At 39.2% G+C, this 72,089-nt stretch overlaps 1 pseudogene across 1 annotated transcript; it reads left to right on the top strand.

Moving 5' to 3' along the window:
- The first annotated feature begins 39,768 nt into the window (after positions 1 to 39,768).
- LOC145114820 (polyubiquitin 11-like) lies at positions 39,769 to 41,550 on the top strand (annotated as a pseudogene). Its single transcript, XR_013711243.1, has 2 exons — positions 39,769 to 40,697; positions 41,525 to 41,550. The product of XR_013711243.1 is annotated as a polyubiquitin 11-like (transcript).
- Positions 41,551 to 72,089: the final 30,539 nt, after the last annotated feature.

Genomic DNA, 72,089 nt, shown 5'->3' with positions numbered 1-72,089 from the left:
AAGTCACAAAGACTTGCCAACAGACATTACAGAGTATTCCAATTGAGAGCAATTCCATGGAAACGAAGTCTCAAATTCAAAGTACATTGCTTTGAACATCCTTCTTGCATTAAGTTTTCTAATCTTACACAGATTTAAAGAATAACGTCCACCTATGGAAACATTTCCATATTCCCATTTTGACTATCACTTCTGAACAAGAGTTGCCTCTTTCCAGAATATGTCAATATTGTCCTTCCAAAAATTTACATCATACTTTCGATTGTCCACGAGCAACCAATCTTTGGTAAACCTCAGATTATCCTCGACAATTGCTTAATCATTTTAGTCATATCCAGTTGTAGACCTTTTCCCTTCTTAATGCCCAGGCATGTGGAAAATTTAGAACAGATAAATATTATAGAACATGAAATCGATCCTATACCTGAAGCATATGGGACACGATTCATGATGTCTCACATAAAGACATGAACCTAGATCAGTCTTTTTGCTACAATATTTTTATTTTCCATGTTTTCATAATTCAACTATGAAGAGGGATGTCGTAATCATAATCGAATTTGAGAACGCAATATATATATATATATATATATATATATATATATATATATATATATATATATATATATATATATATATATATATATATATATATATATATATATATATGTCACACCCCAAAACCGGAACGGCGGAATCGTTCGGGGGTGGAGGACGTCATGTTCAGTATCACAACAATGAATAGTAGTAAACAAGCAACAACATCATCCAATGCATTAATAATATAATTTAATACAAGTGTGTTATGTCAAGTTAATAGACACCAAAAATATGAATCAAAATAAAAGATGAGTCTTGAACGAGCTCCATATTCTCAAAACTTGGCATCGGTACCTGTCTACTGGTGACCTGAGAATACAAGTTATTTTGAAAGAGAGTATCAGCTTTAAAGCTGGTGAGATCATAAGTATTTTAGTGTCTGTGTTTGTATGAAAGTGTTTGTAAGTATGTGATGTGTAAGTTTGTTAAAGTTTGTGTATGTTTGTAAAATGTTTGAATCTCCTAGAAAACCCTATGTTTTACTACTAAAAGTAGCCTTCTACCAAGGCATCAAGTGTTTGTGTGCATGTCTCTTGTAAGAGTATGTATTTTCCCAAATCTGACTATCATTAACCAAAACTATAGTTTTTGCATTACGGTTCATTGTGTGAAGATCACAAAGTGAATGCAATGGGAAAAAAATTAGTACTGTAGTATTGTATTAAGTAACTACTACTGTACTAACTACCTTAAACCATTTGTTATTTAAAGTATCATGTGATCGGCCTGTACCATACTACCGACTAGAAACACGACGATGTAAGACGTCGGAAGGAATGACGTTTGGCACCCGTAGACTTGCAAGTCCCACTGTAGCGAGCAGCAAGGTGTAGGATAGTTAATCCAGTATAGATCTATACACAAACTGAACGCTCTCCACTTAAGGAGATTCTGGATACAAAACGAGCCATGACAGGTGATGTCATGCCCCGTTACGTGGCTCACATAACTGTAGTAGTATTCTTGTATATGTATTGTGTGTACTAGCTGTATTGTGTGTTCTCTCTCTGTCTAATATGTATGTATGTTCTCTCTGTCTTTCATAATAGTATGTTCCCTAGTATAATGTATAGTATGTACTAGCTGTATTGTAATGTATAATATGTACTAGTTGTATTGTATGTCCTTTCTCTGTCTAGTATATATGTATGAACTGACTCCTTGTATGTTTCATTGTTCTAGTAATAGTATTAGTAACTTCCTAAACTATGCCTATCATAGTTTACTAGTAATGGTGTTTGTATGTATAAACATGTTTGTATACCTTTGCTACCCAAAGGTATTGAATAGAAAAAAAGGAACTTTTATATCTATATGCATATACATAATATATAACTAGGATTTAAACGACCTTCGGACAAACAACCGATACCCTAAGTCCACAATATAGATACACAATTAACAGAATATAAGTTTAAAAGAGTTTAATAAAAGTATTTGACATGTAAAAGAGTTTGTAAAAGTATTTGACATGTAAAAGAGTTTGTAAAACAGTTTGAAGTTGTTTGTTTGATAACACAGTTTGAAAAGTAAGAAATCCACTTGTTTGGTAGTTATTAATCACATGTGATTGATATAATAACTAAAATAGTTCAACTTGTATCCCCCCCCCCATAAAAGCATTTAAAATCATTTAAAAGGTTGATTAAGGGGTATGAACTCACCTGTAGTGAGTGGTTTGGATGAACGGATGGTATAGGATGCTAAGTGTCAAGTGAAGACTTGAACACACACAAGGATCCTAGTTAACATATAATAACACATATATGTATCTAATTAGTCATTAAACAACTAATTAACCAAGTTAAGACACCCTAGGACATGAAAACAATTTGATTCAAGTGCTATAAGTACCAAGGATTGCATCTAAGGGTTGTAGGGCCTTGCTTTTGAGTTTATGGTCCAAGGGTAAACTCTTTTGGAGTTTACTGTTTTGGGACCAACTCCCGTGGAGTTTACGGTCGTAAACCCATGAGTTTACGGCCGTAAACTCATGGTAATTCTTACTATTTCGAGTTTTGAGTCTTATAAGTCATAAATAAGCATCCTAACTTCAAGTCTAAGCCTTAGGAAGTGATTGGGGCACCATTGCACCAACTTATAGAGTTTACGGACCATGGACCATTTCTCCATGAGTTTACGGCCGTAAACTCTAATGGTTCTTGGTCTGTTTGATGTTTAAGGTCCTAAACACTTCAAGGATGTGATCTAGACTAGTATCCAAGGCTTGGTAAGGGACTAGGGCTCACAATGGCCCTTTCATTAGGGTTTACGGTTCAAGGACATGCCTTGACCATAAACACCTTTGATCTTGGGTTTCTTTGTGTTTTCTAGTTGAATAAGCAGTGTAACAAGCCTTATAACACACTAGGGTAAGAGTACTTACAATATAGAAGCTTGTAAGGGTGTTAAAAGTCCAAGAACACTAGTGTGTGTTCTTGGTGTTCTTGGTGAAATGAAGAACACTTGAAGATCTACACAAATGGAATGATTTCATGGATGAAATCATGTAAGATCACTAGATGAGGAAGGATATCAACTAATTAGGGCAAGAAACACTTACAAAGTTGAAGATCAAGAAGGAAAATCGGATGATACTTGAGAGGATTTTGAGTTTCTAGACTTGAAGTTTGTAAAAAAGTGAGTAAAATGACTAAGTGTCATATTTATACTCCTTAGAGTTTACGGCTGTAAACACCATGTTTGGGCCGTAAACTCCAAACTCTTGGAGTTTTGAGACTTTATTGATGTACAATAAACCCTAGAGTATCCTCTCTCCAGTTATCTCTTGAAGCACTAAGCTTTAAAACACTCAAACTGACTCCAAAAAGCTTAACAGTTAGCAGAAACAGTTCTGACTTCTATTGAAGTGAATGGTTGTACAAGATAGAAATTTTGGGTTGTCACATCATCCCCCTGTTAGAAGGAATTTCGTCCCGAAATTAGATTTTAAGCAAATATGTAGTTACAAATAACTAAGTAAAAAGACGAGGATATTTCAGTTTCATCTGATCCTCTCGCTCCCAAGTGAATTCTGGTCCTCGCTTGGCGTTCCAGCGAACCTTCACTATCGGGATACGGCTTTGTTTCGTTTGCTTGACCTCCCGGTCCATGATCTTTACAGGTTCTTCCACGAAGTTGAGGCTCTCGTTGATCTCGATCTCGTCGAGTGGGATTACAAGAGTCTCGTCGGACAGACACTTTTTCAAGTTCGAGACGTGGAAAGTAGAATGTACGTTACTGAGTTCGCGGGGTAAGTTAAGTTTGTAAGCTACAGGGCCGATTCTCGCGAGAATCTCGAAAGGCCCAATGTATCTTGGATTTAACTTTCCATTCTTTCCAAAGCGTATTAAGCCCTTCCAGGGTGAGACCTTCAATAGAACACGGTCCCCCACCTGGAATTCCAACGGTTTCCTTCGTTTATCTGCGTAGCTTTTCTGTCGGTCTTTAGAGGCTTTCAATCGTTCACGAATCTGAACGATCTTCTCTGTCGTTTCCCGAATGATCTCCGGACCCGTGAGAGTGCTTTCAGGAACTCGTCCTTTAGCTAACCGGGTATCACCCACCTCATCCCAACATAGAGGGGATCTGCACTTTCGGCCATAGAGGGCCTCGAATGGAGTAGCCTTTATGCTCGTGTGATAACTGTTGTTGTAGGAAAATTCGACAAGGGGTAAATGAGCATCCCATGCTTTCCCAAAGTCGATCACACAGGCTCGCAAAATATCTTCCAAGGTTTGGATAGTCCTCTCACTTTGTCCATCGGTCTGTGGATGGTAGGTTGTACTCATGTCCAGCCTAGTTCCTAGGGAACTTTGTAGCGACGGCCAGAACCTCGAAGTGAACCTACTATCTCTGTCCGAGATAATGGATATGGGAACACCGTGCAGTCGTACAATCTCCCGAATGTAGGTTCTTGTAAGCTTCTCCATCTTGTCTGTTTCTCTGATAGGCAGGAAGTGTGCGGACTTGGTCAATCTGTCGACGATGACCCATATGGTATCAAGTCCACCCGTTGTCTTGGGCAACTTGGTTATGAAGTCCATAGTGATCCGCTCCCACTTCCATTCCGGTATCTTCGGTTGCTGGAGTAATCCTGACGGTTTCTGGTATTCGACCTTGACCTTGGCGCAAGTAAGGCATTTACTCACGAAGGTAGCAATCTCTGCTTTCATGTTAGGCCACCAGTATAGCTTTTTAAGATCCAGATACATCTTATTTGAACCTGGGTGGACGGAATAACGAGTGTTGTGCGCCTCGGTCATGACCAAGTCTCTAAAACCACCGTGTTTCGGTGTCCAGATCCGATCCATGAGATATAAGGCTCCGCCACCCTTGACTTCCAAGTTTTTATCCATCCCTCTCAGGGATTCACCCGCCACATTTTCAGGTTTCAAAGCGTCGAGCTGAGCCTCCTTAATTTACGTGGACAAGTGTGAATGGATAGTTATGGTCAATGATTTGACCCTACGACCAGAGTATTCTTTCCAACTTAGGGCGTCAACTACTACGTTGGCTTTACCCGGATGATAACAAATTTCGCATTCGTAGTCACTGAGTAGCTCGACCCACCGTCGTTGTCTCATGTTGAGCTCCTTCTGGTCGAATATATGTTGTAGGATTTTGTGGTCTGTAAAGATAGTGCTTTTTGTACCGTACAGGTAGTGTCTCCAGATCTTCAGAGCAAACACAACTGCTCCTAGCTCAAGATCGTGTGTGGTGTAGTTGACCTCATGTGTCTTCAGCTATCTCAAGGCATAGGTGATGACCTTACATCGCTGCATCAGAACACATCTGAGCCCTTGATTTGACGCATCGCAATAGACAACGAAGTCTTCTATCCCTTCGGGGAGGGATAGTATTGGTGCGGTGCACAAGGCTCGCTTGAGCGTTTGGAACGCTCTCTCCTGCTTCTCTTCCCAGTCAAAGGCCACGCCCTTCTGGGTCAAATTCGTGAGAGGTTTTGCAATTCGTGAGAAGTTCTGAATGAACCTGCGATAGTAGCCAGCGAGGCCTAGATATTGACGAATTTCCGTAGGCGTCTTCGGTGCTGACCAGCTCTCAATGGCTTTGATTTTGGAAGGGTCCACGTGTATTCCTTCTTCGCTAACCACGTGCCCTAAGAATTCGACTCTTCGGATCCAAAATTCGCATTTCGAGAACTTCGCATAGAGCTTCTCCGAACGCAGTGTTTCTAAGACTAGTCGCAGATGTCGACCATGCTCCTCCTTACTACGAGAATAGATAAGTATGTCATCGATGAAGACGATGACGAACTGATCCAAGTAAGGACGACACACCCTATTCATTAAATCCATGAATACTGCGGGCGCGTTTGTTAATCCGAACGGCATCACTACAAATTCGTAGTGCCCATAACGAGTTCAGAAGGCTGTCTTCGGGACATCCTCCCCTATCACTCGTAGTTGGTGATATCCGGATCTTAGATCGATTTTTGAAAAGAAGTTCGCCCCTTGCAGTTGATCAAATAAATCGTCCATGCGAGGCAGAGGGTAACGATTTTTGACCGTCAATTTGTTGAGCTCCCTGTAGTCGATGCACATACGAAACGATCAATCTTTCTTCTTGACGAACAAGACTGGAGCTCCCCAGGGTGAGAAGCTTGGTCTTATAAAGCCCTTGCTGAGCAATTCGTTAAGTTGACAGGACAGTTCTTGCATCTCTGCAGGTGCTAGACGATAGGGCGATTTGGCTACGGGAGTAGCCCCTAGAACTAAGTCGATTCTGAACTCGACTTGACATTGCGGAGGTAATCCTGGGAGTTCTTCTGGAAAGATGTCGGGAAAGTCGCGTACTACTGGAATGTTCTGAATGTCTTTCGTTTCTTGGCTCACATCGACCACATGAGCAAGGATTGCGTGATATTCCTTTCGCAAGAATTTATGGGCTTGAATGCTCGAGATGTTACGAAGGTTCGTGTCGGGTTTGTCGCCATAAACGACTAGAGTTTCGCCAGACGATAGATTAAGGCGAACAACCTTTTCATAACACATGATGTCGGCACGATGTAGACTCAACCAGTCCATGCCGATAATGATGTCGAAACTTTTAATTGAGACCGGCATGAGGTCGATCGAAAATGAATGGCTATCTAGCGTTAGGGTACACCCTATGAATATATTGCTAGTGCTCTCCGTCTTTCCATTAGCTATTTCTACAGTGAACGGTTCTTTAAGTGCTCGTGATTTTTGCTTAAGTAAATGAGCAAAGTTTTGGTTCACGAAACTCCTCTCCGCTCCACTATCAAACAATATACATGCATAAGAGTTATCGAGGAGAAACGTACCAGTGACCACTGTGGGGTCGGCAACCGCTTCCTCGTGGCCTATGGCCAGAACCTTTCCCACTCCACCGGAATTCCCTGCCTTCGGGCAGTTCCTCTTGTAGTGGCCCACCTCGCCACAACCGTAGCAAGTTTGGCCCACACCAGCTCCGGGGACTTGGGTGATTGGTTTTGCTGCAGCCTTGCAGAAGCGGGCAGTGTGCCCCTTCCTACTGCAGTTAGAGCACTGCATTTCACGACAGGCTCCAGTGTGGTGGAAGTTGCACTGGTTGCACTTAGGCAAACTTCCAGCATACTGCCTTACCAGAGCAGCAGCGGCAGGTGCTATCGCAGCATGTACTACCACGACCTGCTGCTTTTTGGCAGCCTTCTTCTTCTTTTTGTCCTCCCAGAACTTCCGCGTGGAATCAGCGGTTTTGGCGGGTTCTGAGATGGCTAGGGTTGTTGTTGCGGCCGGGGTACGAACCTCATGGTCAATAAGCCGTTGTGCCAATCGCTTGGCACTATCGAATGTAGTGGGGTTTGAAGCTAACACATTCCCCTGGAATGGAGGCACCAGCCCCCATATGTATCTCTCTATCTTCTTTCCCTCTGTATGAACCATGTTGGGACAGAGGGCCACCAGTTCACAGAACCTGGCGGTAAAGGAGACTATGTCGGAGCCTTTCATGGTTAGGCTCCACAGTTCCTGCTCCAGCTTTTGGATTTCACCCCTCGGGCAGTACTCTTCAATCATCAGCTCTTTCAGAGCTTCCCAGCCCATAACATTTGCCACTATAAGGGATAGTGACTTGACATGGCTATTCCACCATGTCAGGGCCTTTGTCTCGAAGGTGCATGCAGCAAATTTGACTTTGCTTCCCTCTGAGCATGAGCAGATCTCGAAGATCGACTCTATCTTTTCGAACCATTGCGAGAGGGCAATGACTCCGCCAGTCCCTTTAAAGGACAGTGGCTTGCAGCTGGTGAAGTACTTGTGGGAGCACTCTCTCAAGCGCACAGGGATTTCACCATGAGTAGATTGAACAGGGTTCCTCCTCTAGTGGAACCAGAAGAATGATATTGAGCCATGGTTGTTGCCACAGCCGCAGCTACAGCAGCATTCAGAGCTGTCGTATCGATTTGAGGAGCAGGTGGTGTTGCAGTTGATGGAGGATCGCGTCTCGTTGATCGACATGGAGGCATCTTTCAACTATAAGTTTTACAAAGATGAAGATATCGATAAGAATTTAATATGGAGAATTTGATGAGAATGCCTCATGGACTAACTCTCCATAGTCCAACAGCACAATTGAACAGCACGATTGAATGTAGATCTAGTACTAACAGATGATAACATTTGGATAATAATTTCCATGAGATTAGATATCTGTTAATACTACTGGTATTACAGATGTAACAAGTTCGGGAAAAATGACCTAGAAGTAGGTCTTACATCAAACCAAAATGGGAAATTTTTGACAGAACTACGACCTAATCAAGACCTAACAGGTCCAGGTTTGAACAAAGATAGGAAATTAGACTAGAGTTTTTACATAAACTAAGTTATATCCAAAAGAGAAGTCGAGGAGACTCTAGCGGCGACGAGAACTATTAGAGTGAGTTCTTGATTCAGGCAGACGGCGCTCTATGTCTCGCATGCGCCTTTCATACATTGACTGTCTAGCCCAAAGTTCCCTAACTTCAGCTTGGGATGCAGTTATCTGTTGCTGCAGAGTCCTATTGGTTATCCTAGCCCTTTCCATAGCTACCTCGAGTTGGCGAATGCGGACCGTGTTAACGCCAGACTTGGCGTCAATATCCAACACTTGGTCGATAGTTGCTCGACCTTGCTCGGTGTTCCGAGAAATCCTACGGACCATGATGGGCAGGACACGATCAGCTGAACCTCCCTCGGTGAGGTTGTAAAAGCTTCTGTCCCCATTGTAGGGAATGGGTTGACCCTGTTCCTTACTCCATCTGTTCAAGTTTGTGGCCCACAGAGGTGTGGGTCCTTGAAATGTTGGACGTGGGTTTGAGCTTGGGCCTTGAGCAGCTGGGGGTAGGTTGTTGACTTCTGGCTCCGAGTCAGAACCATCAGAAAAACCCTCAGCATAGTGATCATCCAAAGGGATTGGGTGATCATCTTCTAGCTCTTCTCCAAGCCATCCAGCATTGTCGTGGTTGGGATAATACGGGTCTCCGGGGATATGGAATCCAGCCATAAAATCTACGCGAGAAAAGGGGTATAAGACATAAGCACATAAGTAATTTATAGTAACACAAAATACTCCTATAGTATTTTAGGTTTATGTTCTGTTCTAAGGTTTTCGTTGTGGTATTGTTGGAAAGTTTTTAGACTTGTTGCAACCTCACAACCACACTTAGGCACATGCTAGTCACACCTCGGATAATATAGTTGATCAGGCTATATCTTCCCAGATTTGACTATATGTCTCTAAGTCTACTTTTGCTGCCCAACAATCGTAATACTTTTGTTCTGTCCTAGTGACACTGATTTTTGTATGAATGCAGGCATGTATACTTAGTTAAATATTTTATTATTTAAAAGTATAAACTCTTGGTCAGAGTATTTTAATCCCATTGTATTTATAGTCTGTATATCTTTTATGGGTTGATATACTCAATTCACTATAAACAATGCTCTGATACCAATCTGTCACACCCCAAAACCGGAATGGCGGAATCGTTCGGGGGTGGAGGACGTCATGTTCAGTATCACAACAATGAATAGTAGTAAACAAGCAACAACATCATCCATTGCATTAATAATATAATTTAATACAAGTGTGTTCTGTCAAGTTAATAGACACCAAAAATATGAATCAAAATAAAAGATGAGTCTTGAACGAGCTCCATCTTCTCAAAACTTGGCATCGGTACCTGTCTACTGGTGACCTGAGAATACAAGTTATTTTGAAAGAGAGTATCAGCTTTAAAGCTGGTGAGATCATAAGTATATTAGTGTATGTGTTTGTATGAAAGTGTTTGTAAGTATGTGATGTGTAAGTTTGTTAAAGTTTGTGTATGTTTGTAAAATGTTTGAATCTCCTAGAAAACCCCATGTTTTACTACTAAAAGTAGCCTTCTACCAAGGCATCAAGTGTTTGTGTGTATGTCTCTTATAAGAGTATGTATTTTCCCAAATCTGACTATCATTAACCAAAAATATAGTTTTTGCATTACGGTTCATTGTGTGAAGATCACAAAGTGAATGCAATGGGAAATAAAATAGTATTGTAGTATTGTATTAAGTAACTACTGCTGTACTAACTACCTTAAACCATTTGTTATTTAAAGTATCATGTGATCGGCCTGTACCATACTACCGACTAGAAACACGACGATGTAAGACGTCGGAAGGAATGACGTTTGGCACCCGTAGACTTGCAAGTCCCACTGTAGCGAGCATCAAGGTGTAGGATAGTCAATCCAGTGTAGATCTATACACAAACTCAATGCTCTCCACTTAAGGAGATTCTGGATACAAAACGAGCCATGACAGGTGATGCCATGCCCCGTTACGTGGCTCACATAACTGTAGTAGTATTCTTGTATATGTATTGTGTGTACTAGCTGTATTGTGTGTTCTCTCTTTGTCTAGTATGTATGTATGTTCTCTCTGTCTTTCATAATAGTATGTTCCCTAGTATAATGTATAGTATGTACTAGCTGTATTGTAATGTATAGTATGTACTAGCTGTATTGTAAGTTCTTTCTCTGTCTAGTATGTATGTATGAACTGACTCCTTGTATGTTTCATTGTTCTAGTAATAGTATTAGTAACTTCCTAAACTATGCCTATCATAGTTTACTAGTAATGGTGTTTGTATGTATAAACATGTTTGTATACCTTTGCTACCCAAAAGTATTGAATATAAAAAAAAAGAACTTTTATATCTATATACATATACATAATATATAACTAGGATTCAAACGACCTTCGGACAAACAACCGATAACCTAAGTCCACAACCAAACGAGGAACAAGAGGTAGGGTGAGCTATCAGTCCTAAGTCCTTTCAATCCTACTTATATAACTATATCTATATAGATACACAATTAACAGAATATAAGTTTAAAAGAGTTTAATAAAAGTATTTGACATGTAAAAGAGTTTGTAAAAGTATTTGACATGTAAAAGAGTTTGTAAAATAGTTTGAAGTAGTTTGTTTGATAACACAGTTTGAAAAGTAAGAAATCCAGTTGTTTGGTAGTTATTAATCACATGTGATTGATATAATAACTAAAATAGTTCAACTTGTATCCCCCCCCCATAAAAGCATTTAAAATCATTTAAAAGGTTGATTAAGGGGTATGAACTCACCTGTAGTGAGTGGTTTGGATGAACGAATGGTATAGGATGCTAAGTGTCAAGTGAAGACTTGAACACACACAAGGATCCTAGTTAACATATAATAACACATATATGTATCCAATTAGTCATTAAACAACTAATTAACCAAGTTAAGACACCCTAGGACATGAAAACACTTTGATTCAAGTGCTATAAGTACCAAGGATTTCATCTAAGGGTTGTAGGGCCTTGCTTTTGAGTTTATGGTCCAAGGGTAAACTGTTTTGTAGTTTACGGTTTTGGGACCAACTCCCGTGGAGTTTACGGTCGTAAACCCATGAGTTTACGGCCGTAAACTCATGGTAATTCTTACCATTTCGAGTTTTGAGTCTTATAAGTCATAAAGAAGCATCCTAACTTCAAGTCTAAGCCTTAGGAAGTGATTGGAGCACCATTGCACCAACTTATAGAGTTTACGGACCATGGACCATTTCTCCATGAGTTTACGGCCATAAACTCTAATGGTTCTTGGTCTTTTTGATGTTTAAGGTCCTAAACACTTCAAGGATGTGATCTAGACTAGTATCCAAGGCTTGGTAAGGGACTAGGGCTCACAATGGCCCTTTCATTAGGGTTTACGGTTCAAGGACATGCCTTGACCATAAACACCTTTGATCTTGGGTTTCTTTGTGGTTTCTAGTTGAATAAGCAGTGTAACAAGCCTTATAACACACTAGGGTAAGAGTACTTACAATATAGAAGCTTGTAAGGGTGTTAAAAGTCCAAGAACACTAGTGTGTGTTCTTGGTGTTCTTGGTGAAATGAAGAACACTTGAAGATCTACACAAATGGAATGATTTCATGGATGAAATCATGTAAGATCACTAGATAATGAAGGATATCAACTAATTAGGGCAAGAAACACTTACAAAGTTGAAGATCAAGAAGGAAAATCGGATGATACTTGAGAGGATTTTGAGTTTCTAGACTTGAAGTTTGTAAAAAAGTGAGTAAAATGACTAAGTGTCATATTTATACTCCTTAGAGTTTACGGCCGTAAACACCATGTTTGGGCCGTAAACTCCAAACTCTTGGAGTTTTGAGACTTTATTGATGCACAATAAACCCTAGAGTATCCTCTCTCCAGTTATCTCTTGAAGCACTAAGCTTTAAAACACTCAAACTGACTCCAAAAAGCTTAACAGTTAGCAGAAACAGTTCTGACTTCTATTGAAGTGAATGGTTGTACAAGATAGAAATTTCGGGTTGTCACAATATATATATATATATATATATATATATATATATATATATATATATATATATAGAGAGAGAGAGAGAGAGAGAGAGAGAGAGAGAGAATTTCCTTATGTTGAACCATTCCAACATAAAATTCATATATATATATATATATATATATATATATATATATATATACATATATATATATATATATATCCTTGACTAGAGATGATTAAAATCTCAATCTAAGCTTTTAAAATTGAAATGAAGTATAATTTTCTCTCACTTAATTATAGCAAAACAACATTTCCCAATTGAAACTTTTGTTTTCTATAATTAACATTTCCAATATTGCAACACTTATCATAATTATCATGCTCCCACTAACATGATGATTATTAGCATAACACTTATGCTCCCACTAGCTTTGACATGTACTCAGAAATCAGCTGGACTTCTAGAAATCAATAATTTATTGACTTTCTTACCAAAGTTCAGATTTCTGATACGAGATGCTTTGATAAAACTTTATCAGAATCATACACCTTTCCTTAGATAGCTCACATGTGTGTCTAAACAATTTCTAGAACTATGAAAAGGGATGCCGTAATCATAGTCTCAATTGTTTAGACCTTTGCCATTTCTCACAAGTCCATGTTAGTGTGCCGGTTAACCACACACGCTACACTAACGACTTTGAGAATGCAAATATCGCAATTTCTATCTATTTAAAATCTACTTAGTGAAAGCGTTTCCTCACCATCATTTTCATGAATCGGAGAGAAACCTTATGACACTTAGATTTTAAGGTGTATTTGTTCCTATCCATGTGAATTTGTCATAACCACGAGGGGAGGTTAGTGACAAATCCAAACTCATATGGACCAAACTTGTGCATTCTTAACTTCTTGCTACCTGGCAGCACAAGGGCCTGTCATTGCTTCCATGTAGTTGTCCCAACAATGAGGACTTGTAAAATCAGATGTATCGTCAACTTTAACTGGAAACCTCTAGCAATCCTGACTCCTTATTCCGAAGTGTGTGAATTCCAAAATGAAGAGTGGTCTGGAACCTGTCCGGACCAAGTAAGAAGGAGAGAAGAATGAAGGCATTCCGAAGCTGATCCTCATGTCCGGAATGCATGCTGATCCGGAACATCAATGTTTTGTCTTTTGTGCATTTATTACTTTTGTCTTGTATTTGATGTAACGTTTCATAGGACTTAGTCTAAAGTTGTATTTGGACAATAAGAATGTCAGACTTGTGTCTTTTGTCCGGTCCTATGTAAACACTTGGGTTAATCCGCTGTAACATTCACTCCTATTTGTTGGAGCATTCAATACAAGTCAACTACGGATCTTTCACTCACTTTTGTTATTCTCTTTAAAATTTTACTTCAAACATTCTTCTTGTTCTCCATTTATTATCTTTACTTTGATCAGTTATTCTCATTGCTTATTAAATGACATGATCATTTACTGAATACAATATCTAAGACTTGACTGGTCTTTCCAGACTTGACTTGAACCTTCATTAGCAAGCAGACATTCATCTTAAGCATTCACTCAAGGTTTGAGTTTTCAAACCTTGTCCCTGCGCATCGATCTTGTTCTCACAATTGGTATCAGAGCTTGAGTGATTGTCCTTTGAATCTATAAATATCAGATTATATTTGGTTTGAAATTACCTTGGTGTTTCAACCATTTCTGTGTCAAGGATAAAAGTTCTTCTATATACCACTTTAGCTTGAAGATATCTTAACTTCAATGGCTGCTTCTAATTCTCAGCAAATGATTTCAATGTAAATCGCAAATAGAGTGGGTGGCCCTACACGTGCCCCATTACTAGTTGTGGAAGAATATGATCACTGGAAAGTTAGAATGGAAAGATTTCTAATTGCCAAAGAAAAAGGTGAAGAAATATGGATATCCGTCACTGAAGGTCCACATGTTCCTGTAAGAACAATTGTAAGAGATGCAGCTGCTCAGCCCATGAGAGAAGATGAAAATCGTCCTGCTCCTCTGACTGCAGATGATATTGAAAAGCTTCATGCTGATCAAGTTGCTTTCTCTGAAATGGTGTTTGGTGTTCCTCCCTCACTCTTCAAGCACATCAAGTTGTGCAAATCTGCCAAAGAGATATGGGACACTCTTCAGGACCTAATTGAAGGTTCAAAAAACATGAAGGACAAGCGCCTCACATCAGTTGTCAATGACTTCGATACCTTCACTACTACTCCAGGTGAATTGGTGGCCTCTTCTTCCAGCCGATACCGAATCGTTGTCAACAACATGACTGCTCATGGGATTGTTCGAACTCCTTTGGAGTACAATCTCAAGTTTATTAATAGTCTCGGCAAAGGATGGGGTAATGTGAAATTTTGTCTCCAAAGCAATGGTTCCTAGAAAAAGTTGAAGCTCTATCAACTTTTTGATGAACTTCAAGGACATGAGTCAAATGTTGCTCAGAACATCAGGGAACTCTCCGGAGGTCCTCTTGCCCTTGTCAGTTCCTTTGAACCAATCATTCTGAACTCATCTACTTCGGATTCCTTCACACCAATTGTTCCATTGGTTCAAACATCCGCACCTACCTTACCCACACAAACCTGTACGGTTGATGAATTTGAAGCCATGAACTCTGAACTCCGTTTCCAATAGGAGTTTGCCCTAGTCTCAATGAAGTACAAACGTCCGTTAAACTCTTCTTACAAACCATATCAAAACCGATTCAATGCTCCTCACCATAACAATCCTCAACCTTACTCAGTACCGGAACCTAAACCAACTTCCAAAAATCCTCCAACATACAAACCAAACATCACTAAACCAAACACTACTCCTGAACCCTCTCAGAGTTCCAAATCGGACAAACCAAAGATAGTGTGTCATAAGTGTGGACATGCAAGTCATTTTTCCAAAGATTGCCTGGCTGATTCTCCACAAAAACCAAAAGTCAAGGATTCGGCCTACTATGTCCGAAGAGCATAAGAAATGGCTGAAAGTGAGAAAGCATTTGTTACAACGGTTTCAAGAGATGTTGAAGGATATTGGTCATCTGGGGATGATGATTACATGGTAACTGGAAGAAACATGTGTCTGATGGCAAGACAAACTGTTGAATGTGATGAAGGATATTGGTCTTCTGGGTCCGAAGATGATGATGATGTTGTTGAACCTCACCACTGCTACATGGCCACCAACGATCCACCTGGCCGAAGCATCGTTCAACAGGTAAAATCTATGATATCTGATAATAATTTTGATTTATCTCTTTGTGAACCTTATCTGACCCAAATCCAAACAGATATGAACACCATTTATAAAGCCTATGAGTCTGCCATAGAAGCCAGTGAGAAGAAGGATTGTGAACTAAATCGTCTTAGGTTACGTTTTGAAGATAAAAAATTGAAAATCGAGTCTTTAGAGCATGAGCTTCTAATGTCAAACGATGAATGTATCATTTTGAAAGATAGATGTGAAATCACCTATTCTGAACGAAATGTTTTAATTGCTGATAACAAACGTCTCAATGCAAAAATAGATGCTTTGCATAATTCTTTTGATATGCTTGAAGCGGACATTCGGATGACTCACAATTTTCGTCATCCATGGTCTAAAGCACCTGGTCTCGGAAGCGAGTTTCCGAAACTAGTTGTCAGTCCCTTGAAGGAATTGCAAAATTTTACATTCATGGGAGAGGTTCCGAGTATCAAACATTCAGACACCCCTGTTTCTCCCTTGTCTCCACTTCCTGAGACTACAGACCATTTTGAATCCCTAATTCCTGAGTTCAAACCAATAGTTGTCACATGTCCTGATTCCACGCCCTTTCCGCCTCTAACAAACCTGGACCTGAATCGGACCACGGATTTTCATCACAGTCTTACAAATTGTGTAGACTATGTTCCAAAAAGTAATCACGTGAACAATTGTGTGATTGAAGAAATTAATCTTGTGACAACTGAAATCACTGCTTCTGAGGTTGTATGGGGATCCTTAGATGATAAAATTGAAGTCTCAAGCTGTGTGTCCTCTGATTCTTGTGAATCGGATTCCTTAGTCATCTCAAAAAATAAATTGGTTCCCATTACTCCTGAGTTTAAGAATCCATCCGTAGGACAAACCTCAAAATCCTTGTCTCATTCTAAAAAAAACCAATGCTGAATAGGAAGGATATTGTAGATTCCAAAGTAGAAGCTCGAAATGCACATAAAAAGGAAGTTAAGACTAGACAAAATTCCAGGTTCCTTGCAAACTCCAAACTGAGTTCATCCCGAAATTCTCATGCATCCACTCATAGTCAAAACTCTTTTGTTCCCACTAAGATTCTCAAAAGACCTTTCGAACGTCTTGGTCATGTAGAACCTAAGAAAGTCATCAGCTCAACTCAGTCTCAAGCTCATGAAACTGCCAAATTCGTCTGAAATACTCCAATAGAATCTCGGAATGCTTCATCTGTCTTTATTGCAAAATCTGATGGCACAATTTTTAAACCAAATCTTTCAAAAACCATTGTGTCATCAAGAAAATCCACAAATGAAAAGAAAACATCTTTAAAATCTTCCAAGAAAAATTATGTGTGGAAAGTCAAAACTCCCATTGCTGAAAAAGCAATTCTGGAGGAAACAAATGATACCAACCCTCCGGACGTCAAAGGTCCGAAGAAGCCAGTTCGGAACCTTCAAGTCATTGAATATGACTACTGGATAGATGAAAAGACATTAGCATTTTTTCTGTTTCCAAAGAATTCCAAGAATATCACCCAGAAACACAAAGTTGTTCCTAAGTCACAATCAAAGTCCAAAGCCCGTGCCTACGTCCCAAAGTCTAATTCGGAGCCTAAAAGCTCCATCACTCACTAATTTTGCAGGCGCTTTGTGCTTCGGAGCAAGAAACAATATGTTATATTGATAGTGCTTGCTCCATGCACATGACGGGGTAGAAATATTTTTTGCGAGATTTAAAGCTTTCTCCAAATGTTGGTTACGTGACGTATGGAAACAACTCCAACTCTCAAATTTGTGGTTATGGAACTCTCACCAACAGAAACTTCTCTATTTCACATGTGGCTTATGTGGCTGATCTAAAACATAATTTGATAAGTGTTTCTTAGCTCACTGATTCAAATTGACGTGTGGAATTTTGCAAAAAGTACAGCTATGTAATGACCGAAGACCGGAAAGAGTGTTTAATCAAGTCGCTTCACAACAAGAACATGTACCCGCACGACATCAACATGATTATTGGCAAACCGCAACTCTACCTTCTCTCCAAAGTTGTTCCTAACGTCAGTTGGTTATGGCACTGAAGGCCCGCTCACCTAAACTTTCGGTACATGAATGATCTTATATCCGGAGAAATGGTGTGAGGTTTACCTCTTCTCAAATTCGAAAATGATCATTTGTGTGCTGCTTGTGAGTGTGGTAAGTAATCGAAGAAGGGTCATCCTGTTATCATCGAAAAGTCCATTTCGAAACCATTGGAGATTCTACACATTGATCTCTGTGGACCATCCACTGTAGAAAGGCTTCATCATAAGAAATACATTCTTGTGATTGTAGATGATTTTACAAGGTTCACTTGGGTGTTCTTCCTAAGGCTGAAATCTGAAACAGCCTTAGAACTCATAAATTTCATCAAAGGAATAGAAGTTCTTACAAAACTCCTAGTTAGGAGAATCTGAAGTGATAATGGATCGGAGTTCACTAATTCCACCATTGAGAACTTTCTCACAAACAAAGGAATCGACCACAACTTCTCAGCTCCTTATACTCCTCAACAAAATGGTGTAGTCGAAAGACGCAATAGAACTCTCGTTGAAGCTGCTCAATCTATGTTGAATTTCGCTAATCTACCACTCTACCTTTGGGCTGAAGCCGTGTGTACTGCTTGCTTCACTCAAAATCGGAGTGTCATCAATCGACGCCTCAACATGTCACCATATGAAGTAATGAATGGTCGGAAGCCAACAATCTCGTTTCTACATGTTTTCGGATGCAGGTGCTTCATCAAGAACAACCGTGATCAGCTCATCAAGTTCCAACCTAAAGCTGATGAAGCCATATTTCTAGGGTACTCCTCAAAATTGAAAGCTTACAGAGTTCTTAACTGGAGAACTCGTGTTCTGGAAGAAAGCTTTGACATTACTTTCGATGACAACTTCGTTCGGAATTCTGGCCCTACTAACGTTACAACTCACATTATGGAGTCAGATGCTCCTCCGCCAGGATGTCCGAACCCTCAAACAATTCTTGAAGTTGACTTTAAAACTCTCTTTGGTCCTTCCGAAACCACTCTTGATTCGGAATCTCGATCAAGACCATCTCTCATTCCAATCCCTTCTTCGGAAGTTCCAGTCTCTCGTAATGTCTCGGGTCTGATCCCAAGCCTCTCTCCATTTGATTTTGATCTGTTTCAACCTTCTCAGGTTGAAGGGGAGAATAATGCCAATCCCTCTCTTGAATCAAATGTGGATGGCTTCCAAGATGCAGCTGCTGATTTCGATGATTCGAATCCACTCAACAATGATGAAAATGAAAACTTCTTTGAGTTCCCTTATGATGATGATGTCAACCTCTCTGGTTCAGAAGTTCAGGGGGAGCATCATCCCAACATTCAAACCATTCAGGGGAGCAAATCAATTCCACTGTTGATATCGGTTCGACGGCTGCCCAAGATGTCCCACGATTACATGTTTGGACAAAGGATCATCCTCCGAACCAAGTAATCGGAAACCCCAATGCTGGTGTACAAACTCGCTCGACCACTAATATTCAAAATGAATTTCATTTCTCAGCATTCATATCCATGGTTGAACCCAAATCCATCAAGGAAGCATTGGAGCATGCTGACTGGATTACAGCCATGCAAAACGAACTGGCAGAATTTGACCGAAATGAAGTTTAGACTCTCGTGCCTCCCCCTAAAAATCATACCATTGTCGGTACAAGATGGGTGTTTCGCAACAAACTGGATGACGCAGGAGTGATCATTAGAAATAAAGCAAGGTTGGTGGCTAAAGGATTCACTCAAATCGAAGGGCTCGACTACGATGAGACCTTTGCTCTTGTTGCACGTCTTGAAGCCATCAGATTTTTTCTTGCTTATGCTGCTCATAAAGGTTTCAAAGTTTACCAAATGGATGTTAAGAGTGCATTTCTTAACGGTGAACTTGACACTGAAGTGTACCTTCAACAGCCCCCGGATTCGTTAATCTTTCCTTTCCGAATTACTGCTACAAACTCCGGAAGGCTGTCTACGGACTCAAGCAAGCTCCTCGGGCATGGTACGAGACCCTCACTGATTTTCTCAAACACTCCAATTTTAAGAGAGGAATCCTAGACCCCACTCTATTTCGAAGATCAAATGGAAAGCATCTCATGGTTGTACAAATTTATGTGGACGACATCATTTTTGGATCTACGGATTCATCTATGGTTGCTGACTTTGCTAAACTGATGATCAATCGATTCCAAATGAGTATGAATCGGGAGTTAAGCTTCTTTCTTGGCCTCCAAGTCAAACAGACCAACCGAGGAATTTTCATTCACCAAGAGAAGTACATCTCGGAACTCCTCAAGAAATACTCAATGGACACCTGTGCCTCTGCCAAGGTACCAATGGGCTTCGGACACAAGATTTTTGCCGACCCTTCCGGTGTTCTTGTTGATGAAAAGAAATACCGCGGAATGATTGGTTCTCTGCTCTATCTTACAGCAAGTCGTCCAGATATATGTTCTTTACATGCCTATGTCCCAGATTTCAAGTCAACCCAAAGATGTCCCATCTTTTGGCTGTGAAACAAATCTTCCGATATCTTAAAGGCAAAAAAAGTCTCGGACTTTGGTACCCAGCGAATGAGAGCTTCCTACTTCAAGCCTACTCGGATTCAAACTATGGTGGTCTTCAAATCGATAGAAAAAGCACTTCAGGTGGCTGTCAATTCTTAGGTGGTCGTTTGGTCAGTTGGTCATCCAAGAAACAGAACTGCATTGCACTCTCTACAGCCGAAGCCGAATACATTGTTGCTGCCAGCTGTACATCTCAAGTTCTATGGATGAAATCTCAACTTTTGGATTATGGTTACCGCTTTCAATGCATTCCTATCCATTGTGACTCTCAAGGTGCCATTGCGATCTCTCATAATCCAATTCAGCACTCAATGACTAAGCACATTGATATCAGGTACCATTTCATAAAAGATCATGTACTAAATGGTAACATTGAACTCATTTTTGTTCCATCTGACGATGAGATTGCTGATGTCTTTACCAAGGCATTAGACGAAACCAAATTCAATAGTTTTCTCAACAAGATGGGTATGATGATACCGGATCCTCGGTTCTTTCAAGAGACTTGTTCTCTTTGATAGACGTATTTGAAAGAAATCTAGTTCCGATCTCAAAATCTTTGAATATCGGAACTACTTTCTCTCGGAATACTTAGGATCGTTTTCCTTATCTTTGTTTCTGACTTTCACTTGAGTTTTTTAAGTTGTACAGTTCATCCTGATTGTTTGCCATTTAGAGTCCACATTGTCAATAGCACACCGGAATTACTCCGGAAAAAACGTTACATTCCGGAATTTCAAATTTGCTCTGGAAGGTTTCTCAAATTTCAAATGTGCTCCGGAATTTCAAATTTGCTCCGGAAAGTTTCTCAAATTTCAACCAGGAATGTTTTACAACTTTTGCTCTGGAACCTTAACCTTCACTCCGGAAGGCTGTCACAATCATGTTTCGAAACCATTTTCAAATTCACTCCGGAATTTCACAATGTTGCTCCGGAATTTCTACAAACTTCACCATTCCGGAATTTTTCAAACAAACGGAATATTTTCTCCTGATTCAAAACTCACTCCGTTCTTCTTCGCATTCCGGACCCCTTTTCAAACAAGTATGCTCCGGAACACGACTCTTACCCTCCGGATCATACACTGTCCGGAACAGCTCATCCGGAATACCAAAAGACAATAAGGTGAAACGGTTTTTTCAACAGTTACTTTTCAGGAAGATCCTTATCCGATCCTCCTCGATTTGCGTGACACGATTGCACGCCCCATAAAATAGCCATCGAATTGACGGTTGAATTCTCCATTTTTAGCCACAAATTGCTTTGCCTTTCACCTCCCCTGTCAAATCACGTTCCTAAACATTAAATGTGACCCATTTGTTCACGGATCCTAATCATCACCTTTCTAACCCGACCCATTTACCTTACCTATAAATACCCTTTCAAAAACCCTTTTACCTCTTTACGCTCTCAAAACCCCCAAATCTCCCAAATTCTCTCACTGTTCTTCGTATTCTTCAAGAACTCATAACATGCAACAATGGCTTCTTCTCAAGAACACACCCACACTGTCTCTACTCCAAAGAAGTCCATTTCCAGAAAGAAGTCATCCAAGGGCTCTAAAGGATCATCCTCCTCCGCCGATCCAGAACCGTTCTTAAGAGACACTACACAACTCTTTTCGCTCAACCCACTGGATTATGATGAATCGATAAGAGTGATGATCGAGTTCATAGAAAATCACCCAATCGCCATTCCCCTCACCAAAGCTCCTGAACCTCCACACTACCACTTCATCACCTCCATCGTGCTTTCACCAGCATCAAACTCGTCAATGGTGCTCTAGAAATACCAATTATCGGTGATAGAATCGTTCCCATCTATAAATCGACCTTTCTCAAGGCGATTGGTGTCAAAGCAAACCCAAGGGGTTTCAAAGTCATTGAACCAACGACTGAAGAGTTTCATACGTTTCTCACCTATATCGGGTACTCTCAAGATTACAAAGCCAAAGATTTCAAGAAGACTGCTGTGTCCGGACTATGGACTGTACTAATGCACCTCATCCTCAGAGGGCTGTCCGGAAAGCATGGAGGAACGGACACCTTAAGCAAGGACTGTCTCAATGTCGTATTCAGTATCTACTCCGGACGCGAGAATGCTGTTGATCTTCCGGAAGTCTTGTGGCAAGACTTTTGCAAGTTTGCTACCAAGAGGAAGCCGAATGAAATTTCAAGCCCTAGGTTCTGGGCACTGACGCTCCAACAAGTATTCAAGGAGCTTTCCGAACCACTTCCGGTTAACACCATCCCTCCGGAGGTATGTGTCACTTTCAAACTTGTAAAGGCTTATAGGGTTCCGGACCAATCCTCTTTTGGTCCGGTCAGACGACTTCCAGACCACATGTTGGCCCTAATTCCTTCCGAGTCCCCTTATTTAAAACATCACTTAGAGACATCGGTTGTGTTCGACCCAACACAACTTGCCCCTGTCTCTGTTGAGCCCATCTCGGAAGAGGCCAAACCAACTACGTCCAGACCCAACATCAAGAAACCAGCCAAACGAAAGGCTTCTCCCACCAAGCCTAGGACCAAAACGAAAACCAAAGTCAGTGCCCCCTCCCAACAGGAAGGCACCCATGACTTTCCGTCTGATTCTGGCCATCCGCACACCCCACCTACCCACTCATCCGAGGCACCCCTCGATGTTTCAAAAGCACAAGCACACACTCATGGGGAGTCACCACATAATCCACCCTCACCCTCCTAAAAGGGTGATGCCGGTGTTGAACATAGTTCCTTGCAGCCCCCTGGAACACACCCACGTGTCACCTTTGATATTTCCATTGTTTCTTGTACACGCACACACTCCGGAACCACTGTTCCAGACCCCAAGCTTTCCGGAGATGGAGCAGTCTCTCCGACTTCGGAAGCCTCAACTGGTCTGATACTCGAAAGGCGTACATTACGACCATGTGTTAACGATCCCCTATGGGAAGATTTTGTGAACAGGGCTGCATCTAAATGTCCGGATCTCACCAGAGCTCAAGTGGAGTCCACTCTTATCTCCATGAGGAATAGGGCCATCCAAAGCAACTTGCCCTATGCTCCTCCCACTGACGCCGATGCTATAAATGAGCTCACTTCGGAACTGCCTCCCATCACAACTCATCAAAGCATCTTCCATACCGATCCGGAAGAAGAGATCTCTGAAGAAATCCTGCTGGATGAAGATGCAAAAACCATTCCGGACGCACATCTCATGACTTCAGTTCACTACCAATCCAAGGCATCCGTATCCAAGTCTGCTTATGACTTCGGATCCTCATCCTCTACCACTCCGGACGGAGGTTCAAACTCCAAACTTCAAGAAGATGATGATGCAACCAAACCGGGTCCTTCTACAAATCCCTTCTCACATCAATCTCCTCTGCAACACTCAGATTCCGATTCGGAATCATCAGTTGGTGACTATGTTGACCCCTTTGCTCTCCTCGAGATACGGACCAACGTCTCAGACACCATGAAGAAAGTGTCATCCGTGGAGACATCCGTAACAGAGCTAAACACGAAATTGGATCAAAAAGTCTCCGGACTTGATTCCAAACTTGATGCCATTCTCAAGTCACTATCCCAGCAGTCCGGGCCATCTGTTGCTGAAAGAGAAGCCCAACTTGATCAGTTGGTCTCCATCTGGCTCAAGCACACAATAGAGGAAGTTGAATCCAAGTACGACGTGTTGGTGGATAATTATCTCAACACCATCACTTCGATGCTCAAGGTCCATGATGATCTGGTGTCTGCTACCAACGACCTAATCAAGCAGACCCACGTTCGTCATGAGAAACAAATTCAAAGGCTGGAGATGGAGATCCGGAAGAAGGACGAGATGAACATGATTATTCAACAAGTCCTCATTAAACTTCTCCGCTCAACTTGGAATATTGTTGATGTTTCGAACCGGAAGTCTGATGAGATGATTGCTATCCTCAGCAGCACGTTCAAAAATCTCTCTGATCAAGCTCCCATTGCTGAAGCCTACGATACTCTCACTCTTCAACTCTCCACCGGCCTTCAGAAAGTATTCTCCAAATTCGATGATCTCAAAGAGACTTTGTTGCTTTCACTGGTTCCAAAATTCACCGATGCAAGAGGGGGAGAAGGCCCAAGAAAACCTTGGAAACCTGCCTCGGAGTTCGTACTTCGAGATGAAGATCTGGATTCTGATGAAGACGTTCAAATCGTCTCCGGAATTCTTGGGATCACTAAAGGAAGTGAAGATGAAGATGTATATGTTCCGGATGAAGCTCCCAAAGGAGTTCTTGGTCTTCAAGCTTCAAAGTTGACCATTCCGAAGGAAATGACTGAATAACAAAAGAGGATTTGGTCCGCAGTATCTTGGCCATCCTCTCTTCCGGACGCCTTTCAAAGAGTCGTTCAAATGGCTAAGTCAAAATCATTTCTTACTGCTCAAGCCTTCCGAGCCACTCCTTCCGTGCAGTCTCCCACTCCCATTCCGGAACCAAAAATAGCTCAAATAGACCAGGGCTCTCCCCTCCGGATCCTTGATGAAATTCCGGAAGAACCACTTCCAACTCCCACTCCGGAATTCATAATTGATGAAAACATGAAGCTGGTCATTGATGCGCTTCATAGAGACAAAGGGAAGAAACCAATGACTTCCGAACCACAAGCCTTCCACTCCGGACCTCCTCCCAAGCAAAACCATGGATGGTCTCAGGAGGCAATTCATAAGTTAGAGGACAGCATCTGGATCCAAGCCCTAAAAGACAATCCTGATCCGATGCGTGGCATTTCCCCTCTTTGTCGTGAAGGCATTCTTCATGCTCAGGAAATTGTTCTGTGCCTCTACTACGAACTTCCCACCAATAACACTGACTGGCTGGATCTTCCTCTCTCTCCTTACAGAAAATTTTACACCAAACTTGCCCCTCTTCACCCATCAGACGATCCGCAAGTAATCATTCGGACAGAGCGAGAAAGGCTCAAGACCTTCTATGCTAAGAACGCTCAACCCTTAAAGGAAGTATGGAAAAGGAAGAGGATCACCAAAGTTCAAGGCTTCGGAAGAAAAATATTGGTGAAATTTGAGCCGAGCTGTCCCTTATTCTGTTTCCACCTCCTCCGGAACAAGTCAACTCCCCGGACCGTTACTGATGCGGATTTTCCTTCAATGATTCCGAACGATATCCTCACCTTAGCTTCTTACTTCAGAGAAAATCAAAAGGATGACATCAGTATGGGTTCCTACCACACAACTCTCAGTTTTTTAAAAGATTATGTTGCTGAGTTCTGCCGATGTGACTACGAGCTTGCACACATCTACGTAACAGAACAATTCGTTGCCAAGATCAACTTCGTTCTTCCGGAAGCTGAAATTCTTGAAGATGGTCCCATTGAAGAACCGGTTCTAGGGTTTGTCTACACAACCAGAAAGACAAACAAGAAGGACTTCTTTCGAGTCCTTGACAAACACCTAGTTCCGACCAAAGCTCTGCAGAAATTCATATCCCGGGCGTCCAAGTCTGATGCTCCTGAACATGTCAAGGCAAAGTTCGTAAGTCAGCTGGCGTGGTACATTGCGGTGCGAAAATGGCTGTTTAGAGCCTACACCTTCATCAAGGAAGAAATGAACTAAGCTTACTGGATTGCTAAGTTCACTTAAGGGGAGATTGTTGGAACCTGAAAGTGAACCTCTAGCAATCCTAACACCTTATTCCGAAGTGTGTGAATTCCGAAATGAAGAGTGGTCCGGAACCTGTCCGGACCAAGTAAGAAGGAGAGAAGAATGAAGGCATTCCGGAGCTTATCCTCATGTCCGGAATGCATGCTAATCCGGAACATCAATGTTTTGTCTTTTGTGCATTTATTACTTTTGTCTTGTATTTGATGTAATGTTTCATAGGACTTAGTCTAAAGTTGTATTTGGACAATCAGAATGTCATACTTGTGTCTTTTGTCCGGTCCTATGTAAACACTTGCGTTAATCCGTTGTAACATTCACTCCTATTTATAGGAGCATTCAATACAAGTCAACTACGGATCTTTCACCCACTTTTGTTATTCTCTTTAAAAGTTTACCTTAAACATTCTTCTTGTTCTCCATTTATTATCTTTACTTTGATCAGTTATTCTCATTGCTTATTAAATGACTTGATCATTTACTGAATACAATATCTAAGACTTGACTGGTCTTTCCAGACTTGACTTGAACCTTCATTAGCAAGCAGACATTGATCTTAAGCATTCACTCAAGGTTTGAGTTTTCAAACCTTGTCCCTGCGCATCGATCTTGTTCTCACATACATCTGCGTACGCTAAGCGTACAGGACCAATGGTGAGTACGCTAGGCGTACCTGCACGTACGCTCAGCGTAACCCCCCTTTAAACCCTTTTCTCATTAAGTGCGTAATACTCCACTTCAAAAGCTACAATTACAGATCCTGGTCCTTTTCCATGTCTTAATCCATAAAGTCGTTGACTTTGTGACTTAACTTGGCCCAAACAAGTCCAAACTCCCAAAATGACATTCTTCTTCCATAAAGAGGGCTAGATCTCATGCATGAACTCATTAAGATGTCCAAGATGGAGACTTTACTGCTTTGGGACCTTTTTAGCTCTGAGGGTGGCAACCCTAAGCTCAAACACTAGTTTTCATCATAAAGGTCCATTCTTTGGACCTACAAAGGGCCAAAGCTCCATAGACCTAGATCTAAACTTCTATAAGGAAAGATGGAAGCTTTATACCTTCTGAGGTTTGCAAATGAGCTGGAGAACTTGGATCTAAAAGCTCCTCCTTGATCAATGAGACTCCAAGATGATCACTCCTCTCCAAGAACACTAAAATGCACTCCAAAATGGCCTTACAAGCTCTAAGAACACTCAAGAGGGTTTAGGGTTTCGTAACAGCTCTTTAGGGTGGAATGGAGGCTGAATCTTGAGGGTATAATGTTCTTTATATAGTGGCACACCCTAAATTTAGGGTTTCTGGACTCTGGACGTACGCTGGGCGTACGCCAAAAGCACCCGCGACCATTTCCCTTTATACGCTGGGCGTACCCACGCGCTTTCTACTTTGCATGCATGGTCCTTCTTGCCAACTTCTTCCATTAATGGACCATTAATGTCAATAACTTCAAAGTGTTATAACTCCTTCATTCTAAGTCGGATTCCGACGATCTTTATATCCACGAAAAGGTGGCGAGAAGCCCTACGCTTCTAGCAACACATCCCGGCCCGAAACCTTCTCGCCTAAAGCTCAAAGCCCATAAAAGACCAAAATGCCCCTAACCTCGGCCTCTAAAATCCATAAACGAACACTTTCAGAACAGGACGTTACAAGTTGGATGAACTCGACGAGTTCCAATGTGAACTCGATGAGTTTAGCTGTCAGACAGAGAGATTTTCAGGATTTCTTGCTGTTTTGCTTAAGGATAATTACCTAAATCGTTTTTTACTAATAAAATCCGAATTTTATTACTGTTTTATGATTATCCTTACCAAATCAAAAGATAATTACCAATTGTTTAAATAATAAATTCCTTATTTGATAATATTTGATTATTTGAATTAATTGTTGAATTATCTTATAAATAAAATTGATTAGGTCAAATTTAGATAATCATTAAATTAATTGTTTAATTTAAATTATTTGCTATTTGAGCATTTGTGTTTTGAAAAGTTCAAAACTTGTCCTCAAGTTTTGAAATTTAAATTTTATGATTAAAAGTTTAATTTGAACTATTTAAATTTCAAACCCTAGAATTTTTACAAGTTTAAAATTCAACCTTATACTTTATAATATTATAAGATTAATATATATATATATATATATATATATATATATATATATATATATATATATGTGTGTGTGTGTGTGTGTGTGTGTATAACCTAAATGCTAGCCTTACCGTTAGTAGGCCTCATTCACGAAGCTAGTTTATAAGGGGTGTTTAAGGAACCGGCCTCTAAAATGACCGCCATTGGGTATCCACTCTTACCCACCGCACTCTTGACTAGTGGAAGGTCGTTAGCCGAACGGGTAGGATAGGGCAAACCTTTCCTCATTAAAAAATATAATGAATCTATATAAAGTAATTGAATGTTTTTACAAAAATTCCCAATCTTAGTTACTTTAGGCAAAAGTGAATTGATGCAATTCCATGAAATTACACTTTGTATCCTTGCTAAGACATTAGTGGAGCGTGTGTGGTTAACCGGCACACTAATTGGGTTCTAAGGAAAGGTGGCAAAGGGTGACTCATTGTTTGTCATAGTTCGATGGAGCGTGTGTGGTTCACCGGCACATCGAATAGGTGACTGTAACAATGAGGGCAACATGTATATTTGCATGGTTATTCACACCCGCTTTGTGATCCTCGGCATCCCAGTCACAAACTAGAGGGGCATATCGAGATTTAAACATGCCATTGAAAAGTTCAATGAATCTCAAAAGGATCTAGGAGTTTTCAATACATATAAAACTTAATCTCTTTTTCGTTTTTCATGGTGGAGAAATAGTGAATCGTCATTCACTTGCCCTCAAATTATTTACTTGTTAGATTACGGCATCCCTTTTCTAATTTATAAATAATGTTGTTGGATCCTAGCCCTAATTTCTCATTTGGGTGTTTAATTGGGGATTCATTTCTAATCAAACTTTGTTCTTTTTCCTTTTCAGATGTCGAACGTCAACAACAACGCTTCTGGTTTAACTTCCTCTGGCTCGTTCTCACTCATGAACTTGTGTGGGAGAGTGATCTTTGACGGGTCCAATTTCAATTATTGGATCCGCAACATTCGAATGGTCACTCGCTACGAGGACAAAGAGTATGTCCTCAACGAGAAGCTAAAGGAAATCAACATCAACACTGCCTCTGCTGAAGAAATAGCGGCCTTTGAGGCCCATGAGCGTGATGCCACGAAAGTCCATTGCATCATGCTAGCAACTATGACTGCAGAACTCCAAAAGTCCTACGAGGACATGTATCCCTATGAAATGCATCAAGACTTGTTGGACCGGTACCACCAGAGCGCTAGGCAAGAAAGGTACGAGATCATCACTTCGATGATCATTACCAAAATGGGTAATGGAGAGTCCCTTACCGCTCATCTGCAAAAGATGCAGAGATATGTCGATCGCCTGCTAAAGTTGAATGTGAACTTTGATGAAGAGCTGGCAATTGACATCATCCTTCATTCCTTGCCTCCCTGCTATAGCCAGTTCCACATGACCTGCCACATGAATAAGGAAGAGGTCACTTTGAGCAAGCTTCAAGGCTTGCTAAGGACTGCTGAGAGCAATCTCAAAGATAAGTCTGTTGCATCAACTCCAACTCCCACTGCTGCCCCAGTCTTGGCAATAGGGCAAGGGAAGGGTAAGAAGAGGAAGGCTCCCTCAAAGAGCCACCACAAGGGAAAGTCCCAAGATGGTACCTCTTCTAGTGGAACCAAAGTTGGTTCTGCTAAACCCAACTCAAACCCAAAGGAGGCAGAGTGCCATCACTGCCACAAGATAGGGCATTGGAAAAGAAGCAGCCCAGAATATCTGCAAGCTATCAAGGATGGGAAGATCAAGCCGTCCTTCGCAGGTATTTACACTATTAAATCTAATGATTCATCGCATGCTATTTCTTGGGTTCTTGATACAGGATGTGGTTTTCACATATGTTCTTATTTGCAGGGACTAAGAAGAAATAGGGATGTGAGCGTGGAAGGATAAACCTAATCATGGGAAACAGAAGATCGTCGCCTGTCACCAAGATTGGAGTATCTTCCTTAGTGCTTAGTAATGGATTAGGTTTAGATTTAAATAATTGTTGCTATTCGTCAGATATGGCAAGAAACATCATTTCATTTCATGGTTTATATAGACAAGGATTTAGATATTCATTTGATAATGAAAAAGGTTCTATTTATGCTTATCTTAATAGTGTTTTATATTTTGAAGCATTGCCTTGTAATGAAATATATGAAACTGTGATGGTTGTAGACAAACTAGGAAATGATGTGTTGTGTATTGATTCTTCCAATGATTTGGATAAACCATGCTTGTGGCATTGTCGTCTTGGACATGTCAACAAGAAGCGCATAGCCAAACTCCAAAAGGATGGAGTGTTGGAGTCATTCGACCTTAGGAACGATGACGTGTGTGAATCTTGTTTACTTGGAAAGATGACCAAGTCACCCTTCACTGGCACTTGTGCGAGGGGTGAGGGTTTATTGGACCTCATACATACAGATGTATGTGGACCATTTAGATCCACCACAAAGGATGCCTACCACTTCTACGTGACTTTTACCGATGATTATAGCAGATATGGTTATATCTACTTAATCAGGCATAAGTCAGAAACCTTTGAAAACTTCAAAGAGTTCAAGCAAGAAGTGGAGAATCAGTTGGGCAGGAAAATCAAGATGCGTCAATCTGATCGAGGTGGAGAATACCTAAGTCTTGAATTCCACGACTACCTCAAGGAATGCGGAATTGTTTCGCAATTGACGCCACCTAGGACACCACAGTTAAATGGTGTAGCTGAGAGGCGTAATCGAACCTTGATAGACATGGTTCATTCCATGATGATTCGTGCTTCGCTACCTATCTCATTCCGGGGGTATGCCTTATAGACTGCCGCCCATATCCTTAACTTAGTCCCTACGAAGAAGGTTGCCAAAACACCTCACAAGATGTGGACAGGGAAAGCTCCCTCGTTGGTACACATCAAGGTTTGGGGTTGCGAGGCTTTCGTAAGACGAGAGACTCACGACAAGCTCGAACCTCGTAGTGAGCGATGTATTTTCATCGGCTACCCACAGAAGTCCTTTGGATATCTCTTCTATAGACTGAGTGACAATGTTATCTTCGTTACGAGGAGAGGGGTTTTCCGAGAGCGAGAACTCATAAGCCAAGGGGACAGTGGGAGGCAAATCGATTTTGAAGAGCTTCAAGAGTCGAGCGATGAAGGAACCTCTAACACTGGCGCTCAACCCGAGGAGGAAACTCCGGTTCAACCGATTGACGAGTCATTACATCTTAGACGTTCCGAAAGAGTTAGGTTTCAACCCCAGTTATATGGTTTTCATATTACTACAGAAGGGGATACATATATTAGTGATAGTACACTAATAAATTTGGATGAACCTAACAGCTATAAGGAAGCCATGGCAGGCCCGGAGTCTGCAAAGTGGAAAGAGGCGATGGACAGCGAGATTCAGTCCATGTATGACAACCAAGTTTGGAATTTGGTTGATAATGTACCAGGCTGTAAGACGGTCGGGTGCAAGTGGATCTTCAAATAGAAGACCGACATGGATGGGAATGTTCACACCTATAAGGCGTGATTGGTTGCGAAGGGTTTCACTCAAACTCCCGGAGTTGACTATGATGAAACCTTCTCACCAGTTACGAAGATAAAGTCTATCAGGGTGATGCTAGCCATTGCTGCATTTCATGATTATGAAATATGGCAGATGGATGTCAAAACCGCTTTCCTTAACGGGAAGTTGGCTGAGGATGTTTACATGGCTCAGCCAGAGGGTTTTGTCAATGCGAAGCATCCCAATAGAGTGTGTAAGCTTGAGAAGTCCATTTATGGACTAAAACAAGCATCTCGCAGATGGAATCTTTGTTTCGATGAGAAAGTCAAAGAGTCTGGTTTTCTGCGAAGCGAGGATGAATCATGTGTATATGTCAAAGCCAGTGGGAGTATAGTAAGCTTCCTCATATTGCATGTCAATGACATACTACTCATAGGAAACGACATCCCGACGCTGCAGGAAGTAAAGTCCTGGCTTGGGAAGTGCTTCGCTATGAAGGACCTCGAAGAGGCTGCCTATATTATGGGAATAAGGATAGTTAGAAACAGAAGTAAGAGACTAATAGGACTTAGTCAAAATACTTACTTGGACAAGGTGCTAAAACATTTTAGTATTGAGAATTCAAAGAAGGGGGAGTTACCAATCCAAAGTAATGCCAAATTGAGTAAGACTCAAAGTACGAGTACCGAAGTCGAGATAGCATAAATGAGCCGAGTACCTTACGCTTCCGCAGTTGGCTCAATCATGTACACTATGACTTGTACTCACCCTGATGTGGCCTTCGCTTTGAGCATGGTCAGCAGATATCAAGGGAACCCTGGCAAAGCACATTGGACCGCAGTCAAGAATATTAGTAAGTACCTTCGGAGGACCAAGGAATGGTTTCTAGTCCTCGGTGGGAGTGATGACTTAAATGTGCGAGGGTATAATGACGCCAGCTTTCAAACCGACAGGGACAACTACCGTTCGCAGTCGGGCTGGGTCTTTACCCTTAATGGAGGAGCAGTGACTTGGAAAAGTTCCAAGCAAGAGACTGTAGCTGATTCAACATGCGAATCAGAGTACATTACAGCGAGTGAAGCGTCAAAGGAGGCAATATGGTTGAAGAACTTCATTGGAGACCTTGGAGTTGTGCCAACCATAAAGGAGCCCATGGAAATTTTCTGTGATAATGAAGGAGCGGTTGCCTTGACCAAGGAACCAATGGATCATGGCAGATCTCGACATATCGACATAAAATATCACTTTATTCGACATCGGGTGGAAGAAGGACTCCTCGTAGTGAAGAGGGTATCGTCAGAAGATAACCCAGCAGATCCCCTTATGAAGGGACTGAGTAGGGTTAAGCACTTGCAGCACGCTAGGAGCATCGGGCTGAAGGACGATATTAGTTTAGATTAGATAGTTTAGAAATGTGTAATAGGTAAATGTAATTGACATTTGATGATTAAATAAAAGGGTATTATTTATAAGTAAAGTTACTGTCTTATGTTAATTATTTACCTATTGTTTCATTTTGCATGTTTTGACTTCCTGAATAACAAGATTATTCGAACGGTCCACAGTCGTTCATATGTTGGAAGTAGGTATGAATGAAGACTGTCATGAATTGATGTGTAGATTGTCTGAAGAGTATTAGACATAGCAGAAGTTTGCTACAATGTTCATGAGTGCTTATGAGTTTGATTTGAGCATTAGATTAGACCCGCGCTTGCTGGAACCACTTCATGGAATTTATCACGAGTGATCGCAAGACAATAATATCATATGGTCTTAGAACCTAGATATATGGTTTGTTGTTTACTAATTAGTTGTGCATTGATAATGCATAAACGCATCAGTAATTTGATGTTATAAAACGCATTGTTGTGTATGATTTGATTAGTGGATAGTAAATGCATATAAGTCGAAGTTTATCTGTTCCTTTTATCCTAAGAGGGTAAAAGCGATATCAGGGCCCCTCGATGATTTGATTTGACTTATGTGTCGGGCCCGGTCAGGACTGAATTGATGTGTTCAATTAAGTTCTATGTAAAATGAATCAGAGATCGAGAAACAAACTGCTGGACAATAAGTATGACTATGTTCCATGTATTTGTCTGCACGATATCTAGAACAGAGGATTATACGATCCCTTATCTTAAGGACAGGTTATTGATAAGATCAAAAGTTTTGAGAACTGAAATTGCTAATCGGATTCAGAAGGTGCATTTGCATTTATAGTTATTAGACTTATCCAAGTGGGAGACTGTTGGATTAGTGTCTAAGTTCATAACTATATTTGGTATGTACTTGACCCGGTTGTGCATGGTCCTTTTGGGTTGCCTTCACCAAAGCAACTTGACTGGAGGAATAATATAGAAAGAGGTGATTATGGTTTATTAATATATTATAAGAATAATATATTAAAAGAGAAATCATATTTGTTTAATTAATATTGGTCAATAATTAATTAAGAATTAGTTTTGTGATCAAAAGAAGTTAATTGAACTTAAGGGGCTGAACTGTAATTATGTGATAGTTGCAAAGGAGGGCAAGGAAACCCTAATAGATAGGGTGGACGAATTCTAGGGATAAAGCCTAAAGAATTCGTCCATAGGGATTCTAGGATTATCCTTGGGCTACTTGGTGGCTAAGTAATCAGATAAGGATAACCATTGAAACCCTAATTCCTACACCTATATAAAGGACCCCTAGGCATGGGAATTTCGGCCACTTAAACCCTAGAAGTCCTAGAGCTAATATTCTCCTCTCCCCTCTCTCTCTCTTGTTTCCTCCAATTGCTATTGGTGTTTGTGATTCATTAGAGGCACAACACTTCAGGTGCTAAGGTTCTCAAGGCTTCAAGATCTTCAATAAACAACAAGGTAATCATCTAGATATGTTTAGATATGTTGATTTCGAATATCATATGCTAGATCTAGGGTTTGAAAGACTTTGATGAATGCATGTACAATAGAGAAACCTAGATCCAAGCATTAGGGTTTGCATGAGCACATAGGATGTTCTTTTGGCTCAAACCCATCAGTGTGCACTTGTGTGTGATTGGACTGCTATTTGGGATGCTTTTGATGAGTTTTGGTCTAGAATCAAAACCGCCACCATCGTCGCGAGGTGGTGGCTGCCGTCGTGAGCCGCCATCGACCACCACCGCCCGAGGTGGCAGTGGGTGGTGCCCGGCTTAGTGAAACCCTAATTAACCTAAAACTTAACTTTAGAATGATTGGCATGCGATTGGGTTGGAAACCCTAATTAGGGTTTAGAAAACCCTAATTTTGTAGATGTAGTTTTGGAATTGTCGGGACCCGCGTTTTGGACCGTTAGATTGGAATTATGATATAAGCCTGACCACATTGTATGGTTGACCTAGTAGAGTGATGGACTTAATGGATTAAGTATTTAATGGGTTAAGTGATCTTAATTAACCCTAATCTTCATTTTATGTGAAAACCCTAATTGTGTTGGGTTTTGAGTTGGGCCTTGGTTGATTATTTGGCTTTTGGGCCTTCAAAGTGCGAGTTTGTGGCCTTAGTCTTGGACCAAACTGGGTTATGGGTAAAATGGTCTTTTTACCCCAAGTATGGATTTATGGTTATGCTTTGGAACGCAATTATTAATTGGGTGTTGTTTTGATGTTGACAGTTCGGGGATCAGTCAGTCAGCAACTAGATTTTATCCACAAGACTTCAGGAGTGCGAGGTGAGTCTCCTCACTGTTTGTATGGGTCGAAGGCACCAATGTCGGCCTATTTGGTTTATGTATAGTAGGAAGACCCGGGGGTTAACCCTTGGCATTATGTATGAAAGACCGGGAGGTGGGTCCTGGCACACTGTATGCAAGACCAGAGTCTGAACTCTGGTAAGTAATTGGTTTAGTATTATAGTTTATATGCTAGTTATCTTTGTGATGCTTGCATGGAAGACCAGGAGGTGGCTCTTGGCACATGTCTGTAAGACCTAGGGTTGTGACCCCCGACCTGGAAAGTAAGACCACGAGGTGGCTCATAACATAATGGCAAGACTATGTGCGGCACATAGCACCTTTATTGATTATGATATATCAATGATATGTATGGCTCGCAGTTATGTATGGCATGTATGGATCAATTGACATGTATGGTATGTGGTATTTGGGGAACTCACTAAGCTCTGTGCTTACGGTTTTCAATTTTATTTCAGGTACTCCAGCTTTCAAATAAAAGGGGCTCGGGTCGATCGCAGCGCATACACCCGTGTTTTCCGCAAATTATGATCTATGAGATTAGACTCTGATAATTGTTTATTTGAAATGCTTTTTAATGTCTGGAACAAAGTTATTAAAGTGTTTTTACTATATTAAAAATGAAAATTTTACCTTGGATTTTTGGGTCGTTACAAAGTATAAACTTAGAAGCTGTTTCATCTCAGGATTTGTGGATATGGCATTCATTTGTTAGAGTTGTGGGGTCTAACAACGACATTAAAGTTCTTGGACAGTCTCATCTTTTCAACGATATTTGGACCGACAAAGCACCTAATATGACATTTACGGTCAACGGACATTCGCATGAACACGATTACTACCTTTGTGATGGGATATACCCGAATTATTCTACACTTATGAAGGCATACTCGGTTCCTCGAAGTGAAAAGGCAAAGTTGTTCACAAAGAGGCAGGAATCAACGAAGAAAGATATCGAGACGACATTTGGAGTTCTCAAGCAGACATAACATGTAGTAAAATTCACTACACGACTTTGGGATAAGGATATAATTAAAAAAAATGGTCCAAGCATTTATTATAATGCATAATATGATCATTGAAGATCAAGGTCGAGCGATTTGCACGTATGATTCGGACGACAAAGTCATTCCGCTTGAAGAATTCGTACCCGGAACGAATGAATTTTTATCACGAGTTGTTGAAATTCATAACAGGGAAACACGTTTCGGTCTTCAAGAAGATGTCACGAAACATTTGTACGAACTCAACATGAACGAAGATTAGTTTTTTTTTGTTTACTTATGTTTGCTTTGTTTTTTTTAAGGTTTTTTAATTAATGTAATGTTTTTTTTTTAATTCTAGATTAATTAAGTAATGTAGTTTGAAGTTGTATTTTTATTTTTATAAAATGAAAAACTAGTTAAAAAATTCAATGTTTTTTTTAATGTAATTTTATTGTATTTTTGAATTAAAAATAATAATAATAAATGATGTGGAGTGCAGTGGTTAGTGGTGGGTATCCCATAGGTTTAGTGGTAGTTAGTAGTGATAACGTGACACCCATTACTATAATAGTGGCGGGTATAACGGATGCATAAGTTAGACTCCCTAAGTTTGCAAATCACTATAACTCTTAAAACCTTTACCTCCTATATGATTAGAGCTGGCAATGGGTCGACATGGGTTGAGTTCGGGTTAAACCTATTTATTAATTGGGCTGAAGTTTTCAACCCAACCCAACATGTTTATTTAAATGGATTGATATTTTCAACCCAACCCAACCTTTTAGATAAATGTGTTGTCACCGGATTGACATGTTTATGTAGTTCCCGATACAACCTACTACATAAACTGATTAAACTTGGGATAACCCATTTAAAATAAAATAAATAAATAAATTAACTAAAGATTTCACCACTTAAATTAGTTCTGAACGTAAATAAAGTTTCAAAGTATGACAAAAGCACAATCCTAAATCATATATTCATATAAATCGTTCAAATAACATTTAAAATGTTTAATTTCAAAATGATTTCGGAGAGTGACTAAGGTGTTGTTTGTTTTTTTGAAGCAAAAATCCATAAAGTCTGCAGACCACCTCTACAACCTTCTGCAGTAGAAGAGGTGGATCAAACGTCTGCAGACTGTAATAAGAATCGTGTTTGTTTTTTTAACATTTGCATGTTGTTGCAGATATTAAAAAATTAAAATAAACTGATTTTATAATCCGAAAATAGTTTTTTAATACCAAAAGTTTAATAATGTATGACATTTCGGTAAGAATTTATGATATTTCAGCAAAAAAATAATGATATTTTAACAAAAAAAATAAAGATATTTTAGCATAAAATAATGATATTTCATCAACAAATTATTATTAATAAATATAACAAAAAGAAAAAAAAATCAACAAGAATAAACAAAAAAAACGAAAAGAAATGTGAAATAAGATTTCAGTAATATATAATCAATATTTTAGCAAGAAAGAAAGAAGAAGAAGATGTTGGAAGAGGTAGGAAGAGGCAAAACAAGTGTTGCGCCAATAAGAACACGCGCATAGGTTTTTTAATCCAAAGATTTCTGAAAAACAAACAGCTGCGAGATGAAAAGTGTTGCGCGTGTGCTGCACCGCGCAGCAATAAGAGGTCTGGAGAGGTTTTTTCCAAAAAACAAACAACACCTAATATTGTTGGTGTTAAGAAAAAGGATGAGAATTAAGATTGCATTTTTTAAACATACATAATAATACAACATTATAATTTATAAATTGATATTTTGATCAATACATGATAATATTCAAATAATTATCAAATTAAATATATATTAAAGTTAAATGAGTTGGTGGGTTGAAAACGGTTTGATAATTTTTACCCAACCCAACCTATTTAATTAAATGAGTTAAGTGGGTTAACCTATTTAACTTAAATGGTTGAAAATATCAACTCAACTCGGTAATTTTTGGTTGGGTTCGGATTAGATTAGCGGGTTGAGTCGGCGAGTTCTAATCTAAACTACAAATTTGGTCTCTGTGGTTAGCAAAAATATATGGATGGAGTCCAAAAAGTTTCAACTTGCACCACTGGTCCAAAATCAGAAACTTTGTGTGGTTTTAGTCCCTCAAAAAGTTGAAAGGACTATTTTGCCCTTTTAAATTCTTTTTCTAATTTTTTGTATTTGTTTTAACACCCTTTTAATTTAAAAATAATAGAAAAAACAAGAATTGGCCCACCCCACCCTCACCCACTGTACCCATACCCCCTCTCTCTCATCATCTTCTTCCCTACTGCTCCATTTCGCACCCTTCTCACAATTTTTTTAACCAAATTATACTAGTTACAGAGAGGCTTAAAAACACCAAAAACATAGAAGCTCAAACACAACAGAAATAGATAAGCTCAAACACACATACACAGCATGTTAGAACTTCATCAATGGAGTGTTTGAAGGATTAAAGAGAGGGAATCTAACCTCGAAATACAAATTCCATGAAGATTTGGAACGGAGAAAACGAAACATCAAGGGTGATTACAAATCAAAGAAAATATGTAACAAAACAATGATGGAGGAGATGTTTCCCGACGGTACCCATCTTCCTCGAGTGACAGCCAACAGTATTCATAGGAGGAAACGTTCTTACAGTTTAACAGTGTTGGTGTATGCTTGGCTGATGGGTTTTTTCAATTTGAAGTCTGATGACAAGAACTTAGTAAGGAATTGGGATAATTGATCCCGTCTTGCACTTAAGGTGAAGAAGACGAAAATGGAGGTAAGGTGTGATACCTTGTCTCCCTCTTACCAGAAATAAGTGTATATATATGTCAGTTTGTCTATCTGCTGAACTCATCGCCCCTTCTTTGTGGGTTTACATTAAAATCTTTTTTTTCTTGGATTCAGGGGGTTTTAATCACTAGGTTTGTAAACCCAGTTCAAGAGGTGATTACAATGATCCAAGGGAAAAGGTTGGAAATGCAGGAATAAGAAATTTGTTGTAAAGGGTGTGAATAGGATGTTCTTTGATTTGTTTAGTTCAGTTTTTTTTTCTAGGGCTTGATTTTGGATTTTGTTCTTCGTTTTGGGGATATCTAGAGAAGACGAAGTCCAGAAGGAGTTATGTGTGTGTCTATGTGTGTGTGTGTGTGTGTGAGAGAGAGAGAGAGAGAGAGAGAGAGAGGAAAACGAGGGATACGGTGAAGAGAGAGTGGTGTGGGCCAATTCTTGTTTTTTTATTATTATTAAATTAAAAGGGTGTTAAAAAAATACAAAAAATTAGAAAAAGAAATTAAAAGGGCAAAATAGTCCTTTCAACTTTTTGAGGGACTAAAACCACAAAAAGTTTCTGATTTTGGACCAATGGTGCAAATTGTAAACTTTTTGGACTACATCCACATATTTTTGCTAACCATAGGAACCAAATTTGCAGTTTAGTCATTAATCTATAATAATATGTTACAATAGAGCCATTAAAAAAAAAAAAAAAAAAAAAAACCCTAGAGATTAACGACAGCCTTTTGTCTCCTCATATTTCGTTACGTAGATCAAAACCAAAAACTCATCGATCAAAACCCTCACTGGCAAAACCCTCAAACGTTGCGGCGGGATGCAGATATTCGTCAAAACCCTCACCGGCAAAACCATTACCTTAGAGGTCGAGATTTCGGATACCATCGAAAATGTCAAAGCCAAGATTCAGGACAAAGAAGGTATTCCTCCTGATCAGCAAAGGCTCATTTTCTCCGGCAAGCAGTTGGAAGATGGAAGAGCCCTGGCGGACTACAATATCCAGAAGGAATCCACCCTTCATCTCGTCCTCCGTCTCCGTGGTGGAACGCAGATTTCGGTCAAGACCTTAACTGGAAAAACTATCACTCTCGAGATTGAAAGCTCTGATGGGATTGACAATGTCCAGGCTAAGATAGAGGACACGGAATCTACTCTGAAAATCGGTCTCCGTCTTCGAGAAAGGATCCAGATCTCTGTCAGCACGCCAACTGGCAACACCATCGCTTTGGAAGTTGATGGCTGGATACGGTTGCGAACGTGAAGGCTAGGGTTCAGGACAAAAACATTCCACTGAATCAGCAGATTTTGACCTTTAACGGGAAGCAGCTCGAGGATGGTAGAACTCTAGCGGATTATAACATCCAACAAGAATCTACATTGGATCTGGATGTGATGTTGGAAGGGAATATGCAGATCTTTGTCAAGACTATGACGGGGAAGACCCGCACTCTGAATGTCAAGAGAAACGATACTATTGGTAATGTGAAGGCAAAGATTCAGGACAAGCGGGGGATTCCGCATCATCAGCAGAGGCTTATATTTGATGGGATGCAGCTTGAAGATTGGCAGACTTTGGCTGATTACAATATTCAAAAGGAGTCCACTTTGCACCTTGTCTTGCTTTTTCGAGGTTAAAGGAGCAGGTGGTATCCAAAACTTATCTGTTTCAGTGTTCTGGCTGCAATTGAGTTTTACTTTAATGGTTTACATAAACTCAGTGTTAACTGGGAAGTTTTGTAACATGGGTTTAGTATTTTTTTCGGATAGGTAAGAATCAACAATTGGCCTTTTAGAAAAACGTCGTCGTGGAGATTCGAGAGACTTTGTTCAATACTGTTTTTGATTTGGGTACTAACACTTCGTTCAATACGTTCAGAACATAACTATACAATTACTAAACTCAACCTAGAATGAATGATGGAATTATGGAAGTTTGGGTGTAAAGAGATTGTGTAATATCAAATTTGGTATGAAAATGGGTAAGAAATGCGATTTGGTATGGGCTAGAATTTAGATTACATTAGACGATCTCATTCTGTTTGCTACTTGCGATTGGGTGATTACGCATTCTTCTTTTACTGATTATAATCATGTAGATTGGTGATAGTTAATTTGAACTGATTTTCTGTTTATAGGGTTTCTAAAAACAAAATATATCCTAGTTTATCCTAAGAAAATTTTCCTCATAGTAAAGAATCAGTGCACAAGGTGTGATAAATAGAAATTCATTGTTGATAAACTTTACATTGTTATAAGTTTTTGCTTTTTCCAAGGAGACAAAATTTGAGGTGTACTTTTTCTCCTTTATGAAAAATCTGAAACGTTAAATTTATTTGTCAAACCAATGAGAATTTTTTTGGTAGTAAAGAATTTGAAGCAATGGCGAATTGTAGAAACGTGTTGGTTAAACCTAGTTTTTCAGGTTTGGCTTTATTTGTGTAACTAAATGTTGCATTATATTCCATCGCAGCTTTTGGCCCAAAAAGAATGCATGATGATCTGGTCGGATCCACAGGAAAAAAATACAATGTGTACATGAATGCATTAAATTCAAGCTTTAACTTTTAACTTTCAATCGACAATACATTCAAGTTTCAATCGATCGTTCAAGATAGTTCATACTTTATCTAAGAGTTAGAATTGTAATTAATTGCAGGTTGTGAGCGATTGGTTTGATTAATAACAACGTCCACTTCTTCAATGACAACCATCAGAAATTCATAAGCCAGCTTCAACGACCAAGAATATACCATTATTTCTCCATATTCACTGATCAGATAATTCTAAAATAAATAATACCTATAAATATCATATTAATTTGTTTATTTTATATTTGTCCCAAACAATAAAATAATACTTTGCAACGTTTTCTTGATTAATTATACTTTTAAAAGAAAGTTGATTAATTATATTTTTATATACTGTTTGGCCTTGAATACGTATGCACATAGAGTTTGTATGTATAATAAATTTATGTAGCCTGTGAGTTTAAAAGATAAGCAAAATAGAACCTACATCACACTAATACATATTTGCCCCATAAAAATCAAGTTCCCAGTTTTGCCCCTCTTGATGTGTTTGGTACTTGTACTTCCTTTCCAAGCTAATCCCTAATTTCTATGTTATGTTTTTGTTGTGATTTTAGTTCCAAATCTAATCAATATAAAATAACTAATTTTTCCTCAATGATTCTTTTTACCTTTTTATTAGTATTTTATAAAGTGTCAATAAGTTATATGGATCCTACCACCCTTATCCCTCACCCTTTGTTGCCCTATAACCACGAACATTCGTGAATGTGTAAAATAACCGACCACCTGCATCAGTGGACTCTTGCTGCCATAATTTTGGTTTGTTGATGAAAGCTTGTTGGTGGTCAAACTTCATAACCAAATTTGAAATCCAGATTCCGACATATACTTCAATTTGTTTTTGCTCGTGATTATGAAACCGAAATGATGAAAATTGAAGAACATATCGATTTGTGTTTGCTCTTGATTATGAAACCATGATCATAAAGTCTTGGAATGATGTCGATCGAAATATAAGATTGGAAGCATTGAGGCTTGTAATGTCCATGGTTTCTAATGATAAAGTCATTGAAATCAATAGGGTTTTGATTGCTTACGGTCTCAAATCAAAGGATAGATATTTAAAGTACCATGCTTTTTCCTTCATTCTTTCCTCTTGCCAAACAAAGCTACAAGCTCTTCTTTTCAAGGTTGTTGATGAACCAGGCTTCACAAATCACATATTCAGAAGTTGAAGGGTAAACAGTCAAATCTAAGTTTCAAAAGAGATTAAAGCAGCCCAAACATCGATTCCGTCATCAACTCTAATCAATTAAATCAGTGTAGTAGAAGCGATTTTTAGATGCATTTAAAGGGAGGCAGAGTGTGAACTTCTAAAGTGATTTTCAACTGCATTAGAGAGAAGGGATTTTCAAAGAGTAGCTTCAGGTGTGTTAGAGGGAGGTGGAGTAGGTAGTTAGTATGGATGATTGTCGATGGCTAGTTTTGGAGAGAGAAGAGGTGGGCGAAGTAGATGAGGGTGTTGATGGTGATTGGCGAGAGAGTGTGGTGAGGGTGAGGTTGACGGGGGGAAGGGAAGGGGAAAAAAATAGGGAATATGACTTATTAAGGTAATTAACTTTTCGGTATGTTCACACCTGGGTAACTATCTTTTTTTTGTACACATCTAGGTAACAAACTTGTTGAAAGTGTTCACATATGACCATTATGACCTGCTATAGCAGGTTAAATCCTAGATGTGAACGCTTTCAACAAGTTTGTTACCTAGATGTGTACAAAAAAAATAGTTACCCAAATATGAACAAAACAAAAAGTAAAAATTAAATTACACGAATGGTCCCTGTGGTTTGGGAGAATTTATGTTTTTGGTCCCTAACTTATTTTTTTAACTTGGATGGTCTCTATTGTTTATTTTTGTTGTGCGTTTGGTCCCTGTCTTTCCTAAAAAGACTATTGTGCCCTTATTAATTTATTTTTAATATACCCCACATACGTGTATCTCCTCACCGTAAACCTGAAACCGCATTTGAGAACTTTAAATTGGGTCTTACCGGTCAACATCCCATATCTCATCGTCCCCAACTTGTATTTCTTTTCCATCTTTAGTAACATTGACGTCTTCACCATCCTTCTTTTTTTGGTACTTCAACTATGGCGAACCAACATCATAACCTACTGTCTCTTCATCTTTAGTGGGTTGTGGTGTTGATTCGACGGAGTTGAAGGACCGAAAAAAGAAGGGATGATGAAGACGTCGATATCACTAAAGATGGAAAATAAATAGAAGTTGAGAAGGATGAGAGATGGGATGGGGAGGAGATACAGATATGTGGGGTCTACTAAATTTTCTTAAATATATAAAGCATAAGTACATAAACAAGAAAATTAATTAAAAAAATAAATTAATAAGGGCACAATAGTCTTTTTAGGTAAGACAGAGACCAAGTTCGTAGGGACCATCCGAGTTTAAAAAATAAATTAATTAAAAAATAAACAGTATGGATCATCCAAGGAGAGATACAAATATGTGGGGTTTATTAATTTTTTTAAATATGTAAAAAATAAATACATTAATAAGAAAATTAATTAAAAAATTAATTAATAAGGGCACAATAGTCTTTTTAGGAAAGACAGGGACCAAACGCGCAACAAAAATAAACAATAGGGACCATCCAAGTTAAAAAAATAAGTTAGGGACCAAAAACACAAATTCTCCCAAACCACAGGGACCATTCGTGTAATTTAATTTTTACTTTTCGTTTTGTTCATATTTGGGTAACCATTTTTTTTGTACACATCTAGGTAACGAACTTGTTGAAAGCGTTCACATCTAGGATTTAACCTGCTATAGCAGGTCATAATGGTCATATGTGAACACTTCCAACAAGTTTGTTACCTAGATGTGTACGAAAAAAAGATAGTTACCCGGATGTGAACATACCGAAAAGTTAATTACCTTAATAAGTCATATTCCCAAAAAAATAAAATCGCGGATGAGAACCATATTTATTAAATAGTTTTTCTTAATAACTTAGTAATAAACAAAAAGTCTAATCAATACGAGCATACTGAACATTTTAAGTTGTCCGAAAAACAAACTAAAAAATACCATATGAATGGGCCCAATGACAAATATATATATATATATATATATATATATATATATATATATATATATATATATATATATATATATATATAGTATTATATAAAGCATATTGCACATTTTTTGAAATTTAAGAGGTATACCCATTAAAACATAACGTACAATTTTATTAAGCTTAGATCCATGTACCTCATCGTATATTTAACCTTCTCTTGATGTTGAAAACACTAAACCCTAGCCTCATCTACACACAATTAGCAGTCGTCAAATGCATATCTCTTTTGTCTCTCAACTCACTCTCCTCAATTTTCAACGACCCTCCGATACCACCATCCTCCTGACGCCGCTGCTACAACCTAGAATAGGTTACCGGTCATCCCTCTCTACTTTTGTTTCTCTTCTCAAAACCACAACCGCACCTGTTTCTTTGCTCAACAAAACGGTAATGAAACCCAAATCTAACCACCGCCATCGCACGACTTATTGGTCGTCGACATTTTCTTCTCTCTCTCTCTCTCTCTCTCTCTCTCTCTCTCTCTCTCTCTCTGGTCTAAACCATCATCTCTATCTAATCAATGACAAAAAATAATGTGCAGATGGTGTTTTCAGAGCAAGATGACTTCACATTGTGCTTCACCTTCTCCGCTTCATCAAAGATTATCTCATTTATATCATTGTAAGTTTGATATTTCATTTTTCTCAAGTTAAGTTTACTTTGTTCATTCATATATTCGGTTTCTATTTTAATACTTTCTTGTTTCTTATCCTTTAATATTATGTTCATTTTTCGTTTTCTGTTGTAGTATCTTCTCCCATTATTAGAAGGGTATTTGATTTTTTTTAATCCTAAACCCACCAAAGTCACATATGTTTACATGTATGTTTGTATATTTCCTTCATTTCGTATTCAAAATTTAGGCACTTGAAAAGTTTTATCACATTTTTTTTGCAGGGAAATGATTTTGTCAAGAAAAGTAAAAGCGATGGTGGTTTTGGGCCACTAGTGGGCTTGGAAAGGCTATCTAGATTTGGGCCTTTCACGTTATGGTTTTGGGCCTTAGACATGGACCAAATTAGATCAGGGGTAAAATGGTTATTTTACCCTAAGAAGGATTATTAGTTTTTGACTAAGTGTTGTTGTGGTAATGATAGCTCGGGGAGTCGTCGGAGCATCCGTTAGAGATTCCTTACTGTGAGATTTTGCATTGAGCCTTGCGAGGTGAGTTCCCTCCTGTAGGAACGGGTCAAAGGCACCAGTGTCGGCCCGTTAATGTATGTTAGTATGTTCCGGACTAAGGTCCGATGTCGGGCAGTGCCTGATGAATGTTTATATGCTTTCCGGATTTCAATCCGATGTCGTGCGGTGCCTAAGGAATGTTTGTATGCTTGATGTCTTCGTGATTCTTGCATGTGTCAGTATTTGTATGTTTCCGGATTTCGGTCCGATGTCGGGCAATGCCCGAGGAATGTTAGTATGCTTCCGGATTTTGGTCTGATGTCGGGCGGGGCGCGAGGAATGTTTATATGTTTATGTTATGTGATTATTTATGTGTATTTATTGACATGTTTATATGTATACCGAGATTTGATCGATGCCGAGCGGGGCCCGATGCCGGATTTCGGTACAATGCCAGGTGGGGCCCGATACCGGACATTGTCCGATGAAGGGGCGGGGCCAGATGAAGGGACGGGGCCAACGATATGTTTATATGTAATTATGTGCTTATGTGTATGGTATATGGTAGTTTGGGGAGACTCACTAAGCTTCGTGCTTACAATTTTTAGTTTTGGTTTCAGGTACTTCTGGTAGCAAAGGGAAGAGCTCGGGATGACTGCAGTGCACACACCATTATGTTTAGTCTGGGATGATTGCTCTGATGTTTTGTTTTTAAAACTCTGAAATAATGTTTTTGAGATAGCTTGACTTATGTTTCGATGAAGAGTCTTGATAACTATGGTCTTATTTAATAATTTAAAACGAAAATTTTTGGTCATGATTTTTGGAATGTTTCATATCATCTATAATAGGAGAAAAGAAACAAGTTAGTTGATTTTAATCCTTAATTATTAACCCATAAATTTAAATTAAGTCTAGGACCCATATTTTCGATCCGAACTTTGAAGAGAAATGTCGTAATCAAATTCGAATCTATTTTAGGTAGGTAAAGTATTAACCAATTACAATCTCATGAAACTCCTAGATCTTTTGAGATTCATTAAACTATTCAATGACATGTTTAATCTCGATTATGCTCTCACTTTTGTGATTGGGATGCCGAGGATCACAAACGAGATGTGAATAACCATGCAAATTAGCTTGGTACTCTCAATGTCATTTATCATCTCGTTTTAATGTGCTGGTTAACCACACGCGCTCCATTATTGTAACGCCCGTAGATCTGAGCTAGTTAATTTAGAGACGATAAGCATCAAAGGTGACTTTTTGATAAAAGATTATTTAGAATTAATAATCTTAACTAAGTTGTAGTGGTCGTGACAGGGATTCTGGAAATATAAAGAATGCCGAAAAACGAGTAATAACGAAGAAGTTATGACCTGTCGAAGTTTCGCGGCAGAACCGACACGACACAACGCGACGTAAATAGTGAATTTACGATAGAGTGATATTTGGCTTTATCGATCTAAACGAAAGTCGTAGAATAAGTTAAACCAAGAGTGTGCATAAGAAGAACGTCTAAATCTGACTTCGTATGAGTAAGTTATGATTTTTCGAAGTTTCGACTTAGCGGTATGCAGCCCAAAGTTCGAATATGAGATCGAGTGGTTTCTAGCCGAAACAATCTAAACGAGAATCGAAGATCTCGTCGATAGTAGTCCAACGGTAAAAAGACAGACGAAAACGGACGTCAGATGAAGGAGTTGTGAATTCCTAACGGAGTTTTCCTGTCCCGGGCTACTAAAAATAATATACTAAAAGTTAAAGTCAAAATTAGCTGACGGAGTCTAAACGAGAGTTGTAGAGCATAATCTCACCTACGCGTGGATATAAAGAACGTTGAAAATGGAGCTCGTATGCGAAAGATATGAATTTCTGAAGTTCAAGACACGCACTTCAACCCCTGTGTCAGAGCTCGCGACGTGAGCACAGTGGCTTACGACGTGAGCAGGTGATGGACACCTTCCAGGGCAAGTGGCCATGACGAACACAGTGACCTACCGAGCTCATGACGTGAGCATTAGTGGCTCACGACGTGAGCATAGAATTTCAGCCCTATAAATAGAAGTTGAAGGGCAGCCGGCCATGGTTGCTAATCCCCCCCTCTCTCACTCCTGATACCCTCTCTAGCCCTCTTAAAGTACCCCCGAAGCCCCGGTATCATCCCGACACCCGAAGTGAGTCCCAAAGCCCCGTAGATCCCGAGGAGAAAAGAGTTTCAAGCCGAAGCTCTGCCTACGAGAAGCCCGATGTGTGAAGATATCCCGGTTTCATAGAAGAATTTCTATTTGAAGAGCCGTAGTGCTGTCCGACAATCGTCTTAACAAGTGAGTGTGTAGTTACTTTCTTCTAACACGTAGATATGAAGTATTTGCTATGAAGTACGTGCTATGTGTTTATACATTGTTTGTTTACTTGAGATGGATGTTGAAATAATGTTTTATACAGGTTTTAAAGGATTTAAACTGTATATGTGTTTGCATCTACAAATATGTTAGGTAGAACATGGGTAGATGAAATAGTTGATGTGAGACGAAATAATAAGTGTTTTTGAACTCAATGTGTTCATTAGGTATTTTTGAACTCTATGTGTTCACCTGGTGTTTTTGAACTCAATGTGTTCATTAAGTATTTAGAACTCTATGTGTTCACTTGGTGTTTGAACTCAACGTGTTCATTAGGTATATTTCAACTAAGCGTTCATTAGATGTTTTGAACTTATGTGTTCATCAGGTATATTTGAACTAAGTGTTCATTAGATGTTTTGAACTTATGTGTTCATCAGGTATATTTGAACTAAGTGTTCATTAGATGTTTTGAACTTATGTGTTCATCAGGTATATTTGAACTAAGTGTTCACTAGATGTTTTGAACTTATGTGTTCATCAGGTATTTTTCGAACTGAGTGTTTAATAGATGTTTTGAACTATGTGTTTATCAGGTGTTTTTGAACTATGTGTTCATTAGCGGATTGTGTTCATTAAGTATTTTGAACTAGATGTGTTCACTTGGTGTTGTTGAACTGAGTGTGTTCACTAAGTGTTTTAGAACTAAGTATTCACCAGATGTTTTGAATTAAGTGTTCACTAGGAGTGTTAGAACTAGGTGTTCGTTAAGTATGTTGAACTAAGTGTTTACCGGTTGTAATTTGAGGACCTGGGCAGTGGTGGACTTTGTGTCAATTCCTTACGTAAATCCTTAGGAATAAATGAATAAATGATAGTTGATTCTTAGGGTAAATCCTTAAGAAATAAAGGAGATAATGAGGATGGGTAATTTGGATTGATTGATTGATTTATTGATTGATGATTGAATATAATAATTATATTATTGTGGGTCGAAAACCCTATATGCTCATCAGGCTCCCAAGCCTGACCCACTCAGTTTTCTTTGCATTTCAGGTAATGGCACAAGAGTATAAGTTGGTTAACTTGACGAGAGATTTTGGATTTTAGACCAGTAGTTGTAAATAGCTGTTGTAAGGTTAAATTGTATTGTTTATGCTTTTGGTCTGTATCGGAACATGACATCCTGAGGTTTTATTATTTAATGAAAAGTACATTCTCTTTGAGAAATGTTTTGATAAAATCTTATCATATTTTGTTTGGGAACAAATTCCGAAACTGTTTTCTTTAAAAGGTTACTCTGATTTTAAAACAAAGCATAAACAAATCGGTCTTTTCTGCCCATGAAATTGGGGATGTCACAGTTGGTATCAGAGCATTAGTTTAAGCGAACTAGGAATTTGTAGGAAATTTCTAGACTTAAACTTAGGATGCTAAGTGAAGATTGTGAGATAAGTGTCTGTTATATTTTAGACACGAGCACTAGTTTATTTTAGGAAAGATGCCTAAAATGCTTTTATGTGCTAAATGTTATATGTTTGCCATATATGATATTATTTGTTCAGATCTACGGTCTGTTGCCGACCAGATCTGGAAACCTTATGTGTTTAGGATTCTAAGCGTATGACTACGGTATTAGAACTAGCATGTAAACGTTTCGGAGAAATATTGATGGTTTAAATATCTATCGTGAAAGAGGATCTAAATTCACCTTATTTGGTGTATAGATCAAAAATGGCAAGAACCAGAAATGGAGCTGGAAACGTGAACGAAAACAGGAATCAACCACCTGTGATTGAGCAAGTAGTTGTTGCAGCAGCATCACCTGATCCGATAACAATGGCTAGAGTACAATTGATGATTCAAACGATGTTGGATCGTCAGATGGAAGAAACTAGACGCCTGCTTCGGCAGAATCATGAAGAACTTTCAATACAAGTTGAAGAGCCCGAAGTGAATGGAGGCCAGTCGGGAGGAGGGAACTACAGTGGGATCGTTGGTCAAGCTGATCCGCAAGTGATTAGGAGAAACAACCAAGACAATGGGGTGGAAAGAAATGGATGCAAGTACAAAGATTTTCTAACTTGCAAGCCATCGACATTCACGGGAAAAGAAAACCCAATTGGAGTTATGGATTGGATATCGGAGATGGAATTGGCGTTCATAACATATGGTTGCAAGGGCAAGCTACAAACCACATATGCGGTGCGTCAGTTTAGAGGCAGCATTGTTCGCTGGTGGAACACTCTAGGGAAAACCATAAGCCCCAACGAGCCACTGCAACTGACTTGGGCAGAATTCTTGGTGCAATTCAAACGAAAGTTCTGCTCGGCCCAAGATCTGCTAGAACTAGAGAACCAATTCCTGACATTAAAGAAGGACAACATGTCCATTGATGAATACACCAATGCCTTCACAAATAAGATGGAGTTTGATCTGCGCATTGTCCCAGACGAGCTGGCAAAGATAGATAGGTGTGCAAAGGGACTACCATGGGAGTACACAGTGCCACTACACCAGACGCCTACCCTTGAGGCGGCCAGCTGGGCTGCTAAGTTTGTCGAAGAAATGATCAGGGGCAGAACCGCCAACAAGGTTGAAGTTGGTGAGAAAAGAAAGTTTGAGGGATCCCCAAGATCCGACGAGAAGATAAAATTCTCAAAGTCTGGTTCGAAAAAGTTCGAAGGAGGAAGAGATGAAGCAAGATGGTGTGATAATGTCACACCCCCAAACCAAGGATGGCGGAAACGTCCGGGGTGGAGGACTTCATGTATAGTATCACAACAACGAGTATAATAGTGCTCAAAGTAAATACAACCATCATCAATATAATTGAAAAGGTTACACCATAGTATACGTTTACATGTTTCAAAATCAATTACATTATGATGACAAAATAAACTGTTTGACGATTTAACGTCCCATCCTCAAAGTGCTGATGTTTTCCTGTTTCACTGATTTCCTGAGAATACAAGTAGTTTTGAAAAGTGTCAACAATTAAGTTGGTGAGTTCATAAGAGTTTTGTTTGAGGAAGAAACCGTTTTCCTTGTAAAAGCGATAGAGTATGATTTCCAGAAAATCCAATATTTTCTTAGTTAAGTGTGGAATGAATGCTCCTATGTTATGCGATAATGAACCCTAGAAGGACCCATAGATTCCTTCTATAACCGCCCAGCGTACATAAGTTATATAAAATTTAAGTTAAATAAATCGTTTAATATAATGGGTCTGCCCTAGGTCCACAACCAAACAAGGAACAGGAGATAAGGCGGGCCCACAAATTCTAAGTCGATTGTGACTAAATTCTTATATAACTCTAGCATATACACTTAGCAATTATAGCTGAAGTCTAACAATTCTAGATGAAATGTAGTTTTAATAGAAATATGTTTCCAAAGAAAATCCAATATTTTCCTTATAAAAGTTATGTAGTCCTAAATCTCAGGACCGAGAATAAACAAGTATTTTTCCATACTTAAAGTAATTCATGCAAGTTTAAATCGACATAAACTCGTTTAATTTAGAAGTAAACCCCTTTTCAAAGTAGAATTTTCCATGTAAACTTGAAAGATTGTTAACTACCTATGTGAGTCACTATAACCATACTATGGCGAGAAATAACCTGCACAACGTTTTTCAGACGTTAAGATACTATGACTCTTGTCACTCGCAGACCTGTCGGTCCGGCTGTAGCTAGCAGCGAGGTGTGGGCTGTCAATCCCAATATAGATCTATACACAATTGTCACGCTCTCCCTACAAGAGATTCTGGTTATAACTTACAGGAATTGGAATCCCGTACTCGAACGTACGAGGAGAGAATTGCCTCACAACCTAAGTTAACTAGTTTACACATAGTTTGATATTAGAACCTCTTCCGTGGAGGAAGTAAAATCACCTTTTATGAATAAATTAGTGATATGAAATCCTTAAACTATTACTATTATAGTTTATCATGTAGTATATGAAAAACTCATTTGTTTTGAGAGTAAAACCTTTTTCATGTAGTAAAAATCCATAAACTATGCTTATTGTAGTTTATTATATGTGTTCGAAATGAATGAGTAAACATTATCATGAATGACTAAATTTCAGTTTATGATGATAAACTAACAAGAAAATACATTCAATACTTAGAACTTATGGTTATACACTTTGCTCAACATACTACAAAGTGTTATGAAAGTTGTAAGTTGTTAACTAGTTTTTAACCTTTCAGCATTGTTTTAGAAAAATCATAGAAAAATCATACGAACTCGAACACTGAATCCGTAAATTATGAGAGTTCACAAAATGTGTCTAGTTTATTCAGAATTTTTATTATGATTTTTAGAAATATTTAACTTGTGTTAAAATGTTCATATTCACAGACTGGTCCGAATTCGTTTTTGAAATGATAGGCTGTTTTGTAAAAATCACCATAAATTGTAGAAAAATCGTATGGTGATGTGCAAGTAGTCATTTTAAAGGTATGAACCTGAACTATTTGAATATTAAACAGTTTTGAAATATATTAAGCTTAAGATAGTCTAACCAATCCGTGAATAAGACTCAACTTTTCTGATGAAAGCTGTTGTTTGAGTTTAGTTGTGTTCTTGGTGTTTTAACTTGTATTATGTGACATCCCCTAATTTCTCGGTCAGAAAAGACCGATTTAATTTATGCTTTTTAAAATAAAATCAGAGAAATCTTTTCAAAAGATGTTGCGGAATAGGTCCCCAAAATAAAACATGATAAAAGTTTATCAAAACCCTTCTTTAAGAAGGTTTATATTTTCCATATATATCAAAACCTCGGGATGTCATGTTCCGATACAGATCAAAAGCATAAACAAGACATTATAAGCATTTCAACAGTTATTTACAACTACTGGCCTATAATCCAAAAATCTCTCATCGTCCTCCGACTATGCTCGGGGTCCACTACCTGTAATCATAAAAAGCTAAGTGGGTCAGGCTTGGGAGCCTGTGAGCATATAGGGTTTTCAACCCACAATAATAATAACTTATTAAGTTCACCAATTAACAATAACCCCGATTACCCATTCCCGTTGTCCTCACTTTACGTCCCTAAACACCTAACACAAGGGACTTAGCCTAAGGAATATCATCGGGTTGGACACTACTGCTAAGGGGACTCCTCAGCCATACATGTCCTAAAGGCAAACATGAGGGGGATTGGAGTACACCAATGAACATTTAGTTCATCAACACCTACAAGTTGCGAACCTGCTAGTGTACCACTGGACTGTCTAGAAAGGTCTGTGATCGTCATCTATACTCCGCTAAACGACTACAACAACACCAACAACAACACCGACACCGAGGCCTCTCATCATTTTAACACCCACCGACTATTTTGTCTACCCATGTTCTACCCAACATATTTGTAGATAAAATACATATACAGTTTAAAACTTGTATAAAACATCAATTCAACAGTCACCACAAATAAACAATTAACATATTTACACATAACACGTATTTTAAGGTAAATACTTCATATCTATGTGTAAATTGAAAGTAACTACACACTCACATGTTTTGATGAAAATCGGGCAGCAATTCGTTTCCTAAAACGTTCGTTTCTAATAAAACCGAGAGTTTTATTGAGAAACCGGGCTCTGCAAAGGTCGGGCTTCGAAACCGAAAAGATAAATTTTCCGGGCTTCACGGGCACTTCGTGGCGTATTCCGGGGCTTATAATCGATACCGGGGCTTTGGGGGATGTTAAGATGAAGAAAATATGAAGAAAGGGGTGAAAGATGGTGATTTTCTAAATGTATCCGAGAAGGCTCGCAGCCTTCTATTTATAGGGGAGAGCTTCTGATCGGACGGCTGAGAAGCCTCCAGGTGGCGAAGATCCGAAGCTCGCAGGGGGATGGCTTGCACGTGACTGCGCATGCGAGGGGACTGCTGGCCTCTTGTGATTGGACCGAAGTCCGGATCCGAGGAAGGGGTGTCCGTGGCAGCTTGCGAGGGCTCGGTCACGTGAAGGAGGGTACGTGTCGCACCGCTACTGGACCACTTCGGATCAGCTCAGGAGCTCGGATGAGTCATTAGTTTTTCGGACACGTGGCACCTTCTAAGCGAGGGTGAGGTGGCCGAAGTCCACCTTGCGAATTTTCTCGGTTTTAGCAATTTTTCTCGTTTTTCGCGCCAAAACTTCTAAAATCCATAACTTTCGCATACGAGCTCCGTTTTTGACGTTCTTTATATGCACGCGTAGGTAAAATTACGCTCTACAACTTCCGTTTAGACTTCGTCAGCTAATTTTGACTTTAATTTTTATATTATTATTTTTAACAGACCGGGACATGAAATCCGTTAAAAATTCATAACTTCTTCATCCGACGTTCGTTTTCGTCAGACTTTTTACCGTTGTGCTACTATTTACGAGACCTTTGATTCTCGTTTAGGTCGTTTCGGCTAAAAATCACTCGATCTAAAATTCGAGTTTTTAGCTGTCTACTGCTAAGCTGAAACTTCGAGAAATCATAACTTCCTCATACGAAGTCAGATTTGGGTGTTCTTTTTATACCTACTCTCGGTTTAACGAACACTACAAGTTTCGTTTAGATCACTAAGGCTAAAAAGTAGTTTATCGAAAACTCACTTTTGACGACATTCAGCACCGAGCCAGTTTTGTCGCAAAACTTCGACAGGTCATAACTTCTTCGTTATAACTCGGATTTCGGCATTCTTTATATATCTGTAATCCTTGTCACGACCACTACAACTTTCTTAATAGATATCGGCTTTATCTAAAATTTATTTTCGACGCTCATTTTTATTCTTAATTAATTAACTCCTAATATTAAGCATAAAACACATAAAACACATAGAATTCACATAATTCCTTTTTCATTGCTTCAAAATGAGTTACAAGGGCTAACCTAGACTATCACATCAAGATTAATGCCTAGGCTAGAAACACGAGTGTTACAATTCTCTCCCCCTTAGGATGATTCCGTCCCCGGAATCACACATCACCAAACAACTGCGGGTAGCGACTCATCATGTCACTCTCCGTTTCCCAGGTGAGATTTGGTCCATTCGTATGTTTCCAGCGCACAAGCACTAAATCAACCATCTTGCATCGTAACTTCATAGTCTTACGGCCAACGATTGCCTCAGGTTCTTCAATCAACCTTTTGTTTTCATCCAACCTTAATTCAGAAATGGGAATTATGTCGGGCACATCTCCCGTGAACTTCCTCAAATAACACACATGAAATGTGTTATGAATACCCTCCAGTTCTTCCGGTAATTCTAGCTTGTAAGCTTGATTCCCGATCCTCTGAAGAACTTTAAATGGTCCAATAAACCATGGACTCAACTTTCCGCTTTTACCAAATCTTATAAGTCCCTTCCACGGCGAGACTTTAAGTAAAACTGAATCTCCAACTTCGAAGGATATCGGTTGTCTTTTCTTGTCAGCATAGCTCTTTTGTCGATCTTGAGCAGCTAACATCCTCTCCCTTATCACTTTCAACTTTTCAGCAGTTTGATGGACTATCTCAGGTCCTATAAACTGCTTTTCCCCAGCTTCCAGCCAACATGATGGCGTTCGACACTTTTCTCCATACAAAGCGTGATAAGGTGCCATCTTGATGCTTGAGTGGAAACTATTATTATAGGAAAATTCTACTAAAGGTAAGTGTTCATCCCAGTTACCTTGGAATTCTAGGTTACATGCTCTCAGCATATCCTCCAATGTTTGAATCGTTCGTTCGCTCTGACCATCAGTTTGCGGATGGTAAGTTGTACTCAAACACAACTTGGTACCCAATTCCTCTTGTAGACTCCTCCAAAACCTTGAGGTAAAACGGTTGTCACGATCGGATACAATCGTTAACGGAACACCGTGTAGCCTCACAATTTCCTTCACATAAGAATTCACAAGTTTATCCATAGACCATTTCTCGTTAGCGGCTATGAAATACGCACTCTTAGGGAAGCGATCAACGACCACCCAAATCATGTCGTGACCGTTCCTTGTTCTGGGCATTTTAGTCACAAAATCCATGGTAATGTCCTCCCATTTACCCATGGGTACAGGTAAAGGTTCTAAACTCCCATACGGTTTCTGATGTTGTGCCTTAACCCTAGCACAAGTTACACACTAGGCCACATACTTAGCAACATCGAGCTTCATCGTCGGCCACCAGTAATAGGGTTTTAGATCCCTATACATTTTCGTACTGCCGGGATGAATCGATTACATGGTTTTGTGAGCTTCTTCCATCAGAAGACCTCTTACTCCTCCCGTCTTAGGTACCCAAATCCTATCTTTGAATACCTTCAATCCTTGACCGTTTGTATCAAACACCAACGTTTTACCCAAACGTTCCTCCTTCCGGTCAATTTTCTCTAAAGCTTCCTCCTGAGCTTTCTTTATACTTTCCACAATTGTAGAGACAACTTCAATTCTCAACGCTCTTGGCCGTCTCTTTTCAAGATTTACCTTCCGACTGAGAGCATCAGCAACAACATTTGCTTTACCAGGGTGGTAAAGTATCTCACAGTCGTAGTCCTTGAGTAATTCCAGCCAGCGCCGTTGCCTCATGTTCAATTCTTTCTGATTAAAGAGATATTGAAGACTCTTATGATCAGTGAAAAGTTTACACTTAGTACCGTAAAGATAGTGCCTCCATATCTTTAAGGCGAATACTACCGCTGCCAACTCTAGATCATGAGTTGGGTAGTTCTTTTCATGCTCTTTCAACTGCCTCGATGCATACGCGATCACTTTATCCCTTTGGGTCAGAATACATCCTAACCCAACTCCAGAGGCATCGCTATAAACTGCGAAGTCGTCAACTCCTTCAGGTAACGAAAGAATCGGTGCTTCACACAATCTCTTTTTTAACTTTTCAAAGGCCTCCTTATGCTTTTCATTCCAAGCATAAGTAGCTCCTTTGTGGGTCAAAGCTGTTAATGGAGTAGCGATCGAAGAAAACCCTTGGATAAATCGGCGATAATATCCGGCTAATCCTAAAAAGCTTCGAATCTCCGTGGGACTTTTTGGTTGTTCCCACTTCATCACAGCTTCAATCTTTGCTGGGTCAACCATTATCCCTTCTTGGTTAATCACATGACCCAAAAATTGGACTTCTTGAATCCAAAATTCACATTTGGAGAACTTTGCATACAGCTTCTCCTTTTTCAGAACTTCTAGCACTTCATGCAGATGCTTCTCATGCTCCTGCTTGCTTTTCGAATAGATCAAGATATCGTCTATGAATACTATCACGGATTTATCAATGTATGGTTTACAAACCCTATTCATCAAATCCATGAAAGCTGCTGGGGCATTGGTTAATCCGAATGACATAACCAAAAATTCATAGTGTCCATATCTTGTTTGAACGCGGTCTTCTCGATATCCTGCTCCCCCACCTTTAGTTGATGGTACCCCGACCTAAGATCGATCTTCGAGAAATAGCTCGAACCTTGCAACTGATCGAACATGTCATCGATCCTCGGCAACGGGTACTTGTTCTTTATCGTCGCTTTATTCAGCTCTCTGTAATCGATGCACATTCTCATGCTCCTGTTTTTCTTCTTTACAAACAACACAGGGGCTCCCCAGGGTGATGAACTAGGTCGAATGAAGCATTTGTCCAATAACTCCTGAAGTTGTGTCATAAGTTCTTTCATCTCTGTTGGTGCTAATCGATATGGTGCTTTTGCTATCGGCGTCGTTCCTGGTAACAAGTCGATACAGAATTCTACTTGTCGATCAGGGGGCAATCCGGGAAGATCTTCTGGAAAGACTTCCGGATAATCACACACCACCGGAATATCCTGCACCTCCTTCTTTTCCTTCCGAGCATCGATCACGAACTCTAGATATGATGTACACCCCTTGGCCAAACACTTTCTGGCTTTCATTAGGGAAATGATTCCAGAATTTACTCTGCGTTTGTCTCCGTACACCATAAACGACTCTTTCCCTGGCGGGTTTACTTTTACTATCTTCTTCCTACACAGTATTTCGGCATCATTGGCGCTAAGCCAATCCATTCCTAAAACTATGTCGAAACCATTTAACTCGATAGGCAATAATTCCTCATGGAACTTATTCCCATCCAAGTCAATGATGATGTTTTTCATACGATGGCTAACAGGTACAAACTTGCCACTAGCAATTTCGACTAATAAAGCATTAACTAGTCTATCTACAGGCAAAGCTAGTTTTCTACCAAATTCATGCGATATAAAGGAGTAATTGGCTCCAGAATCAAACAAAATTTGGGCAGGCAATTCGTTTACGAGAAAGGTACCTGAAGCGACATCGACTTCTTCTTTCGCAGCTTCGAGTGTCATCTGAAAGGCTCTTGCCTTCAGCTTTGGTGGCAGATTGGGTTTCGCTGCGTCCCTCTTCTTCGGGCAATCCCTCAAAATATGCCCTTCTTCATGGAACCCATGACAGACGCTATTAGTGAAGGTGCATTTATTGGCATAATGCCCTGGCTTTCCATACTTGTAACAAGTGAGTTCCACGCTGCACTTCCCAGCATGTTTCTTCTTGCACCTGTCACACCACTTGGCTTCGGCTCCTCCTCCGAATTTTCTCGAACCAGACTTCGAGAATTTGTTCTTTTTGTTGGAACCTGACGTTGCTTCAAACTTTCTCTTTTCGCCAACTTCAACCTTGCTGGCGGCTCTCCCTTTGATCATATCTTCAACAGACTTGGCAGCCCAGATAGCTGCCTCCAAAGTAAGTGCCTAACGTACTGGCACTGCATACTCCCATGGAAGTCCCTTTGCGTACCTGTCAATTTTCGCCAGCTCATCTGGGACAATACGCAAAGCAAACTCCATTTTGTCTGTGAAGTTATTCGTATACTCGTCAACAGTCAGACTCTCCTTCTTCAACGTTAGAAATTGGTTTTCTAACTCGAGCACGTTTTGGGCCGAGCAGAACTTGCGCTTAAAGTGCACCAAGAACTCTGCCCAAGTCATTTGCAATGGCTCATTAGGGCTTAGGGTTTTCCCCAAAGTGTTCCACCAATGAGCAGCACTACCCCGGAACTGACGCACTGCAAAGGTGGTTTGTAACTTGCCTTGGCAATCACAAGTCATGAAAGCCAACTCCATTTCCGAGATCCAGTCCATTACTCCGACATGATCTTCTTTTCCAGTGAAGGTCGATGGCTTGCAAGTCATAAAGTCCTTATACTTGCACCCATTTCTCTCCACTCTGCCCTCGTGGTTATTCCTTCCAACCACGAGCGGTTCACTATGACCAACCGATCTGCTGTTGTTCCCTTCTTCAGATCGATCGTCATTTAGTTCACGTTGTTCAACAGGAACTGAAGGTTCATCCATGTTGTTCAGCAACATTTGCCTCAACTCCTCCCTCTGTTCAGCCATCATGGTCTGAATCACAGCTCGTACTCCAGCCATGGTGATGGGTTCTGGTGCAGCTCCTACTATAGGCACCTGTTCCACCACTTGAGGTTGAGGTTGTTGGTTTCTGTTTGCATTTCCCGCTCCACTTCTAGTTTTTGCCATTATTATCTATATACCGAATAAGGAGAATTTAGGTCTTTATCCTTGTTAGACATGTCAATTCCCTTATCACTCCGAAACGTTTACATGTTAGTTCTAATCTCGTAATCATACGCTTAGAATCCTACACATATAAGGTTTCCAGATCCGGTCGGCAACAGACCATAGATCCGAACAAATAATGGCATATATGGCAACATATAGCATTTAGCACATAAAGGCATTTTAGGCACCTTTCCTAACATAAACTAGTGCTCATGTCTAAAATAAGGTAGACACTCACCTCACAATCATCACTTAGCATTCTAAGTTTAAGTCTAGAAATCGTAGGATATTTCTTAGTTCGCATAAACTAATGCTCTGATACCAACTGTGACATCCCCTAATTTCTCTGCCAGAAAAGACCGATTTAATTTATGCTTTTTAAAATAAAATCAGAGAAATCTTTTCAAAAGATGTTGCGGAATAGGTCCCCAAAATAAAACATGATAAAAGTTTATCAAAACCCTTCTTTAAGAAGGTTTATATTTTCCATATATATCAAAACCTCGGGATGTCATGTTCCGATACAGATCAAAAGCATAAACAAGACATTATAAGCATTTCAACAGTTATTTACAACTACTGGCCTATAATCCAAAAATCTCTCATCGTCCTCCGACTATGCTCGGGGTCCACTACCTGTAATCATAAAAAGCTAAGTGGGTCAGGCTTGGGAGCCTGGTGAGCATATAGGGTTTTCAACCCACAACAATAATAACTTATTAAGTTCACCAATTAAAAATAACCCTGATTACCCATTCCCGTTGTCCTCACTTTACGTCCCTAAACACCTAACACAAGGGACTTAGCCTAAGGAATATCATCGGGTTGGACACTACTGCTAAGGGGACTCCTCAGCCATACATGTCCTAAAGGCAACCACGAGGGGGATTGGAGTACACCAATGAACATTTAGTTCATCAACACCTACAAGTTGCGAACCTGCTAGTGTACCACTGGACTGTCTAGAAAGGTCCGTGATCGTCATCTATACTCCGCTAGATGACTACAACAACACCAACAACAACACCGACACCGAGGCCTCTCATCATTTTAACACCCACCGACTATTTTGTCTATCCATGTTCTACCCAACATATTTGTAGATAAAATACATATACAGTTTAAAACTTGTATAAAACATCAATTCAACAGTCACCACAAATAAACAATTAACATATTTACACATAACACGTATTTTAAGGTAAATACTTCATATCTATGTGTAAATTGAAAGTAACTACACACTCACATGTTTTGATGAAAATCGGGCAGCAATTCGTTTCCTAAAACGTTCGTTTCTAATAAAACCGGGAGTTTTATTGAGAAACCGGGCTCTGCAAAGGTCGGGCTTCGAAACCGAAAAGATAAATTTTTCGGGCTTCACGGGCACTTCGTGGCGTATTCCGGGGCTTATAATCGATACCGGGGCTTTGGGGGATGTTAAGATGAAGAAAATATGAAGAAATGGGTGAAAGATGGTGATTTTCTAAATGTATCCGAGAAGGCTCGCAACCTTCTATTTATAGGGGAGAGCTTCTGATCGGACGGCTGAGAAGCCTCCAGGTGGCGAAGATCCGAAGCTCGCAGGGGGATGGCTTGCACGTGACTGCCCATGCGAGGGGGCTGCTGGCCTCTTGTGATTGGACCGAAGTCCGGATCCGAGGAAGGGGTGTCCGTGGCAGCTTGCGAGGGCTCGGTCACGTGAAGGAGGGTACGTGTCGCACCGCTACTAGATCACTTCGGATCAGCTCAGGAGCTCAGATGAGTCATTAGTTTTTCGGACACGTGGCACCTTCTAAGCGAGGGTGAGGTGGCCGAAGTCCACCTTACGAATTTTCTCGGTTTTAGCAATTTTTCTCGTTTTTCGCGCCAAAACTTCTAAAATCCATAACTTTCGCATACGAGCTCCGTTTTTGACGTTATTTATATGCACGCGTAGGTAAAATTACGCTCTACAACTTCCGTTTAGACTTCGTCAGCTAATTTTGACTTTAATTTTTATATTATTATTTTTAACAGACCGGGACAGGAAATCCGTTAAAAATTCATAACTTCTTCATCCAACGTCCGTTTTCGTCAGACTTTTTACCGTTGTGCTACTATTTACGAGACCTTCGATTCTCGTTTAGGTCGTGTCGGCTAAAAATCACTCGATCTAAAATTTGAGTTTTTAGCTGTCTACTGCTAAGCTGAAACTTCGAAAAATCATAACTTCCTCATACGAAGTCAGATTTGGGTGTTCTTTTTATACATACTCTCGGTTTAACGAACACTACAAGTTTTGTTTAGATCACTAAGGCTAAAAAGTAGTTTATCGAAAACTCACTTTTGACGACATTCAGCACCGAGCCGGTTTTGTCGCAAAACTTCGACAGGTCATAACTTCTTCGTTATAACTCGGATTTCGGCATTCTTTATATATCCGTAATCCTTGTCACGACCACTACAACTTTCTTAATAGATATCGGCTTTATCTAAAATTTATTTTCGACGCTCATTTTTATTCTTAATTAATTAACTCCTAATAAAACACATAAAACACATAGAATTCACATAATTCCTTTTTCATTGCTTCAAAATGAGTTACAAGGGTTAACCTAGACTATCACATCAAGATTAATGTCTAGGCTAGAAACACGAGTGTTACATATTCCCCCCCCCCCTTAAAACTTAAGAAAAACATGAAAAGATAGGGGTATGAACTCACATTGAGTGATTTCAGTAGATGGATGATGGAGAAAAGAAGTGTTCAACTCAAGAACACTTGGGAGATGCTTGAAGATTTGAAGATCTAACAACAAATATGACAATATTTGTGTAAGCAATCTATGATTTTGATGAAGGATAGTAGAATATCTAAGTGTAGGAGGAAGATACTTACCAAATGTGGAGGAAAAACCCAAGACCAGCCTTTAAATCTCGAATTTTTAGAGAGAGAAAGTGGAAGAGAGGTGTTTGTTCTTCTTGAGAAAGAGTGAATAAAGTGGGAGGAGAGATAAGGATATCTCCAGCTTTTGTTCAAGATTATGGCTGAAAAAGAGTGGGAAAAGGACAATGATTGACTAGGTATGGGTGAATAGTGACTGGGGGTTGTACTATGAAGGTATGGGGAGGTTGCTTGTGTCCTTGTCCAAAGGATAAGTCAACACTCCACCTAAATATCTCACCAAATAGATTTTATTCTTAGGCAATGATTTTCCTCAAAATATGATTAAAATATGAATATTTAGGGTTTTATATGTCAAAATACGAGTTTGGGTGAAAATCCCACGTTAAAATAATTAAAAACGGGCTTAAAATGGAGTCATGGTCGAAAATCGGGCAAAAAGGCGAAAATCCGAAATTGGAGCCGAAGGTCGCGAAGGCTCGGTCTTAGCAGCACTAGAACCGAAGGTAGGGTTCGGCTGGTGCATTGGAACCGAGAGTAGAGGGAACCGAGAGTGGAGTAGGAGCCGAAAGTAGCATTCTCGGACCGAAGGTCAGGATCTCGGACCGAAGGTCAAGCTCTCGGACCGAAGGTGAGGTTTGGTTCTCAGGAGGTTCGGTTCTCAGGAGGTTTCGGTTCCTTAAGGGAGGTTCGACTCCTTAAGAGGGTTCGGCTCCTTAAGAGCGTTCGACTCCTTAGGAGGGTTCGGCTCCTTAAGGCTGTTTTTCACGTAGACTTCCGTTTTCGAGCGGTTTTCGACTAAATCGAGGGTCGGGATGCCCCGAGTGATTATAAGAAGTTGAGAGAGATTTCGAGAGAGATTTGGGAGAGGTTTGACATACTTGGAGAGATTTGACATACTTGGAGAGATTTGACATACTTGGAGAGATTTGACATACTTGGAGAGATTTGGGAGAGATTTCACACACTTGGAGAGATTCTCATTCAGAGAGAGATTTGGGAGAGATTTCACATACTTGGAGAGATTTCTCATTCAGAGAGAGGTTTGGGAGAGATTTCACACACTTGGAGAGATTTCTCATTCAGAGAGAGATTCAGGAGAGATTTCACATACTTGGAGAGATTTCACACACTTGGAGAGATTTCTCATTTAGAGAGAGATTTGGGAGAGATTTCACACACTTGGAGAGATTTCTCATTCAGAGAGAGATTTGGGAGAGATTTCACATACTTAGAGAGATTTCTCATTCAGAGAGAGGTTTGGGAGAGATTTCACACACTTGGAGAGATTTCTCATTCAGAGAGAGATTTGGGAGAGATTTCACATACTTGGAGAGATTTGGGAGAGATTCCACACACTTGGAGAGATTTCTCATTCAGAGAGAGATTTGGGAGAGATTTCACATACTTGGAGAGATTTGGGAGAGATTTCATACACTTGGAGAGATTTCTCATTCAGAGAGAGATTTGGGAGAGATTTCACATACTTAGAGAGATTTGGGAGAGATTTCACATACTTGGAGAGATTCGGGAGAGATTTGAGGTAGAGAGAGATAGGGTGAAAGAGATTGGGAGAGACTTCTTTTGTGACCTTTTTGAGTGTTTGGCTCTGTAACGCAAGGTTTGTAAACCTCGTTAAGTCTTGTTATGATTGTTATATGCCCCCGAGGGTTAAGGAATAATGTTTTATCGAGTAGTTTCATCACTTGCCCTGATTAGGGTTTAGAATTTCCGAACACGTGAAAACTCTAAGTGATACTTTGTATTAAGATTGCGAGTTGTTTAATAAGAAACATAATGGAAACCCTAATATACAAGGGTTAGATGAGTTGACCGGTTTGACTTGTTGACTTTAGTTGACTTTGACTTGGCCAAAATTGACGGTTGTCATAGATAAGTGCAAGACGAAACATTTGGGAAGATGTGGCGAGGAGGTCACATGTTTCAAGTGTGGAAAGTCTAGGCACTACGCCAATGAGTGTGCATCTGGTAAGAAAGTGTGTTATGAGTGTAACGAAAAAGGGCATATCTCGATCAATTGCCCAAAGAAGAAAGAACCAGCAAAGCCAAAGGCATTCCACATGATCCTTGACGAAGCAGATGTCAATACGAGAAATCAAGGATGAAAAAATTCGTATTAAGATATGGCTAGTATCTGGAAGTGTAGCCTATTAGCGGCATAGTGTAGGGTGAACTTGAACCTTTGTGTAATCGTTTCAAGATATAATATAAACCCTGGTTTTGATATCTATGTGATATTTATGGTTTTGATATCTATGTGATATTTATTGTTTGGATGTCTATGTGATATCTATGGTGTTAATATCTGATGTTGGATAATTGTGTGATTTTTGTTGTTGTATGGTGACTTGGTTTAACTGCGAGACAATACTTGGGACGAGTATGAGTAGGTGTGAATGGTAGTAGAGGCCTATACTACCGGAAGCACAGGACTCGCACTTGGATCAGGGAAAGTCACAAGGTTACCAAGAAGCTAGTGATTAGTCTCGTTTTCTTCAAGTATGTTGTTACCATCATTTCGGTAATGACTAAAGAGATGATTGTTATTCCAACCCTAGTAGTCATCTCAAATTGAGTCCGACTACCGTGAGTTTGTTACGTGGTTCATAGAACCAAGTTCGATGTAACATCTGACTTAAGTCAGAAGATTTAAATCAATGTGATCAATAGTATCGCGCTCGTTGTTAAAGAAGCTTGTAGCTAGAAATGCTACATGCTAAAATGTGATTATATCACATTAGAATACGAAGGAAGGTATATTCCATTCTGGAATTTGACTCTAAGAGACTTGAGTCTAAGCGTTGCATCATACGATGAGAGATCATTAGGGCATGACCCATCGATCTGTTACAATAGATAAGGAGAAGTACTTATCCTAAGAAAAAAAATGAGTCCTTAATAAGGATTTATATTGTAACTTGTAGGTTACGATTGAAAGTCCAACATAGTGCGAAGAACAGGTGCAAGATTTAGCATCACGGTTATTACTTAGGAGGGAAAGATAACGTATGGAATCATTATACAAGCCTTATTTTCGTTGATGATTCCGGGACGTAATCATCCTAAGGGGGAGATAACTGTAACGCCCGTAGATCCGGGCTAGTCAATTTAGAGACGATAAGCATCAAAGGTGACTTTTTGATAAAAGATTATTTAGAATGAATAATCTTAAATAAGTTGTAGTGGTCGCGACAAGGATTCCGGAAATATAAAGAATGCCGAAAAACGAGTTATAACGAAGAAGTTATGACCTGTCGAAGTTTCGCGGCAGAACCGACACGACACAACGCGACGTAAATAGTGAATTTACGATAGAGCGATATTTGGCTTTATCGATCTAAACGAAAGTCGTAGAATAAGTTAAACCAAGAGTGTTCATCAGAAGAACGTCTAAATCTGACTTCGTATGAGTAAGTTATGATTTTTCGAAGTTTCGACTTAGCGGTATGCAGCCCAAAGTTCAAATATCAGATCGAGTGGTTTCTAGCCGAAACAATCTAAACGAGAATCGAAGATCTCGTCGATAGTAGTCCAACGGTAAAAAGACAGACGAAAACGGACGTCAGATGAAGGAGTTGTGAATTCCTAACGGAGTTTTCCTGTCTCGGCCTACTAAAAATAATATAACAAAAGTTAAATTCAAAATTAGCCGAGAGAGTCTAAACGAGAGTTGTAGAGCATAATCTCACCTACGCGTGGATATAAAGAACGTCGAAAATGGAGCTCGTGTGCGAAAGATATGAATTTCTGAAGTTCGGGACACGAACTTCAACCCCTGTGTCAGAGCTCGCGACGTGAGCACAGTGGCTCACGACGTGAGCAGGTGATGGACACCTTCCAGGGCAAGTGGCCATGATAAACACAGTGACCTACCGAGCTCACGACATGAGCATTAGTGGCTTACGACGTGAGCATATAATTTCAGCCCTATAAATAGAAGTTACAGGGCAGCCGGTCATGGTTGCTAATCCCCCTCTCTCTCACTCTCGATACCCTCTCTAGCCCTCTTAAAGTACCCCCGAAGCCCGAATATCATCCCGACACCCGAAGCGATTCCCGAAGACCCATAGATCCCGAGGAGAAAAGAGTTTCAAGCCGAAGCTCTGCCTACGAGAAGCCCGGTGTGTGAAGATATCCCGGTTTCATAGAAGAATTTCTATTTGAAGAGCCGTAGTGTTGTCCGGCAATCGTCTTAACAAGTGAGTGTGTAGTTACTTTCTTCTAACACATAGATATGAAGTATTTGCTATGAAGTACGTACTATGTGTTTATACATTGTTTGTTTACTTGAGATGGATGTTGAAATAATGTTTTATACAGGTTTTAAAGGATTTAAACTGTATATGTGTTTGCATCTACAAATATGTTGGGTAGAACATGGGTAGATGAAATAGTTAATGTGAGACGAAATAATAAGTGTTTTTGAACTCAATGTGTTCATTAGTTATTTTTCAACTCTATGTGTTCACCTGATGTTTTTGAACTCAATGTGTTCAGTAAGTATTTTGAACTCTATGTGTTCACTTGGTGTTTGAACTCAACGTGTTCATTAGGTATATTTGAACTAAGTGTTCATTAGATGTTTTGAACTTATGTGTTCATCAGGTATATTTGAACTAAGTTTTCATTAGATGTTTTGAACTTATGTGTTCATCAGGTATATTTGAACTAAGTGTTCATTAGATGTTTTGAACTTATGTGTTCATAAGGTATATTTCAACTAAGTGTTCACTAGATGTTTTGAACTTATGTGTTCATCAGGTATATTTGAACTAAGTGTTCACTAGATGTTGTTGAACTGAGTGTGTTCACTAAGTTTTTTAGAACTAAGTATTCACCAGATGTTTTGAATTAAGTGTTCACTAGGAGTGTTAGAACTAGGTGTTCGTTAAGTATGTTGAACTAAGTATTTACCGGTTGTAATTTGAGGACCTGGGCAGTGGTGGACTTTGTGTCAATTCCTTAGGTAAATCCTTAGGAATAAATGAATAAAGGATAATTGATTCTTAGGGTAAATCCTTAAGAAATAAAGGAGATAATAGGGATGGGTAATTTGGATTGATTGATTGATTTATTGATTGATGATTGAATATAATAATTATATTATTGTGGGTCAAAAACCCTATATGCTCACCAGGCTCCCAAGCCTGACCCACTCAGTTTTCTTTGCATTACAGGTAATGACACAAGAGTATAAGTTGGTTGACTTGATGAGATATTTTGGATTTTAGACCAGTAGTTGTAAATAACTGATGTAAGGTTAAATTGTACTGTTTATGCTTTTTGGTCTGTATCGGAACATGACATTCCGAGGTTTTATTATTTAATGAAAAGTACATTCTCTTTGAGAAATGTTTTGATAAAATCTTATCATATTTTGTTTGGGAACAAATTCCGCAACTGTTTTCTTTAAAAGATTACTCTGATTTTAAAACAAAGCATAAACAAATCGGTCTTTTCTGGCCGTGAAATTGGGGATGTCACAATTAATCAACGATAATTTTCGAGACACCCATTACCACCCTTTATAAGTCCCCCATTAGTGTGTTGGTTAACCACACACGCTCTACTAACGACTCTTAAAGTGTAATGTGCAATTTCATAGATTAGCATACAAATTCACATTTTCCTAAAGTAACTAAGAGTGGGATTTAAAATGGTGTAGTTACTTTATAACATTATACTTTTAAGGAGATTAATTCGTCCTATCAAACCCGATCGGCTAACGACCCTCCACCATACAAGAGAGCGGTGGGTAAGAATGGATACCCAATGGCGGCCATTTTATAGGTCGTTTCCTTAAACTCCCCTTATAGTATGGCCTCGTGAATGAGGCATACTAGCGGTTCGACTGACCTTTTCTCATACATATATATTAAATTTTTAATAATATATATAGTATAAGGTGAATTTTAAAACATTTTAAAATTGCAAGGGTTTAATCTTTTAATAAATTAAACTTGATTTAAACCATTTTATGGATTTATTAATGGTCCTTTAATTAATTACTTAATTAAATTAATAATAAGATCCATATGGAGGTATTTTAAACCTTTTAAAATACCAATTATTATTTGGCATTAATTATTTAATTCAATTAATATCTAGATTTATTTATACACTTAAAATAATCATATTAATCAATAAAAAACAATTAATTAAGTCAAATATTTATCTCCTAACTTCGAGGCTTTTAATTTATCATCATACATACACCAAAATCGGATTTGGAGGATTAGTAAGCAAGTAATTATCATATAAAAGCAGATTAGGAAGATAAGGAACAAAATTCCGGATCTGACTGCTAAACATCCCGTGTTTGAAGATCACCACACTGTGTTGCAGGCCAACACGCCGTGTTGGAAGAATACCACGACGTGTTTGAAGAACAGAATGACGATTCTGTTTTCTCCTCCTTGTTCAAGTTCACCATTCTATCAATTCAACAGAAAACTAAACTTGGTTCTGATACCAATGATGGGTTTTGAGCATAAAAACAATCATATGTGTGCATGCAACCCTAAATAATTTTATATGCGTTTTCTCTAATTGAACATACAAATTGAACAACAAAGTAGAAACTGTAGTACACTAGTATATAATCAAAATACATAATTAGGGTTAGTATAATCATACCTTGATTATTATATAGTAATAGCAATGAAAACCTTGTGTTCTTGAAGCCTAGAGAGCAAGCGTCACAAATGTCACGCCTCTAATGGTTCACACCCAACACTAGAAATTAATAATGATTAATAAGGAGCTGAGAGGATAATATTTTCGGCTGGATCTCTTCTAAAGAAGGTTGGCCGAAAATCATAGGGTTATACCTTATTTACAGTGTAGTTAGGAAACCCTAGATAAGCCCAAATCCAAGATTATCTTAAACCGGGTGATTATCCACTTTCCTGTTTATCCGCTATAGATTATTCTAAAAACCCTTGGGCTCCAAGAAATCATCCCCACCATATGGATGGTTCTAGATTGCCTCTTGCTCAACTATTGAACAGTTACAATTCAGTCCCTACACTACTAATTAATTCTTTTATTCCTAAAATTAATTAAATATTACTGATTAAATATTAATTAAATATTACTATTTCAAACTAATATATTATTCTCATAATATATTAACAAATCATTTATTTCAGTTTATTAATCAAATAATAAATTCAACCTCTCTTTCCAAAATCATCTGTCCAATTGCTAGTTTTAAGGGCAACCCAAAAGGACTGTGCTACTATCAATTTAAGTATATACCAATTATAGTTATAACCTTAGACACCTAATCAACCACATCCAACCTAAACTACATAGAACCAAATACTATTATTTCCCTATTTATTCATGACTCTACATGTGTTGTGATCCAACCACAATATTTCATACCAAAAGTCCCAAAGACAATCTAACATATCATGACACTAAGTGTCCTACACGGCACATACATAACAAGAAGCTATCATGGTCATCTAGCATACTTGTAATCTAACAGTACCTCTTTCATGACATGCAAAGGATATACAATGGGATACGAGACATAGTGAGAAACTCACCTTAAATGAAGAACTAGAGAAGCACAACAACACTCTAACACCTTGCACTGCTTAAATCTGCAAACCGACTAACACCAAAAGAGATAATCCTCAATCAACAATCCAAATCCTCCAAGTGTGACCCCAATTCAAAAGTCAACGATCAACAAAAGTCAATGGTCAACCAAGAGATGGAGACAGGATGCTAGCAGATCCTTTGCTCAAAAAGCATTCCTTTAAATTTCAAATGACCAAAATACCAACAAAGAGCTCAAAAGACAAGAGAACAGGCCAAGGTTTCAAGATAGGAGGGTGGGGCTGAGGGGAAATGACCTAGCCCTAGAGGTAAGGCCTTTAAAATGTAGTGATTCCGAGATTCAAGCGAAATTGAGGAATCAAGTATACTAGTCCTAGTCTTCAAATTTGACTTAAGTTTCTATGAGACTTTGAACTAACTTCTACTTCTAGGTCAAGTGCATGATGTGTGTACATGATTCATGAAATGTTGTTTGAGTCAAAGAGTGATCCAAATATGGATAGTCACTACAGCTTAGTAGATGTAGAATTCACATATCAAGGTGAAATCTAAGTACACCATCCATTGTTTCTATCTGTTTCCAAGTTTCTAGTAGGTTATAACTTAGCTTCTAATTACTAAGTCTAATATGTGTTGTGCCTATATGTGCAACTAAGTCTATCAAATCTAGAACTAACTCGAATTTTGACGGTTGTCACAGTCTCCCCCGGTTGAAAGAATTTCGTCCCGAAATTCAATTTGTGACACATTCTATTAGAACTCAGTCGAATACAATTGTATAATTGGAGAGATGATGACTTGAAGAGCTCTTTGATTATTTTGGGTTAATTCCTCAAGGGAACAGCCCAACTCTTTAGCTATAATCAAATTAATGTTTCCCTAATTCGAGTTCTACAGTCTAGATTGCGAGAAATTAGGATCATGGAAATCATGATCCAACCATGGCAACCTAGTTGAAAAAGATTATATAGTTAGATATTATCTAACTTAAAAGAACGTTATAAGTTTTGCTGAAGCACCAACTGCACTGAGCGTTAAATCCGCATTGATGCTTAAGTCGCATTCTAAATTAACACTAAGTGTAACTTCGCCGCTTAAAAAAAAAAGAGATTAGGAACAATTTGTTCACTTTCGGGTTGGCTACTAAATCTGGAAAAGATATATTCCAAAATAAGAAGGGGTACCACGAATGAAAGAGAAGCGGTCGAGGGTAAGTTCCTAAAAATACGTAGTAAGGGTAGGCAACGAAGTTTTGGTACATCTCAAATGTAAAGGCTAATTAAGTGTCGTCGACAAAATAAATTACAAAATGATTGAGCATCTCCGAGGCTATAATTACTACTACGGTTACTCTTACAATAATAAAATCTTATTCGAAGAATAAATATATTTAGAGAGTCATTGTTGCAAATGGAAGCGATGAAAGTTTATGATAAGTTAAATCACATTGTGTAGATAGCATTTTAAGTGTTTAGAAGTGATAAAAATCTCACTGTTATCAAAATGTGTGTTTAAAAATGATAATTAATCTCACTATTATCAAAATGTGTAATAATTCCAAGATAATGAAGATACATGTGTGGCGATCCAACAAAGTAGTAAAATAATATAAAGATTAATTAAGGTTAAAGGTTTAAGTCGTCATTAAAGGAATTTGTATAGAAATATTTGTATTAAACTTTTGAGAAATTGTCCAATTGTCTAAGTCAGGACAAATTCAAGCTTACGGGTCAGACTATTTATGAAAACAAAGTTGAGAGTTTAGGAACTCACTGAAAATTGCAAAGTAAAATACTATTTTAAGAGAGGTGTAAAAATGTCAATCTTTGAAA

This window comes from Lactuca virosa, chromosome 5 (genome assembly GCF_052849685.1).
Source record: "Lactuca virosa cultivar CGN04683 chromosome 5, Lactuca_virosa_CGN04683_v6, whole genome shotgun sequence".
Lineage (NCBI taxonomy): Eukaryota > Viridiplantae > Streptophyta > Magnoliopsida > Asterales > Asteraceae > Lactuca > Lactuca virosa.
Note: the sequence above shows the minus strand (reverse complement) of the source record. Positions and strands in the feature narration are given on the sequence as shown.